Source organism: Ammospiza caudacuta, chromosome 32, assembly GCF_027887145.1.
Source record: "Ammospiza caudacuta isolate bAmmCau1 chromosome 32, bAmmCau1.pri, whole genome shotgun sequence".
Classification (NCBI taxonomy): Eukaryota; Metazoa; Chordata; class Aves; order Passeriformes; family Passerellidae; genus Ammospiza; species Ammospiza caudacuta.
Window position 1 is genome coordinate 1,868,447 of NC_080624.1, and position 70,443 is coordinate 1,938,889.

General features: G+C 50.5%; 2 protein-coding genes and 1 pseudogene across 3 annotated transcripts; all 3 read right to left on the reverse strand.

Annotated features, from left to right (window-relative positions):
- Positions 1–2,636: 2,636 nt before the first annotated feature.
- On the reverse strand, positions 2,637–4,684 carry LOC131570082 (uncharacterized). Of its 2 annotated transcripts, XM_058822423.1 has the most exons (3): positions 4,604–4,684; positions 3,527–3,688; positions 2,637–2,887 (listed from the first exon to the last, which is right to left on the reverse strand). In XM_058822423.1, the coding sequence occupies exons 1-3, from the start codon at positions 4,625–4,627 to the stop codon at positions 2,846–2,848; spliced, it is 228 nt and encodes a 75-aa protein (XP_058678406.1). In that variant the 5' UTR covers positions 4,628–4,684; the 3' UTR covers positions 2,637–2,845. The 2 variants fall into 2 exon arrangements, with proteins under 2 accessions (XP_058678406.1, XP_058678405.1); XM_058822422.1 differs by lacking the exon at positions 4,604–4,684 and having other exon boundaries at positions 3,527–4,343.
- Positions 4,685–37,934: 33,250 nt separating this feature from the next.
- On the reverse strand, positions 37,935–51,644 carry LOC131569957 (zinc finger protein 271-like; annotated as a pseudogene).
- A 13,141-nt stretch (positions 51,645–64,785) lies between these two features.
- LOC131570085 (histone H3-like centromeric protein A) lies at positions 64,786–67,642 on the reverse strand. Its single transcript, XM_058822426.1, has 4 exons — positions 67,441–67,642; positions 66,871–66,962; positions 65,617–65,694; positions 64,786–65,002 (listed from the first exon to the last, which is right to left on the reverse strand). The coding sequence occupies exons 1-4, from the start codon at positions 67,514–67,516 to the stop codon at positions 64,868–64,870; spliced, it is 381 nt and encodes a 126-aa protein (XP_058678409.1). The 5' UTR covers positions 67,517–67,642; the 3' UTR covers positions 64,786–64,867.
- Between the last annotated feature and the right edge of the window lie 2,801 nt (positions 67,643–70,443).

Below are 70,443 nucleotides of genomic sequence, written 5' to 3' on the forward strand. Positions count from 1 at the left end.
GCTCTTTTAAAAGCATCAGCCTGGAGCAACCCAAATATAAACATAGCATAGGACTTGGTGTTAATACAGACAAGAAAGTAATTCTGTCCCTCACTTTGGAAAATACTCCAAACAGTTAACAGTTCCCCAACCTGGGCATTGTCCTGTTCCTCTCTGTTAGCAGAAGTGGGGGAGAGAGGAGGGGTTGCTCTAGTCACAGAGGCAGGTTTATTTTGGCTGCTGCCCAAGCTCCCAGTTTCTTGGATTGCCCAGTTCTCCTCCACCTCTCTGGGAGCCAAGCCAACCACAAACACCCCTTCCCAGGTAGTGTACCTTTTCTTTTCATGAATCAATTGCAGGCAGCCAGCTTTGTGAATGTTTTCCAGGAGTTGGTCGGGGGTACGGACCAAAGGGTCTCTCCTTTCCAAGGGGTTGAGCCCCTCTGCCCAATGATCTTTGTGCTGAGTTAGGGACCATGGGATGCGTCTGTCTGCTGTTGTTAGGAACACCCCATGTCCCCAGCACCCACCGGCTTCTTGTTCTGACAAAAGAATCTGATCTCCCCCAGTGAGAGACACTTGACAAATGTGTTCTGTTTCAGATTTTTGGGGGAGAAGCCCGTACTGCTTTGCAAGTTTTGTTAATTCAGTAGCAGTGTACGGGATTTCTTTAGTGGTTTTGTGCGGGCTAAAATCTTCATTATTGATATAGTTGCATTCTGTTTTAATTAGAGGTTTTATGTTGTTACAGCAGTGTTTCCCACAATTTTTCATCAGGGTTAATTCTGTTTGAGAACAATTTTGACTACTGTGAGGAGTTTTTTTCTCCTCTGTTTCTTTTGAGGAATCAGAGTTCTATGAATTTTTAACATGTTCCTCTCTCAGGGCAGTCCGTAACAAGTTATTTACATTTCTTTCTTCATCCAATTGTTTTTGCAAAACTTCAACTAGGTTTTGGAGGGAGTCTATGATAGCATTTTCCCCACTTTTTCACTTAAAGCGAGTTTCTATGGCTGCTGTGAGACAGGCACCCAAGACTGAGCAGAGGATGGTTTTATTTTTGCCCAGTTTAAATTTTGTTTCATGTTGCAAAGAAGATATTCTATCAATAATATTTTCTAAGTTAAACCAATTGCAGTTTGCCCATTCTTCTCCCCCCGGAGAAGGTGTGGCATTGTATTTAGCAAGCAGAGCATAAAATTCAGCTTTACCTTTTGCACTGAAGTTTTTAGCCATTTTGTGAGGGGACCAAAGCTACACCAGGGAGTTAACTTAAGTTACACAAATCACACAGCCTTTCCACTGTCCCCTTGCTTCCCTGGGTAGTTGAAGAGGCAGAATCAGTCTGGGAGGCCCTGTGAGGTTGCTTCAAATTTGTCTCTTCCTTCCCAGACAGTACAGATACACACTCACATGAACACATACACACAGAAATGTTTTCTTTGTGAGGGGACCAGAACCTAGAACAGGGAAAAAGCCACTCAGCCTTCGCTGGGCCACCCCTCGCTCCCTGTGTAGGTGAAGGGACAATATCTGTCTAAAAGGCACTGCTTAATTACTTCAAGTCTGCCCCTTCCCTTTTAGACAGTCCAGGTACACAAAATACAGCAGTAAAAAAACAGTAACAGGTTCAAATTCACCTCAAAAACAACAGTGACAGGTTCAGATTCAATTCAAATACAACAACAACAACAACAGTATCAATATCAGTAACAGCATCAATATCAGGATCAGGAGAAGTATCAGTGTCAGTGTCCCTGCCAGTAAAATCAGTAACAGAAGTGACAGTAACAATTTCCCCTGCTTTTGCACCAAAAAAATCTTTTGTGTCAATTCCGGGGCCTGTGTGCTCAATCGAGCATGAGGTTTGGCTTTGGCATGTGTAGTCTGCGAGAGGTTACAAACTACACAAAACCTGCAAAATCTCACTGGCTGCTGGAATCCTTGTCCGTGACGCCAATTATGTGAAGGTCCGCCAGAAATAAACGGGTGACGAATGATTTTTGGGTGCAAAAATAACCAACACAAGGCACAGGGGTTTTGCAGTAACAAATCAACAAGGTGCAATTTATTGATTATAACCACAGCTAAATATGCGTTGGTTAAGGGATCCGGGGAAGAGAAGGGTAAGACAAGGAAAAAGGGAGGAAAGAGGTCAGGGAATGGGGTATAGCTACCAAAACGTGATGTCTTCGGGGTCCCGCCGCCGAAACTCGCTGGTACACGTCTTGGGGAGATCTCAAAGGACAGTCGGGCCAAACCCCAATATATATACTGTTCTTGGTTGGGGGAAGGTAACTGAAATTAGGTTTCCATGGAGGGGAGAAGTCCATTGTTTTCATGGCCGAATGCTCACATGTACGTTAAGTTTTCCCCCTCCCTGAGTTGGGAGGGAGTGCAGTCCCAGTCTCTGGAAGGAGGTTGCCAGGGGGGTGCCATGGGGGTGCCATGGGGGTGACAATAGGGTGCCAGAGGGGTTCTTGGTTCCTTGATGAGGGGATTCTCATCTCTGTTGGTCTGTCACGGTGGTTGAAGACAGGCAAGAGGGGTTTTCCCATGGAGCGGGGGGGGGGAGCCACCCCAGAGCTCAGTCCAGCCAGCTCAGGAGTTTGGAAGAAAGTCCAGTTCAATTGTCCAGAAAAGGGCAGCATGCCCCCTTCGAGTACAGCATGGCGTGTTCTGCAAACATCACTTGTGAACACACTAGATAAGCAGGAGACTTTCTTTCTCAACCAGCTCAGCAGCTTTAACCCTTCGGTAGTCTTTTCTCATGACAATTGTGAGGCAAAAAATGAAGGATTTTCGGATGGACTTCTACACGACCCCGTGACTCACGATTGTCTTGAGGAATCTTCATCAGCAGAGCTCTAGAGTGTCTTCGATACTCGTTGCACGTCGGTAGCATAACCCTGGAAAAGTAGGGATGACAGGGGAGAGGGGATAAAAGGGGAAGAGAAGGAAAAGAAAGAGGGGAAAAAGGGAATCAACAAACATAAACATAAACATAATTAATATTGATCATCATAACAACTTCACACGTGGTTATTTGTTATTACAATTTCAAAAATTATTATTAATTTTAACAATTTCACAAAATATTAATCAGTTAAAGCAATATCATTTGTTTAACAATTTCAAAATGATTAAAACAAATCACAAACAACAAACAAATCATAATATAACCATCGTCTTTTAAAATTATTTTCTAAAAATTAAAGTAACTTTCTGTGAATCATACTTGATATTTAAGAAGTTGTTCTAAGGCACATATGCCTGATTCATAACTGTTTTGTATCAAGTGTTTTGGGGACATCTATTGTATCGAGTACATCAGCTAAGCGGTGTGCATTGACTACAGTTGACAGTTTCTTAAGCTTTTTAATCGTTCTCCAATTCAAAATGAATAGGGCTGCTGACAAGATAAAGCCAAGCGTAACTAGGATCAAAAGAACAACAATTGGATGGCACACACTGTTCAGAACACCTGTGGCAGTAGGTGACCACCCAAAAAGAGTATCCCACCACCTATGCTCAGCATCCTGCTTTACCCTCTCCATAACTCGGTGTATTTGTCTCACGTTGTGATGAACAGTCACCAGGGTCTTCTGTCCACTCTCCTTGATTTTCTTGAGGATGTCAATCAGGTCTTGATGGAGCAATAGTTGTCTCACGAGGGTGAGGTTCATTCCGATAGGAGTGGGCATCAGCTTCTGGATCAGTGTGTAGTTGGATTGCAGTAAGTGGTGAGAAGTAACTGGAACTTCATAAGAGAAATCGCATCCTACTATCTTAGTAAAGTTACAAGCACAAAAGTTTGAATGATTCTTTGTATCTACCACAACATCTCCTACAAAGACAGAATCACATGTCGTTCTAAAGCATGCACAGCCATTGCCTATGTATATAAGAACTGTCTGGGTATCCTCATGTGGACAAATCTTGAAATGACAGTTGTTCTGCTCTGTGTCCAAACACATATCCTGAGCTACAATTGCATTGCTTTCACAGATAAACCCTTGCTGTTCTCGGACAATACAAGTTTCCAGGTTAACAGTTTGCCATTTGTCATCAACCTGACGAGCCCATCCCCTACGTTCAGTAGGATAGAGAACAGCTCCGTCATGGTTTAATCCTAATGCAATAACAGGGAAGACCAAATGTACAGAGGCATTGCGTATGGTTAGGACAAAAGCAGTGGCTGTGTTTGAGATGGGATCATAGGTAAAGTTCACCAGGTTCCACCAGGATTGGAATTCTCTTTCAAATTCAGTGGCACTGTCCCAGATTATTTTCCAAATTTCTGTGGGGAAGGTGCCTTCCTCGCCCTCTCTTATGATTGCAGCAGAGAGAGATTGCATCCACAATTGTGCCTGGATACAGCTGAAGGCTAAGGAAACATTGTTCTGTGTAGCACTAAGTGCATCAATTACCAATTTGTGATTATCCACATTCACTCTTTCCCAATTTGGTAATATGCTTGATAGCAGCCACTGGTGTGTTCGCAAAAGCCAATAAGAATGACTGCAGTAGTTGCTGTAATTTGGTCAAATCTCTAGTTGTGACAGCCAATTTATTCAAGTTCAATTAATTTACATGTTATGTATAATATCATCACTTGGTGTTACCATAAGGGGAAGGGAAAACATCATTTCTGTTGTCCATCACTAGTGTTATCATGGTTTATCAGGTCTTCATGTCCCTCGGAGTTCTTCTGAAAAAGTAAACACAACAGACTCTGCCACGAAGAGACAGAAAAGGTTAGAAGAATGGAATTGTCAGAGAGGTTTTGAACAGCAGTGGTACTTCCCCTACAGCAGCGGGGGGTCCACCAAAAACAGGTTGTCCAGGGTAATGCCCTGGGTTCTTGAAATCATCTGCTCCCTGTAGTGAAGGAATTGTGCTTGGAGCTGTCTGGCAAAAAGCAGTGATTTTGGAACACTCATTTACCCCCCATCTATAGTAAGAGGTGTGAGAAGTCCATTTAATCTTTTTACCTTCTGCCCTATCCTGCACACTTTTGACAGTAAAGTGAGAAACATTACCAGATTGAATTTCCTGTGGGTTTAGGAAAATCCCAAACCATCCCTGCATTGCTTTAACAGTATTATCTCCTGTAGCTCTTTTAAAAGCATCAGCCTGGAGCAACCCAAATATAAACATAGCATAGGACTTGGTGTTAATACAGACAAGAAAGTAATTCTGTCCCTCACTTTGGAAAATACTCCAAACAGTTAACAGTTCCCCAACCTGGGCATTGTCCTGTTCCTCTCTGTTAGCAGAAGTGGGGGAGAGAGGAGGGGTTGCTCTAGTCACAGAGGCAGGTTTATTTTGGCTGCTGCCCAAGCTCCCAGTTTCTTGGATTGCCCAGTTCTCCTCCACCTCTCTGGGAGCCAAGCCAACCACAAACACCCCTTCCCAGGTAGTGTACCTTTTCTTTTCATGAATCAATTGCAGGCAGCCAGCTTTGTGAATGTTTTCCAGGAGTTGGTCGGGGGTACGGACCAAAGGGTCTCTCCTTTCCAAGGGGTTGAGCCCCTCTGCCCAATGATCTTTGTGCTGAGTTAGGGACCATGGGATGCGTCTGTCTGCTGTTGTTAGGAACACCCCATGTCCCCAGCACCCACCGGCTTCTTGTTCTGACAAAAGAATCTGATCTCCCCCAGTGAGAGACACTTGACAAATGTGTTCTGTTTCAGATTTTTGGGGGAGAAGCCCGTACTGCTTTGCAAGTTTTGTTAATTCAGTAGCAGTGTACGGGATTTCTTTAGTGGTTTTGTGCGGGCTAAAATCTTCATTATTGATATAGTTGCATTCTGTTTTAATTAGAGGTTTTATGTTGTTACAGCAGTGTTTCCCACAATTTTTCATCAGGGTTAATTCTGTTTGAGAACAATTTTGACTACTGTGAGGAGTTTTTTTCTCCTCTGTTTCTTTTGAGGAATCAGAGTTCTATGAATTTTTAACATGTTCCTCTCTCAGGGCAGTCCGTAACAAGTTATTTACATTTCTTTCTTCATCCAATTGTTTTTGCAAAACTTCAACTAGGTTTTGGAGGGAGTCTATGATAGCATTTTCCCCACTTTTTCACTTAAAGCGAGTTTCTATGGCTGCTGTGAGACAGGCACCCAAGACTGAGCAGAGGATGGTTTTATTTTTGCCCAGTTTAAATTTTGTTTCATGTTGCAAAGAAGATATTCTATCAATAATATTTTCTAAGTTAAACCAATTGCAGTTTGCCCATTCTTCTCCCCCCGGAGAAGGTGTGGCATTGTATTTAGCAAGCAGAGCATAAAATTCAGCTTTACCTTTTGCACTGAAGTTTTTAGTCATTTTGTGAGGGGACCAAAGCTACACCAGGGAGTTAACTTAAGTTACACAAATCACACAGCCTTTCCACTGTCCCCTTGCTTCCCTGGGTAGTTGAAGAGGCAGAATCAGTCTGGGAGGCCCTGTGAGGTTGCTTCAAATTTGTCTCTTCCTTCCCAGACAGTACAGATACACACTCACATGAACACATACACACAGAAATGTTTTCTTTGTGAGGGGACCAGAACCTAGAACAGGGAAAAAGCCACTCAGCCTTCGCTGGGCCACCCCTCGCTCCCTGTGTAGGTGAAGGGACAATATCTGTCTAAAAGGCACTGCTTAATTACTTCAAGTCTGCCCCTTCCCTTTTAGACAGTCCAGGTACACAAAATACAGCAGTAAAAAAACAGTAACAGGTTCAAATTCACCTCAAAAACAACAGTGACAGGTTCAGATTCAATTCAAATACAACAACAACAACAACAGTATCAATATCAGTAACAGCATCAATATCAGGATCAGGAGAAGTATCAGTGTCAGTGTCCCTGCCAGTAAAATCAGTAACAGAAGTGACAGTAACAATTTCCCCTGCTTTTGCACCAAAAAAATCTTTTGTGTCAATTCCGGGGCCTGTGTGCTCAATCGAGCATGAGGTTTGGCTTTGGCATGTGTAGTCTGCGAGAGGTTACAAACTACACAAAACCTGCAAAATCTCACTGGCTGCTGGAATCCTTGTCCGTGACGCCAATTATGTGAAGGTCCGCCAGAAATAAACGGGTGACGAATGATTTTTGGGTGCAAAAATAACCAACACAAGGCACAGGGGTTTTGCAGTAACAAATCAACAAGGTGCAATTTATTGATTATAACCACAGCTAAATATGCGTTGGTTAAGGGATCCGGGGAAGAGAAGGGTAAGACAAGGAAAAAGGGAGGAAAGAGGTCAGGGAATGGGGTATAGCTACCAAAACGTGATGTCTTCGGGGTCCCGCCGCCGAAACTCGCTGGTACACGTCTTGGGGAGATCTCAAAGGACAGTCGGGCCAAACCCCAATATATATACTGTTCTTGGTTGGGGGAAGGTAACTGAAATTAGGTTTCCATGGAGGGGAGAAGTCCATTGTTTTCATGGCCGAATGCTCACATGTACGTTAAGTTTTCCCCCTCCCTGAGTTGGGAGGGAGTGCAGTCCCAGTCTCTGGAAGGAGGTTGCCAGGGGGGTGCCATGGGGGTGCCATGGGGGTGACAATAGGGTGCCAGAGGGGTTCTTGGTTCCTTGATGAGGGGATTCTCATCTCTGTTGGTCTGTCACGGTGGTTGAAGACAGGCAAGAGGGGTTTTCCCATGGAGCGGGGGGGGGGAGCCACCCCAGAGCTCAGTCCAGCCAGCTCAGGAGTTTGGAAGAAAGTCCAGTTCAATTGTCCAGAAAAGGGCAGCATGCCCCCTTCGAGTACAGCATGGCGTGTTCTGCAAACATCACTTGTGAACACACTAGATAAGCAGGAGACTTTCTTTCTCAACCAGCTCAGCAGCTTTAACCCTTCGGTAGTCTTTTCTCATGACAATTGTGAGGCAAAAAATGAAGGATTTTCGGATGGACTTCTACAGTGATGCAGAAGGAACTGGAGGAGCTGAAGGTGGTGAGGGAGTGGTTACTGGAGGAGATACTGGGTTTATCATAGGGGAAGCTGAAGAGATAGAAGGAGGAATTTGAGCAGGTGGTAATGAGATGGCAGCCAGGGGAAGAACTGGACCTGCCGTTTGAAGTGCTCGAAGAAGAGGATTATAAGATGGAGGGGCAGAAGGAGGCAAATAATCCAGGGGGTCCCATCTTTTACTAATTCCATCATCCCCTCCTTCATTCTCCTCCTTCTTCTTCTGTACCTTACAAATTCGCACCCCTTCATCCCCAATAGTGTTCTTTAACCAGCAAGATACATACAGTAATTGCTCAGGATCAGTATCTCCTCAAGCTGTCAGATAATGATTTAGTTGTTGGCACATCCACTTATCCTTTGTCCCACACCAAGGCCATCCTCCTTGCACCTCTAATTCCGGCCAGACTTCTACACAATAGTGGATCATTTTCACTTTATCTAATCCCTCTGTGGCCTCTAGAGAATCTCATTTCTCTAACAGTTCTCCTAAGGGACTATTGGGAAGTATATTCCTCAGTCTCTTGCCGGTCTTTTTATTATTACACCCTCCCATTTTTCAGGTCTCAACAGTAAAAAATCCCAAAGGTGCCTCTACTGACAGATAATTTCAAGAAAAATCTTGTTTGAGGAGCTTCAACCTCCTCCACCGAACTTCAAATTTTTGCCTGATGCTCAGGACTTTATACTGAAACAACTGCCTGAACTCTTGATTGCCTGACTTCCTAACGTCAGATCTTACATCTATCAGGACTTGAACACACGAAACCTCGGCCTAAGAATCCGGGTTGTGCCTGACACCCTCTGTCAGGAAAAACAACTGCCTGATTTTTAGTTTGCCTAACCTGCCAATTTTGAGGCTTCACCGTATCAGGACTTAAAAACAAACCGCAGCCTCCTTTGCTGGGATTTGTGCCTGACTCCTTTGTCAGGACTTACTTTGCCTGCAGGGCTTGTGAGCTTACCCGAATCCTTCTCAGGACTTACAATCTGCCTGACTTCCCTCTGTCAGGACTTACTTTGGGTGCGTGCCACTCATACAACTATTCCCTTTGCACACCCGGCAGGGGGGGCCTCCTATCCCCCTTAGGAGACGACCCACTCACACTAGTTCGACGCACTTCCCACTGTTCCCAGCCGGCCCCTTCGCCGGAGTCCGGAAAGGCGGTACTAAAGGGGTCCACTCTCACTCCGAAGGTGCAGCTGCCGGCCCTCGTCTTACACACACACTCGCCTGTCTACCTCTCCCGCCACCGGATTTCTCACCAGCCGGGTGCTCCAGTGTTCCTCTGCCTCACTGGTCCTGAGACGATCTCTCTGGTCCTGGTAGTCAGCTGTCCTGGAGGTCCAAGATGGCCAGTCCTGGTGATCTCTTTCGGCATGGCTATCCCAGACGAGCAGCCCTGCTGAAATAAACAGGGCAGAAAACTTTTTTTCCTTTTAATGCCTTTATTAAAAGTGATCAGCTCAGGATTGGGCAGCTCCGACAGGGCTCCAGCTTCCCATCGTCTCTCCCAGGGCAACGAGGAGGAGGAGGGTATGCGCAGCTTTATCCACTAGGGGCAGAGCTGGGGGGTCTGGTCCTCGTGGGAGCCTTTAGGGCGTGGTGACCCCTTCGGATGTTGTTGCTCACAGCTTCGCCCTGTTTGCTCCTGGTGTTGGGACGACTCCCGTGCTCAGGGTGAGAGGGACTACGAAGGTGTTCAGCATCTCTGCAGGCTCCAGCACTCTGTTCCAGATGTCCAGACATCACTCCAATCTCGCAACTCTGTGTTGGCTTGTTGTTTTGGGGGTCTTGTTTAACAAGCTAAAAGCAGTAGCTTCTCATGGCATGCTGGTCCTGGAGTTATTTTGCATATCTCCCCCCCCAATTCTCTTCTCGTCACTGTTTGGGGAGGTCCCCACCCTTCACTGTCCCAGAGAAGAGCCATTAACTCGGCCCCAGCTAGGATTCTACGGATACAAAAACAACTGTTAACGACAACAACCCGTAATTACCATAACACACAAGCAGCACCACAGCAGAAACAGTGGCAACTTTTCTAACAAAACAAAATTGGCAGAATTTTTGTTCATAACAGGAGGGATCTCAGAAAGCTGCGAATGGAGCAGAAACTGCAGAAGTTAAGCAAGTGCCTGGTAAGGACGGCCTGGAATCCCCAACTCAGCCAGGAGAAGGCCGCTGGGGCCAGCGCTCAGTGTGCGGGTGGGGCACTCGTGCCCCTGCGTGCTGCTGCAGCCAGAGGCCGCGCGGGCTCTTCTCAGGCTCCCGTGGGCCCAAGCCGGGTGCCCATGGAGCACGGGCCCGGTGGGGCTGCAAGGCAGGGGTGCCACCGCGGCTCCCCAGGCAGCACCTGGCCCTCTCTCCCTCCCCTCGGGAGCCCGGTGCCAGCGGCTGCTGGCCGCGCCTCAGGGCTGTGCGGGCAGGGGAGGCCGATGCTTGGCGCAGGCAGCGCCCAGCACAAGGGCTGAGCCCGCGCCAACCCTTCCCTCCTGCCGCTCTCTCCAGCTGGCAGATGACAGGAGAAGAGCGGCCGAGCACCTGCGCCGGGCCCTGAGCTACCTGGAGAGCCCACAGGCGCCCCTGCGAGAGGCAGCCATCAGGTTCATGGGTGAGTTACGAGCCCGGGCTCCCTCCCCAGCCTGCCGCAGCTCAGCCCCAGCTCCGCCTGCTGCCCCGGCAGCGGCAGCCGGGCCCGGCGCCGTGGAGCCCCGCCCGGCCTGGACATTGCTGCTGCCGCCCTCTGACAGGCGTGCCCTGGGGCGACAGCGTGCTGCATAGGCTGAGCTGAGCCCTGCCGGGCCAGCAGCCCGTGTGGCCACAGCGCCGGCAGCGGCGCTGGCAGGGAGCTATGCGGCTGGGACCGTGACAGGCTCTGTGTTCACAGGCATAGCGGGGCGGCACCTGAGGGGGCAGCAGCAAGAGCTGCAGCTGATCTGCACTGGTGAGTGATGGCAGCGGGCTGACAGCGGGGGCTGCCGGGGGGAGCTGCAAGCCCTGCCCCGGCTGCGGAGGGCTCTGCTCCTGTGGGCAGAGCACACTGAGATTTCAGGGCCACGCGGGCCATTCGTGGCCAGCAGCTTCGGGCTGATCCCCTTGCTCCCTTCTCCCTCCTGGCCATGGCAAGAGCCGGCTGGGATGGCCCTTGCAGGGGGCTCTTCCTCGGCTCCCTGCAGCTCCAGCTTCTGACCGTGCCTCTGTTCCTCTCTCTCGCAGCCCTGGAAGACAAAACGAATGACGTCAGCCTCGCCGTCGGAAGCCTGGCAATTCAAACAATGTGCATCCTCAGGTCAGGAGAGTGGGTTCCCATCTCCAGGTTCCAGTGGCTCCAAAACCACCTGCGCACGGCGTGGAAGACACAGCCTCGTCTGCCACGGCTCAGCTGCCTGCCCTGCCAGAGCTCTGTGGAGAGCTGATCGCAGAAGCTCTTTTTGCTGGGGCCACCTGAGTCAGGTGGAATTTTCTTTTTCTTCAAGAATTTTCTTTTCTTTTTTTTTTTTTTTTTTTTTCTTTTACCATGTAAATATAGACTATGTTAAAATACACAGACTCCCAGGATCTTTCTTTTGCTGCCCAGGGTCCATAAGGCATAGTGGAGGAGAGGGAAATGGGTGCTTGCGCTCAGCCAGCTGCCCAGGTGTGCAGTGGGCCAGGGGAAATGGCCAAAAGCCCCTTGGCCTGTGGTGGTTCTGCTGAAGCCTTTGTGCTGCCCACAGAGCGGCTGGGCAGGGGCCGGGGCTGCGGGGATCCCTGCCAGAGCGGTGCCTGGAGATGGCCACAAGCCCTGTGCCAGGCAGGAAGCGCCATGTGTGTCCTCCAGCCCGTTTGCTGCTGGCTGCCTTGCTGAGGGCTCCCAGGTGCCTCTGGATGGGGCTGCTCTGGAGCTGCTGTGGGGCTGTGGCACTCCTGCCGGGCAGCTTGGCCTGGCTGGGGCAGCCTCTGAGGGGCTGGGGCGCTGGCAAGCCCTGGGCAATGGGCTGTCAGAGGCCACAAGCAGCCCCCCAGCAGCCGCCTTGTTCCTGCCAGAGTTGACTTGCAAGACGCATCCTGGGCACTCTGGAATTAACAGCATCAGTGTTGTTGGAAATCCAAATGCAGAGAAATCTCAGACCTTTGGTCTTGTCAGCAAAGCTTAGAATTAAACACAGGATTTGATCTGAGACTTTGGAAAGGACTTCTAAACTAAGGTGCTAGAAGCTAGAATGCGGATTTCTAGTCTATAGCAGCGACACGGGGAGGAAAGTTGAAGTGGAGGAAAGTTTAGAGTTCTAGAGTTCAAGATCTAGGAAGAAATCAAAGTAGTTACAATGGTAAACAAGAAGTTTAGGATGCAGTGCTGTAGGTTTGTGTGTCATAGCATGATTGGCTAAGGAAGCTTACACTGTTAGCTTGATGGGGGAACCCAGGAAATTACTCTGGCTGCCCTGCAGGACTCCAGACCCTGTCAGAGGGCTCAGAGACCTTGGCACAGAGCCCAAGACCCCTGTGCCTTTGATTTAGCCCTTGGAAGAAACAATCACCAACCTTGTATGAAGAATGACCAGCCACAAAAATTTGAAGTAGAAAGGTAGTGAATTTATCCCAGAGTGGAAAACTAGATTTTGAGGGTTTTTAGAATGGGGCTTCAGGGGGCAAGATGGAGGAATCTGGGCATGTCCAGCCTTTCTCCTTCTTCTTCTTGGCCTCCCTCTTCTGCTGTGATGTTGGCACTTCCAGATTGGTCTAGAGCAGAAGCTCACTGTCTAACATAGATGATAGGGATTGGAAAGTAATTGTAAATATTGTACAGGTAGTTTTTAGTATATAAAGATAACACCACCCCAGGGGAGGCAGAATGCCTTAGACTGTCTTGCTGAGCGGACCTTGGCGGGACAGGAGAAAGAATTTTACAGATAAGATACAATAAACAACCTTGAGACCGAGAAATGAAGAGCTCTGACTCCTCCTTCGACCACCGGGCTGGGAAAAGAGACTTTCTAACTTATCTCAGGGTCACTCTGACCAGCTAGAGACCCCAAGAGCATGAGTCCGTAAGATGAAATCTTGAAGATTGGATGCAAAACATAAAGATCCTTGTTGGCCGTGTCTTCTTGGCCAAGAAATCCTTCAAAGCTCTTGTAACTACAAGTCTTGCAGCCCTGTGAGCCATGCGATGGAGATGTGAGCCAAACTGAACCCTTCCTGCCTATGTAGAAGAGAAGAAAAAGCAATGGCATCATCTAAAAATCTCAGAGGTCCGCTCTCTAGCTCGTTCCAAACTCCTTCAACTCCCCCAAAGTGGGATTTAGCTACAAATAGATGACAAGGACTCTTAGGGCTGGCTCTTTGACTCCAGAGCGGCTGCTTTAGAATCTTTCACATAACCCTGTGTAATTAGGTGCCAGAAATGTATAATTTGAAGAAACTTTCCCAACTGACTTGCATGGAGGCTTGTTTGAAGGGTGTTTGAAGGCAAAGCCTCCCAGCAGAGGTGTGGGCTTTGGCCTAGCTGTGTCCCCTGCTGATTGTGAAGTGTGCCATCAGCTGAAGGGCTATCTGGGCTAAAAATATCCTCCAGTCACTTGGACCTGCTCTTTTTGGCCTATAAAAGCTGGACCCACTTTCGGGGCAAATTTGGAGACCTCATCTATGGGTGGATGGACCACCTAGGATTTTCCCAGTTGCTGGGAATTGTTCTCCATGTCCCTGGATTAAAAGTGGGTTGCCCAGCAACTGCGCATCTGCAAGATGTCAATTGTCTTGGTTTGAAGAGAGAGGTGTCTGCTAAGGAAGGCAGAAGTCTTCTCTGATATGGAAAATGTAAATCCCCTCCCTTCAAACGATTTTCATTTAGAAATTCAAATGCTCTCAGGGAAAGATATGGGGATAGGCCTGAGCCCGCAGAGCACGGCAGCCTTTTCTTATGGTCTGAGCCCTTCCTAAAGATCCTGTCAGGCTGTCTTAGACACCTGGGACCAGGGATTCCTTCCAAGCTGGGCCACTTTGGCTGGGCTGGGGCCAGCCCCAGGGCAGGAGGCAGTGTGTGCAAGGGCCCTGGGTGGCACGCTGCAGCACGGTCACCATGCCATGGAACGGAACCCGGTCTCCAAGGTCCCTTTGTGACACATGGGAAATAGAAGCTTGCCCGGTGCTGGGAACAAGCAACGGGGCACGACGGGACAGAGCGGTGCTGTGAGGAGCCCCCACACAGCGCACTCATTCCAGTCTGACCAGGAGCTTTTCTGCAGCGTTGGTCCTGCAGCTGAGCTCGAGGCCAGAGTACAGGACTCGGTGACCCGTGGCCTTCCGAGGCTTCTATTCTGCAGCTGCCCTCAAGGCCAGAGTGTGGGACTTGGTGCCCCGGAGCTTTCCCAAGGCATCTCTCCTGCAAGTAGCTCCAGTCACAGACATGGAGCAGAGACCCCCGAGAGTGCCCAAGATGGCCTGGGTGGAGGAGGAGGAGGAGGAGGAAGAAGGACCTGGAGCAGCCCCAGCACAGCAGACTGAAGAGGTGGTGCCCTTCCATCCACTGCAGGAGGGTTAGTGGCAGAACTGGGCTGCAGGGCTGGAGCCTGCAGCCAACTTGGCCCCATGCCATGCCATGCCATGCCATGCCATGCCATGCCATGCCATGCCATGCCATGCCATGCCATGCCATCCCCTGGGGAAATGCCCATGGACAGGCGGGAAGAGGGGCCGGGCAGACACCCCACAGCAGCCTCGCTCCATCCCCCTGGGGCATCCCGCGGATCTCCCTGCCTGGGGACCGCAGGCCTGGGCTGTGTTCTCCGGCCTCTCCCGCAGCCCCTCAGCTCTGGCTGCGCTCCCTCTTTGCCAGATGAAGCTGTGGAGCACACACAAGAGCAGGAATCTAGCCGTGGCCGCTTCCACAGAACAGCGCAGGTACCTGCAGCCACCCCCACCTGGGCTGGGCCTGCTCTCCCTGCTCAGCCCAGCACCATGTGTGCAGCACTCCATGCAACATCCCCGGCATCTTGCCCTTCTCCTACACCTCGTTTGCGACTTCATCTGGAGCATTCGGCCAGAAGAGACCCACACCATGGGCACTGGGCTCAGAGCTCACTCTGAGCTCCTCAAGCATGAGACCAGTGCCACCCTGCTGGATTTGCTCCTGGAGAAGGGTGTTGCCAGGCCAGAACAAGTAAGCAGCCTGGGACCAGGCTTCAATTCCCCCATGAGTCACATGGCTTCCCCAACCACGCCAGCTGGTCCCTCAGAGCCTTTGAGGCCATGGCAGTGCACTGGCAAGGGAAGCACTTCTCTGGGGAGCCTGGAGACATTGCTCTCTCTGGCAGCTTTCCAAGTCTCTCCGTGCCTCCTGCAGGTGCCTGCCATGGTGAGGTACATTCACCGATAGCTCCTGGCCAACGATTCTGCTGAGCACAGGCTGGACAAGGCCGGATGAAACTCACCAAAGCACACCCGGCTGATGCAGTCAAGAGGCTCCTGCGTGTGGCCCCATCCTGTGACAGGTATGGGGCCCACCTGCCCAGAGGGCTCAGGCCTCCCCAGCCCATCACCCTGTACCGCCTGGCTCAGGTGTCTGAGCAACAGAGAGTTCCAGAACCCTCTGGCTGCTGCCTTTCCCAGCCCTGGCATGTCAGCCCCTGAGCCTGCTGCCATGCTGCCTTGCTGCCCCTCAGGGCCTGTCCTCACAGGGCTGGGCTGCCTGGCTGCTGCCAGCAAGGGCCAGAGGGCAGAGGAAGAGCCGGCGGTCAGCCTGGGCCCCTAAGGATGCCCAGGCCATGATGCTGTGTCTGAGACCCCACCATGAGACAGAGCTCTAACCCCACAGAGCTGCCATCTCCATGTGGAAGACCATCATGTGCTCGTCCAGGATTGCGGAGCCAGTGCAGCTGATCCTCCTGGATGTGCTGGGGAGCTGGCCAGAGTACAGCACATGCACCTCGGATGGGGACAAAACGGCTGTCTTTGCCCTGACTGTGAGTTTCCGCAACTGGCCTTTGCTGGCCCCAAGGCCGCCTCTCCAGCAGCTCTCCATCCTCCTTCCCCCACTGCATCTGCCTGCCTCAGGTGCTGGCCAGAAACTTGGCCCAGGGGCAGCATCAGGCCCACCAGGCCCTGTGCTCCCCCTGCCTCTCTCCGAGCCTCTCCCTGCCACGCTCGGGCCCTGCCACACGGACACCTCGGCACTGAGCACTGTCTTGGGGGGCTTTGTCCTTTGCAGGCAACCGTGGTGATGTGGAAGATCCTCCAGGAGTCCTCTGTCCCACGTGTAGTGAGGCCATATTTCCCCCGCCTTTTTGTTCATCTGCTCTTCCAAGTGTTCTCCAGCACAGAAGAGATGCCAGAGGAGGTCCAAACCTTCTGGAAGGATTATCTGGAAGAGCACGGTCTTGCCACCAGCCCCAACAGGTGCTCCATCCCACTCCTCCGGTCCTTGACACGTGGCCTGCAAAGGAGCCAGTGCTGCCAGTGTGACCTGGGGTTTGCTGTGCACACAGGTTTGCAGTGCAGACCCTGAAGTCCCTGCTCTGCCAAAAGCAGTACAAGGATGTGGTGTTGTCAGTGGAAGGCAAGTGTGGCTGGGACACGCTGCTCTGTGCTGACACCCGCCACTATGCCATGGGTCTGCTGGCCAGGTGAGACTCTCTTTCTCCCCATTGATCCTGGCATTTGTGCTCTGTGCCCGAGCTGTCCCACACATTCCCCGAGGACCTGGGACACACTGAGGGACAGCTAAGGAAACACTGAGGGACGGCCAAGCAGACTGGAAAAGGCTGGGAGGGGAGACAGCACAGGAGGAGACACCTCCTAAAGGGCCCAGATCCCCTTGCAGAGTGGTGGTAAAAGACCAGCAGGCTCTGTAAGCCTGTCCTTGGAGAGATTTGCTTAGGTTCCTGCTCCCTTTTTTGCCCTCCTAGGGAGATGCGCCATGCTTGTCATCGGTTGTGTTCCAGTATTGCACTCCACCTCCTCTGGCTGCTCAGCACACAGGAGCCACACTGGGATCTGCCCGCCCTGGCATTCCTTGTGGAGGTCAGCCGGGTGTCCAGCGCTGCCTGGCTGAGCTGCCTCCCAGCTCTCTGCCCTCTCGTGGCAGCAGCCGCCTGGGACGGTGCCCGTACCCTGTGCTGCTGCTGCTGCTGCATCCTGGGCCCAGCACTGTGCGGCTGCGGGCTCCTGCCGGCCGGCTCCCCCGTCACTGGCCTGTGCCTTTCAGGTCCTCATGTGCCTGGATTCTAGTGAATGTGGTGACAGTGTTGTGAAGGTCTCTTCACGGTACCTGCAGAGCGAGTGCAGGGAGAGGCGTCGCCTGGCGCTCAGGGCCCTCCTCGAGCTCATTGATGATGCCTCAATGGTGAGAAGGGGGCAGTGGCTGAAGCTGCGCTGGGAACGCAGTCACTTGGCCTGGCCTGGCCTTTGGGCTCTGGGGCAGCTGCTCCTATCTCCTGCTTCAGCTGCCCCAGTGCTTCAGGACAGTCCTTTGGCCTCTGGGCCCTGTGGCAGTAGGGTGGGACTTCACAGACTTGTGTTCCGCACAGGCCAAAAGAATGTGGAGCTTGACCAAAAGCCTCATGCACCTACTGGGGGACAATGATGCACAGATAGCTGGGATGGCACTCATCACACTCAGCTTTATACTCCTGCACAAACACATTCTGATGTCAACCCCCATTGCCATGCAGCTGGCTGAGGCAGTCCTGCCACTCTTTGACCACGTAAGGCTCCGTGCCCCCAGCTACAGCCACTGGCTGCTGCCTGGAAACTGTGTGCCCTGTGCATTTCCAGCCCTGTGCCCAGGGTGCCCTGGAGGAGCCAATGCTGAGGTGTTTTTTCTTTTTTTTTTCATCTAGGATAATAGCCAAGTACAGCTGCTCTCCATAAAACTCTTCCGAGACATGATGGAGTATTTGGAAGAGAGAGAAAAACCTTTGGAAAGCCCTGTGCAACAGAGCCTGCTTCCACTCTTCTTCCACTGCAATGATGAGAATCAGCATGTGGCAGAGGTGAGGACTCCTGGGCTGCTGCTGTCCGCCTGGCAGGGGGCTCAGCTGCCTCCTGCCCTGTGCCTTGTCGACGGAAGGAGACCCAGACATCAATTAGATCATCGCAGGTCCAATTTTATTGATCGATACAGTGGGTTAAATACAGTTCATAATAAGCCTCATACATATTGCAAGGCTGAGCTCAGGATTGGTTAGTTACATATCAGCAACTACGCCTACTTCTGCATTCTTGTGGTTATACTTTTGATACTTTTTGCATATTTCCAGCAAGAATCTCTCTTCCCTATCCTCATGTTGCGGCAAGGGCATCCTGTCCTTGCCTGTCATTGGTCACTGACTGCTGACTTCTCTTTTCAGATTAACCAGCAGCAGTATGGTAGTATGGCCTTTCTCAGCTAACCAACTGTTAACAAAACTCTCCAGATTTCCCCCATTTTCTTCTTGAGCAAGAAGATTAGTCTGCCAGGTTTTTGCTATCGTACGGCTGACCATATTTTGGATACAATTAAAGACACAAGGCAAAATAAGCAAAAACAATAAAATTACACTCAGTAGTCCTATAGCATAGATCACAAGGTTCCTCAGCCATGGTCCAAGTCCTAAGCTTTTAAGCCATTCGTCAATTCCTAAACCCTCTTCTTCCTTGAGATTGTGAAGTCCCTGTTGCAATTCTTTTATCTTAGTGTGAATGGACACCGAATGATCAGACAAATTCATGCAACACATTCCCTCAAACTCTTCACATCCATGCCCTTGTGCTAAGAGTAAAAAATCTACAGCAGCTCTATTTTGCAAAACAGCATGATTAACACTCTGCACATCTGCGGTTAGCATGTCTAAAATTTGCGATGTCTTGTTTAGCTCATCCTTTGCCCAGCACCCTAATTGTTTTGCTAAATTCGTAGCTTTATTGGCAGATCCTCCTGGCAAGATTGTTCAAACTACCACTTGTTTGAATGTACCCCAAAACTGTGGATCTCCTATCTGGATGCAGTCTAAGTCATGTATACTATGTCTCCTCCTGTTTGACTTTTGACTCAGCTGCATTAACAAGAACACATTAGGGTGAAACAATGACAATTTTCCCAAAAAACAGGGTCCACCCTGTGGTTTAGCTGGTATACCATTCCACGCCCTGTCTCCAAAAATTAGATATATTCCTGTGGGTAATTTCATTGGTGTCGTGATATTTGTGCCGTTACATTGACTGTAATGCTGCAGAGAGAATTTACTCAAATTCAGGGATGAATCTAAGGTGGCCCATGTTTCTTTAGGTTGATTTAAATTCTGAGCATCCAAAGGTTCAAAACTAAACCATCCACCAGCTGTAGTGTTGGACATACTGGCGTTTGTACTTCCAAAAAGATCCAATTCCTCAGGAGGAGAATGCAAAGAAGTGTTAAGTGATTGGATTAGTAAGCTTTGGCGATAGCCATCACTCTGACTTGCAGTATACCCTTGTTGAGCTGGCAGTTTGATGTTTGCCATGTTATGCATGCATAAGGTTTGATTATCTATTAAACTGCAAAATTCTCCAGGAGACCACACCGGAAGTCCTACCAGGCATGTTCGAAATGGGTTAGTGACCCCTCCAAGACTAAGACAAAGCGATGATTGATTAATTTGATTGGCAAATGTTACCCATAGATTTTCTCTTGGCTGACTAAAATGTGTTATCCCTACTGCTTCACTCGCTACAGCATTGAGCAGTATAATAAAAACAAACCTCATTTTTCTCTCTTCTTTCCCTGTTTTTCCTTTCTTTGTTGTCTTTTCCCTGGTTTGTTAGAGTGACTAATGTGGACCTGAGTTAGTCTTTGAATACACTGATCTAATTCCAAATCAGAATCCTTGCTTACAGGTATAGCGCCAGGTAGGTTTAAAGGCAAATTAGCTTTACGGCGGGCTGCTATGATGCGTGAAGATGTAGTAATTTCAAGCTCTCTAAGTATTTGCTGCAACTTTCACCTCATATAGGCTATGGCTACTTGTTCTGCAGTTTCATAAAGTTGTAATCCCGACCTTCCTGGTAGACCAGTACTTTGCTCAAGAGCGTTATACCAGGAAGAATCTCGAATCCACTTCCCAAAACAAGGTCTACACCATAAATATCCTATTGTCCTTTGCAAGTACCAATAAACCTTATTACAATATGCACAATGCAAAGCTATCCATGCATAGCACTTATCATTATCCTTTTTACAAACATAGCAAGGAAGTGTATATAAGAAAGGATCAGTATTAAAGTCCGTTTCTATAACCCAATCCAACCAGTTCAATGGTGGTGATTGCAAAGCCTCTTCACCTTTCTTACTATATGAGGCTAACAGTTCAAGCTCTTTCTTTAGTGTAAGGCGTATCTTTTTTTGTAATCGCTGTTCTTGTTCTTCAACAACTACAGCATCCCACCAGGCAGGGTCCCGTAGACGTGAAATTGCCCTAATCATAGAAAACTAATTAGCAATCACTAATAGCTTTACTTAGATGAAGTTGTTCCCTTTCTTGCCTTCTTTTTCTTATCTGTCTTCAGTTTTGCTGCTCCTAATTTTACTGGTCCTGTCACATGCAAACTCAATTTTTGCAACTTTTCAAAGCAGCAGTCTAATGCTCTTTCGGGATTCCCTCTGAAGGGCCCTACAATTGAACGCTGCATTAAAGGTACTAATTTTCTACACCTAACAGAGACTATGCGTGATTTACTTGGAACCTTAATTCTGTTCACAATACATTGTACTTCCCATCAATAATAAGCAAGAATTTTCTGTTCAAGAGACAAGATAAAGATTTAAAGCTGCATATGCATTTTGCCCCGTTTGTCTCCTTAATTCATCCTGCCAGCTTTTACCCCACGTGTACTCGTGCTCAAAAGTGTTACACCAAAAATCCCATAATAATGATTGTTCTATCCAAAAAGTTCTATCACAACCCCCACAATGTAGGGCTCTCCAAGCAGCACAGTGTGAATTGTGACAGTCAAGGCAATTTTCTTTTGCTGGACTTATTAAGCGAAAGGTTGATAAAGAGTCAATAAAACCAATCAGCTCCTGGGCCATCCAGTAGTGATGCGTCAGTGCTCTGTCCACCATTTTCGAGTGTCCCTTCAGCTGTAGCAGTAGCGGTCGTAGGACTAGAAGCAGTTTCTTCCCCAGTCGCTCCTTGTCCTCCTCCGTGAGGAGGTCCACCAGATGCTGCATCAAAAACAGGTTTAGTCCACTTAGCAGGCACCCACAAAGGCCCTGTAGGTGAGGAAACACAAAGATACCCTCGACCCCAGTATAACACTTTTGCAGGTTTTTCCCATAATCCTGTACTCGGGTTCTTATACTTAACCCAGACCTCCCTTTCCTTAGTAGTTTCCTGACCTGACCTCGGGTGATGTTTAATTGCAGGAGGGGTATCGTCTTCCCCAAAATACATAAATGGTTGATCACATACAGAACCTTAGCCAAACATGCTTGTGGGTCTCTTAAATCTTGATGCTTTTCAATATACTGCTTAAGGGTGCTGTTTGCTCTTTCCACTATTGCCTGTCCAGTAGGGGAGTGTGGAATACCTGTCACATGCTTAACGGACCATTGATTCAAAAACCTCTGGACCCTAGCACTTACATAAGCTGGACCATTATCCATTTTGATACTCTTTGGGACTCCCATGACAGCAAAGCAACTTAACAGGTGCCTGATAACATGTATAGCTTTCACTCCTGCTTGAGCCGTAGCCCATATGTAATGACTATATGTATCTATAGTGACATGCACTTACTTGACTCTACCAAATCTAGCTACATGCGTAACATCCATTTGCCATTTCTCATTTATTTCTAAACCTCGAGGATTAACTCCGACGCCTAAACCTATTCCCCCATTATGATAACTACATGTTGGACATGCTCTAAAATTGGCCTTAGCTTCTGACAGACTCAGCTCAAAGTGCCTTTCTAATCCTTTTGCATTTTGATGATATCTACTATGTGCTTCTCTGGCCAATGTATGCTTATCAACAGGACAAGAGTTATCAATGGGTAAGGTAACCAATTTGTCTGCTCGTTCATTCCCTTCTCCTAAACCTTCAGACCATTTATGGCTCCTAATATGAATCACAGAATACACTGCATTTCTCTCCCGTAAAGCTTTCCTTAATTGTACCAGTAACTCATACAATTGTTTATTATTCACTTCCTTAATTGCTGCTTCCTCTATTCGTCTGACTACTCCTGCGACATACATAGAGTCTGTGACCACATTTAAAGGCTCCTGTAAATTGGACACTGCCCATACTACTGCTAACAATTCCAAGGTTTGTAAGCTATCTGCAGGGTCTGCTGTGAGGAGTTGATGCTTCCATTGTCCTTTTTCTTGCCAGGTGACAGCAGCACGCCTTGATTTCTTTCCTGCATCTGTAAAAGCTGTAATAGCTCCTTCTATGGGGTGTTCTTCTCTCAACGGTCGGGTGATCCAGTTCCATTCTGTCATCCTTTGCAAAACTCTAGGCACTAATTTGCTAGTCTCTACTTTAGCAGACGATGTCAATAATGCTTCCTGTAAATCCTTTGAATTAATCAAGTACCAGTCCAGGGTTTCTTTTTCCATAGGCAATCTAATAGTAGCGGGTTCTCTACCATCCACTTCAATAATTCTGAGACGCCCCTTTTTGATTAATGCAGCCAATTGTTCGATTTTTGAAAATATTGTTTTCTTATGTTGTAGTGGTGGTGACAACCATTCCAAAACCCGTATCTCCCCCGTTTTCTTTAGCTGTTGAGAGAGAGCACCAAGCAAGTGGCAAGGGCTATTCCAGATGGTAAGGTCAATGGGGTAGTCGAGTTGTCGATGAGACACGTACCCTTGTTGTACACAGTTACTAATTTGCTGCAAAGCAAGATGGTGCTCCTTTGTGAGGTGTACAGGTGTAGTGGGGTCAAGGCCCTTTAACAAAGGCCATAGGGTTTCTAACAAATGATTTGGTATTCCCACAATGGGCTTTAACCATTGTAAGTCTCCCAGCAACTTCTGTGCATCATGCAGAGTCTTAATGTCTAATTGTAATTCTAATTTTTGAGGTATTACTATTTGATCCATCAAAGTCCATCCCAAATATTTCCAGGGGTTTGTGATCTGAATTTTCTCTGAAGCAATAACAAGTGAATATGCTGAAAGAGTATCTCTAATGTTGTCAATCTGTAAAGAGGAAAATGGTTGTTGCTGTGAAAACAAAATATCATCCATGTAATGATATATTATAGTTGCTGGCCATTTGCGACGTAGTGGCTGTAATGCAGCATCAACATAAAGCTGACACAACGTCGGAGAATTGCGCATGCCCTGCGGAAGAGTCGTCCATTCAAATCTTTTGTCTGGTTCTCCACGATTTATTGCCGGTAAAGTAAAAGCAAATCTCTTCATGTCATCAGGATGCAGCCCAATAGTGAAAAAACAATCCTTTAGATCAATAATTAAAAGTGGCCAGTGTTCTGGAATCATAGCTGGATTTGGAAGAACAGGCTGTAAGGCCCCCATTGGTTCCATCTGGTCATTTACAGCCCGTAAATCATGTATCAAACGGTATTTCCCTGATTTCTTCTTGATTACAAAAATAGGTGTATTCCAAGGGCTCGTGGAAAGTTGTAGATGTCCCTTTGTATATTGTTCCTTTACCAATTCATGGGCATGCATAAGACTCTCCCCTTTTAATGGCCATTGCTTAACCATCACCGGTGTATCCGTTTCCCAGGTGAGTGGAATGGGGAAAGTCCAAGCAATGGCAATTACCCCAAAGGGTGATGGTTAGTTAACACCACTCCTAATTGTGTTAAAATGTCCCTTCCAATTAAGCAAGAAACTGTAGGAGGCAATTGAACAATTGAAAACACAGCAGATACTTGTTGATTATCAATGCACACAGACAAAGGCGGCGATCTGCTTGCTAACGAAAATCGTCCTATTCCTGTGAGCATGTTTGATGATGGGAATAGGGGCCAATGTTGTGGCCATGCTTCTGGAGAAATGATGCTGGTATCTGCTCCTGTATCCAATAATCCATAAAGGGTTATGCTTTGATGTCCATGGGTAATTTCAACTTTTTGTTTTGGTCTATTTTGTAAATCCACAGTCAAAAGTGTAACACCAGTAGAGCCAAAACCCTTTTCATTCCGTTTGCCCAGTAAATGATTGTATTCCCGATGTCATTTGTGATAGTGGTACCAATTGTGCGATGCGTTGTCCTTTTGTTATTTTAATCGGAGGATAAAGGGTGTAAACCATGATTTGTATTTCCCCTGTAAAGTCCGCATCAATAACACCAGTCAAAACAAATAATCCCAGCATGGTTGTTGAGGAGCGTCCTAATAACAATGCTCCACATCTTTGTCCATTTAATATAAGAGGACCTTTTACTCCAATTGGTATTCTCTCGGGCCGATTTGTCATTAATGTAACGTCTACTGCTGCTGCTAAGTCCAAACCGAGGCTCCCTGCTGTTGCTGGTTGCAGACAGGAGGTGGCAGTGATGTTACGGCAGCAGCTGGTGTCTCCGATGTTACGGCGGCAACTTGTGTCTGGGCGCGGCCCCCCAGCACGCTCATCCGATGGTTTCCCGGCCGGCGCCTACAAGCTGTAGAATTGTGGGAACTGGATCGGCAGCTTTGACACCATATACCAGTTGCTCGACACGTTCGGCGCGTATGTCCCTCATTGCCGCATCGGTAACACTTGATGAATGGTCTCGAGCCTCCTTGCGTGACTGCCAGTGAGCTGCTTCGGAGAGGAGCAAGAGCAGCTAACACTTGGTTCTGAGTAGACTCTGCTTGCTTTTGCAACCCTAATCCTAATTCCTTTAAAGCTTCTGCTATAAATGCCTGTGAAGCTGTTGGCATTAATGCCATTCGCTCTAATGCCTCCTCAATAGTCCAATTTGCTCCTAAAGTAGCTAACACTCTTTGTGTTGCTGGATTGCTATTTTGTAAATCACACTGTTTCAATAGCACCCCCTTCATATATTCTGCAACACCAGCCCGATCTATGGCAGCAGCTGCCCTATCAATAAAACTTCCAAATGACTCTTCTTCTACCTTGTTTAATACCCATATAAGCCGGTAACCCTCCTGGCTCCTTAACCATGTCTACTGCAGAACACACTAATCGCATAGCCTCTCTAAGCTTATCTGCTCCCGATATCATCTGTGCCTATGTACGCAAATATGCTCCTAAGCCCATCAGCTCCTCTACTGTTACTCCATGTAATGGATCTCCCTGAGCTCGTTGTACAGGAACCGACTCATTAACCAGAGCTTGCCAATGTGCATTAAACAATAACTGCTGATGCTGAGTGAATATCAAACGCACTATTCCTCTTAAATCATTTGGGCATAAAACCTGAGTATTAAAAAGATAGTCTAGCATTTGCCTAACAGGTTCACTTTTTACTCCAAACTGACTAACCGTAGAACGTAACTGAGCTAACAACTTCCAATCTAAGGGGGTATACTCCGCTATATTATGCGTAAGGTTCCCCTGTGCATCATACTGTGGTGTGTATGTAACCGGACATGCAAGACTAGAAGCTACTTCCACCGCCTCGCCATCCCCCATTTGCATTACTTCTTTTGCCAAAGCAGCCCAAGCGTCCCTCCTCTGTCTAGCCATTTCCCCCCATAGGTCACTGTGTGCCCCTGGGATGGGATCTGACTCCTTGAGGGTGCTATGCTGCTGGCACTTCGGTACAGGCACCGAGATTTCGCGCAGGGGAGGCGGTGGAACCAGAGCTTACTCGCGTGGGGGAAGCGGTCCCCCCAGCCGGAGCTGGAACGGGAGCCGGCTCGCTCGGGGGAAGTGGCGGAGGCAAAGCTGGCAGCGGAGGCGAAGCTGGCTTGCTCCCACCCCCACCATCCAACTCGCCTTAAGCTGGTGGCGGAGGCAAAGCTGGCTTGCTCTTACCTCCACCATCCAACTCGCCCTCCCCCTCTGACAAGAAGGGTGCAGACAGTTCCACTGTGTCTATAGGAAAATCCTCCACACCACTTTGCTGGGGACTCTTAGGCATAAGAATCTTAGTTACAGAAGGTGCTAAGGGATCATCCTAATGACCATACCGTTTATTCCTCTTATGAGCTTCTGTCGCCCTTTCTGCTGCCTTTCTCTCAGAAACATGCTGAAGCAACGTGTTATACACCACCCGCCATAACTTCCCTAATTTCTTTGCTGACTTATCATCGTCTAACACTGTATCCCACAGGATATCCCCAAACTTCTTCCACTCTGTTAGCTCATGAACTGTATGTGGGTTAGCAAAAATACCTTTAGCATGGCCGTAAGTTAATAACCCTGGTAACTCCTTTTTTATATCTATCCCCTTTATTCCTCGTCATTCTAAATACGCGGCAAATATATCGTATGCCGCTTGACTATCCATACCTATTTGTCAGCACGCGCTGTTGCAGCTCTCCAGGCTCCTGCAGCACGTATTGGCTTGAGTCACCGTTGTGAACCTCAAGGGTGCTTCAAATTCCGGCACCGTCCCGGTTGCAAGGACCCAAACCCAACTTTCTCGACCGTGGTGCGTTTTCCCTTTTTCTTTTAATCCGAGAAAAAAGGGCAGAGGTTCGGCGTTGCCCGCATTCTCCACCATTTGTCGACGGAAGGAGACCCAGACACCAGTTGGTTCATCACAGGTGCGATTTATTGATCAGTACGGCGGGTTAAATACAGTTCATAATAAGCTTCATACATATTGCAAAAGCTGAGCTCAGGATTGGTTAGTTACATATCAGCAACTACGCCTACTTCTGCATTGCTATGGTTCTACTTTTGATACTTTCTACATCTTCTCAGGATATATTCAGGAATAATCTCTACTTCCTATCCTCATGTTGCAGCAAGGTCACTGACTACTGACCTCTCCTTTCAGCTTGCTGACTGCTGACTTTCCTCCTTCAGCTCAACCAGCGGCATTATGTCAGTATGGCCTTTCTCAGCTAACCAATTATTAATAAATCTCTCCAAAGGCTAACCAATTATTAATAAATCTCTCCACAGTCAACAAGGATATTTATGTTTTGGACCCAATCTTCAAGATTTCATCTTACGGACTCATGCTCTTGGGGTCTCTAGCTGGTCAGAGTGACCCTGAGATAAGTTAGAAAATCTCTTTTCCCAGCCCGGTGGTCGAAGGAGGAGTCAGAGCTCTTCATTTCTCAGTCTCAAGGTTGTTTATTGTATCTTATCTGTAAAATTCTTTCTCCTGTCCCGCCAAGGTTCGCTCAGCAAGACAGTCTAAGGCACTCTGCCTCCCCTGGGGTGGTGTTACCTTTTTATACTAAAAACTACCTGTACAATATTTACAATTACTTTCCAATCCCTATCATCTATGTTAGACAGTGAGCTTCTGCTCTAGACCAATCTGGAAGTGCCAACATCACAGCAGAAGAGGGAGGCCAAGAAGAAGAAGGAGAAAGGCTGGACATGCCCAGAGTCCTCCATCTTGCCCCCTGAAGCCCCATTCTATAAACCCTCAAAATCTAGTTTTCCACTCTGGGATAAATTCACTATCATTCTACTTAAACTTTTTGTGGCTGGTCATTCTTCATACAAGGTTGGTGATTGTTTTTTCCAAGGGCTAAATCAAAGGCACAGGGGTCTTGGGCTCTGTACCAAGGTCTCTGAGCCCTCTGACAGGGTCTGGAGTCCTGCAGGGCAGCCAGAGTAATTTCCTGGGTTCCCACATCCTACTGGAGTGTAAGCTTCCTTAGCCAATCATGCTATGACACACAAACCTACAGCACTGCATCCTAAACTTCTTGTTTACCATTGTAACTACTTTGATTTCTTCCTAGATCTTGAACTCTAAAACTCTAAACTTTCCTCCACTTCAACTTTTCTCCCCGTGTCGCTGCTATAAACTAGAAATCTGCATTCTTGCTTCTAGCAAGAATGCAGATTTCTAGTTTGGGAGCCCTTTCCAAAGTCTCAGATCAAATCCTGTGTTTAATTCTAAGCTTTGCTGACAAGATCAAAGGTCTGAGATTTCTCTGCATTTGGGTTTCCAACAACACTGATGCTGTTAGTTGCAGAGTGCCCAGTATGCGTCTTGCAAGTCAACTCTGGCAGGAACAAGGCGGCTGCTGGGGGGCTGCTTGTGGCCTCTGACAGCCCATTGCCCAGGGCTTGCCAGCGCCCCAGCCCCTCAGGGGCTGCCCCAGCCAGGCCAAGCTGCCCGGCAGGAGTGCCGCAGCCCCACAGCAGCTCCAGAGCAGCCCCATCCAGAGGCACCTGGGAGCCCTCAGCAAGGCAGCCAGCAGCACACAGGCAGGAGGACACGGCTGGCGCTTCCTGCCTGGCACAGGGCTTGTGGCCATCTCCAGGCACCGCTCTGGCAGGGATCCCCGCAGCTCCGGCCCCTGCCCAGCCGCTCTGTGGGCAGCACAAAGGCTTCAGCAGAACCACCAAAGGCCAAGGGGCTTTTGGCCATTTCCCCTGGCCCACTGCATGCCTGGGCAGCTGGCTGAGCGCAAGCACCCATTTCCCTCTCCTCCACTATGCCTTACGGACCCTGGGCAGCAAAAGAAAGATCCTGGGAGTCTGTGTATTTTAACATAGTCTATATTTACATGGTAAAAGAAACAAAAAAGAAACAATGAAAAGAAAATTCTTGAAGAAAAAGAAAATTCCACCTGACTCAGGTGGCCCCAGCAGAAATAACTTCTGCGATCAGCTCTCCACAGAGCTCTGGCAGGGCAGGCAGCTGAGCCGTGGTAGACGAGGCTGTGTCTTCCATGCCGTGCGCAGGTGATTTTGGAGCCACTGGAACCTGGAGATGGGAGCCCACTCTCCTGACCTGAGGATGCACATTGTTTGAATTGCCAGGCTTCTGACGGCGAGGCTGACATCATTCGTTTTGTCTTCCAGGGCTGCGAGAGAGAGGAACAGAGGCACGGTCAGAAGCTGGAGCTGCAGGGAGCCGAGGAAGAGCCCCCTGCAAGGGCCATCCCAGCCAGCTCTTGCCATGGCCAGGAGGGAGAAGGGAGCAAGGGGATCAGCCCGAAGCTGCTGGCCACGAATGGCCCGCGTGGCCCTGAAATCTCAGTGTGCTCTGCCCACAGGAGCAGAGCCCTTCGCAGGCGGGGCAGGGCTTGCAGTTCCCCCCGGCAGCCCCCGCTGTCAGCCCGCTGCCATCACTCACCAGTGCAGATCCGCTGCAGCTCTTGCTGCTGCCCCCTCAGGTGCCGCCCGGCAATGCCTGTGAACACAGAGCCTGTCACGGCCCCAGTGGCACAGCTCCCTGCCAGCGCCGCTGCCGGCACTGTGGCCACATGGGCTGCTGGCCCGGCAGGGCAGGGCTCAGCCTATGCAGCACGCTGTCGCCCCAGGGCATGGCTGTCAGAGGGCGGCAACAGCAACGCCCAGGCCGGGCGGGGCTCCACGGCGCCGGGCCCGGCTGGCACTGCCGGGGCAGCAGGCCGGGCTGGGGCCGAGCTGCGGCGGGCTGGGGAGGGAGCCCGGGCTCGTAACTCACCCATGAACCTGATGGCTGCCTCTCGCAGGGGCGCCTGTGGGCTCTCCAGGTAGCACAGGGCCCGGCGTAGGTGCTTGGCCGCTCTGCTCCTGTCCTCTGCCAGCTGGAGAGAGCGGCAGGAGGGAAGGGTTGGCGCGGGCTCAGCCCTTGTGCTGGGCGCTGCCTGCGCCAAGCATCGGCCTCCCCTGCCCGCACAGCCCTGAGGCGCGGCCAGCAGCCGCTGGCACCGGGCTCCCGAGGGGAGGGAGAGAGGGCCAGGTGCTGCCTGGGGAGCCGTAGTGCTGGCCCTGCCTTGCAGCCCCGCCAGGCTGGGGTTTCATGGGCACCCGGCTTGGGCCCACAGGAGCCTGGTGAAGAGCCCGCGCGGCCTCTGGCTGCAGCAGCGCGCAGGGGCACAGCTGCCCGGCCCGCACACTGAGCACTGCCCTCAGGGGCCTTCTCCTGGCTGAGTTGGGGATTCCAGGCCGTCCTTACCAGGCACTTTCTGAACTTCCACAGTTTCTGCTTCTTCACCAGCTTTTTGAGATCCCTCCTCTTCATGAACTTGACTGCATAAAGTAGCGTTTCCCGAGAAGCCTGGAGAGCAGCAGAGACGCGGAGATGGCCCTGCAGCCCAGGGCACGGGACGCGCCTCCCCCTGCCATGGCCTGGAGGAGGGTGCAGTCCAGCAGGCGCTGTGGAGAGTTTTGTTAACAGTTGGTTAGCTGAGAAAGGCCATACTGACATAATGCCGCTGGTTGAGCTGAAGGAGGAAAGTCAGCAGTCAGCAAGCTGAAAGGAGAGGTCAGTAGTCAGTGACCTTGCTGCAACATGAGGATAGGAAGTAGAGATTATTCCTGAATATATCCTGAGAAGATGTAGAAAGTATCAAAAGTAGAACCATAGCAATGCAGAAGTAGGCATAGTTGCTGATATGTAACTAACCAATCCTGAGCTCAGCTTTTGCAATATGTATGAAGCTTATTATGAACTGTATTTAACCCGCCGTACTGATCAATAAATCGCACCTGTGATGAACCAACTGGTGTCTGGGTCTCCTTCCGTCGACAAATGGTGGAGAATGCGGGCAACGCCGAACCTCTGCCCTTTTTTCTCGGATTAAAAGAAAAAGGGAAAACGCACCACAGTCGAGAAAGTTGGGTTTGGGTCCTTGCAACCGGGACGGTGCCGGAATTTGAAGCACCCTTGAGGTTCACAACGGTGACTCAAGCCAATACGTGCTGCAGGAGCCTGGAGAGCTGCAACAGCGCGTGCTGACAAATAGGTATGGATAGTCAAGCGGCATACGATATATTTGCCGCGTATTTAGAATGACGAGGAATAAAGGGGATAGATATAAAAAAGGAGTTACCAGGGTTATTAACTTACGGCCATGCTAAAGGTATTTTTGCTAACCCACATACAGTTCATGAGCTAACAGAGTGGAAGAAGTTTGGGGATATCCTGTGGGATACAGTGTTAGACGATGATAAGTCAGCAAAGAAATTAGGGAAGTTATGGCGGGTGGTGTATAACACGTTGCTTCAGCATGTTTCTGAGAGAAAGGCAGCAGAAAGGGCGACAGAAGCTCATAAGAGGAATAAACGGTATGGTCATTAGGATGATCCCTTAGCACCTTCTGTAACTAAGATTCTTATGCCTAAGAGTCCCCAGCAAAGTGGTGTGGAGGATTTTCCTATAGACACAGTGGAACTGTCTGCACCCTTCTTGTCAGAGGGGGAGGGCGAGTTGGATGGTGGAGGTAAGAGCAAGCCAGCTTTGCCTCCGCCACCAGCTTAAGGCGAGTTGGATGGTGGGGGTGGGAGCAAGCCAGCTTCGCCTCCGCTGCCAGCTTTGCCTCCGCCACTTCCCCCGAGCGAGCCGGCTCCCGTTCCAGCTCCGGCTGGGGGGACCGCTTCCCCCACGCGAGTAAGCTCTGGTTCCACCGCCTCCCCTGCGCGAAATCTCGGTGCCTGTACCGAAGTGCCAGCAGCATAGCACCCTCAAGGAGTCAGATCCCATCCCAGGGGCACACAGTGACCTATGGGGGGAAATGGCTAGACAGAGGAGGGACGCTTGGGCTGCTTTGGCAAAAGAAGTAATGCAAATGGGGGATGGCGAGGCGGTGGAAGTAGCTTCTAGTCTTGCATGTCCGGTTACATACACACCACAGTATGATGCACAGGGGAACCTTACGCATAATATAGCGGAGTATACCCCCTTAGATTGGAAGTTGTTAGCTCAGTTACGTTCTACGGTTAGTCAGTTTGGAGTAAAAAGTGAACCTGTTAGGCAAATGCTAGACTATCTTTTTAATACTCAGGTTTTATGCCCAAATGATTTAAGAGGAATAGTGCGTTTGATATTCACTCAGCATCAGCAGTTATTGTTTAATGCACATTGGCAAGCTCTGGTTAATGAGTCGGTTCCTGTACAACGAGCTCAGGGAGATCCATTACATGGAGTAACAGTAGAGGAGCTGATGGGCTTAGGAGCATATTTGCGTACATAGGCACAGATGATATCGGGAGCAGATAAGCTTAGAGAGGCTATGCGATTAGTGTGTTCTGCAGTAGACATGGTTAAGGAGCCAGGAGGGTTACCGGCTTATATGGGTATTAAACAAGGTAGAAGAAGAGTCATTTGGAAGTTTTATTGATAGGGCAGCTGCTGCCATAGATCGGGCTGGTGTTGCAGAATATATGAAGGGGGTGCTATTGAAACAGTGTGATTTACAAAATAGCAATCCAGCAACACAAAGAGTGTTAGCTACTTTAGGAGCAAATTGGACTATTGAGGAGGCATTAGAGCGAATGGCATTAATGCCAACAGCTTCACAGGCATTTATAGCAGAAGCTTTAAAGGAATTAGGATTAGGGTTGCAAAAGCAAGCAGAGTCTACTCAGAACCAAGTGTTAGCTGCTCTTGCTCCTCTCCGAAGCAGCTCACTGGCAGTCACGCAAGGAGGCTCGAGACCATTCATCAAGTGTTACCGATGCGGCAATGAGGGACATACGCGCCGAACGTGTCGAGCAACTGGTATATGGTGTCAAAGCTGCCGATCCAGTTCCCACAATTCTACAGCTTGTAGGCGCCGGCCGGGAAACCATCGGATGAGCGTGCTGGGGGGCCGCGCCCAGACACAAGTTGCCGCCGTAACATCGGAGACACCAGCTGCTGCCGTAACATCACTGCCACCTCCTGTCTGCAACCAGCAACAGCAGGGAGCCTCGGTTTGGACTTAGCAGCAGCAGTAGACGTTACATTAATGACAAATCGGCCCGAGAGAATACCAATTGGAGTAAAAGGTCCTCTTATATTAAATGGACAAAGATGTGGAGCATTGTTATTAGGACGCTCCTCAACAACCATGCTGGGATTATTTGTTTTGACTGGTGTTATTGATGCGGACTTTACAGGGGAAATACAAATCATGGTTTACACCCTTTATCCTCCGATTAAAATAACAAAAGGACAACGCATCGCACAATTGGTACCACTATCACAAATGACATCGGGAATACAATCATTTACTGGGCAAACGGAATGAAAAGGGTTTTGGCTCTACTGGTGTTACACTTTTGACTGTGGATTTACAAAATAGACCAAAACAAAAAGTTGAAATTACCCATGGACATCAAAGCATAACCCTTTATGGATTATTGGATACAGGAGCAGATACCAGCATCATTTCTCCAGAAGCATGGCCACAACATTGGCCCCTATTCCCATCATCAAACATGCTCACAGGAATAGGACGATTTTCGTTAGCAAGCAGATCGCCGCCTTTGTCTGTGTGCATTGATAATCAACAAGTATCTGCTGTGTTTTCAATTGTTCAATTGCCTCCTACAGTTTCTTGCTTAATTGGAAGGGACATTTTAACACAATTAGGAGTGGTGTTAACTAACCATCACCCTTTGGGGTAATTGCCATTGCTTGGACTTTCCCCATTCCACTCACCTGGGAAACGGATACACCGGTGATGGTTAAGCAATGGCCATTAAAAGGGGAGAGTCTTATGCATGCCCATGAATTGGTAAAGGAACAATATACAAAGGGACATCTACAACTTTCCACGAGCCCTTGGAATACACCTATTTTTGTAATCAAGAAGAAATCAGGGAAATACCGTTTGATACATGATTTACGGGCTGTAAATGACCAGATGGAACCAATGGGGGCCTTACAGCCTGTTCTTCCAAATCCAGCTATGATTCCAGAACACTGGCCACTTTTAATTATTGATCTAAAGGATTGTTTTTTCACTATTGGGCTGCATCCTGATGACATGAAGAGATTTGCTTTTACTTTACCGGCAATAAATCGTGGAGAACCAGACAAAAGATTTGAATGGACGACTCTTCCGCAGGGCATGCGCAATTCTCCGACGTTGTGTCAGCTTTATGTTGATGCTGCATTACAGCCACTACGTCGCAAATGGCCAGCAACTATAATATATCATTACATGGATGATATTTTGTTTTCACAGCAACAACCATTTTCCTCTTTACAGATTGACAACATTAGAGATACTCTTTCAGCATATTCACTTGTTATTGCTTCAGAGAAAATTCAGATCACAAACCCCTGGAAATATTTGGGATGGACTTTGATGGATCAAATAGTAATACCTCAAAAATTAGAATTACAATTAGACATTAAGACTCTGCATGATGCACAGAAGTTGCTGGGAGACTTACAATGGTTAAAGCCCATTGTGGGAATACCAAATCATTTGTTAGAAACCCTATGGCCTTTGTTAAAGGGCCTTGACCCCACTACACCTGTACACCTCACAAAGGAGCACCATCTTGCTTTGCAGCAAATTAGTAACTGTGTACAACAAGGGTACGTGTCTCATCAACAACTCGACTACCCCATTGACCTTACCATCTGGAATAGCCCTTGCCACTTGCTTGGTGCTCTCTCTCAACAGCTAAAGAAAACGGGGGAGATACGGGTTTTGGAATGGTTGTCACCACCACTACAACATAAGAAAACAATATTTTCAAAAATCGAACAATTGGCTGCATTAATCAAAAAGGGGCGTCTCAGAATTATTGAAGTGGATGGTAGAGAACCCGCTACTATTAGATTGCCTATGGAAAAAGAAACCCTGGACTGGTACTTGATTAATTCAAAGGATTTACAGGAAGCATTATTGACATCGTCTGCTAAAGTAGAGACTAGCAAATTAGTGCCTAGAGTTTTGCAAAGGATGACAGAATGGAACTGGATCACCCGACCGTTGAGAGAAGAACACCCCATAGAAGGAGCTATTACAGCTTTTACAGATGCAGGAAAGAAATCAAGGCGTGCTGCTGTCACCTGGCAAGAAAAAGGACAATGGAAGCATCAACTCCTCACAGCAGACCCTGCAGATAGCTTACAAACCTTGGAATTGTTAGCAGTAGTATGGGCAGTGTCCAATTTACAGGAGCCTTTAAATGTGGTCACAGACTCTATGTATGTCGCAGGAGTAGTCAGACGAATAGAGGAAGCAGCAATTAAGGAAGTGAATAATAAACAATTGTATGAGTTACTGGTACAATTAAGGAAAGCTTTACGGGAGAGAAATGCAGTGTATTCTGTGATTCATATTAGGAGCCATAAATGGTCTGAAGGTTTAGGAGAAGGGAATGAACGAGCAGACAAATTGGTTACCTTACCCATTGATAACTCTTGTCCTGTTGATAAGCATACATTGGCCAGAGAAGCACATAGTAGATATCATCAAAATGCAAAAGGATTAGAAAGGCACTTTGAGCTGAGTCTGTCAGAAGCTAAGGCCAATTTTAGAGCATGTCCAACATGTAGTTATCATAATGGGGGAATAGGTTTAGGCGTCGGAGTTAATCCTCGAGGTTTAGAAATAAATGAGAAATGGCAAATGGATGTTACGCATGTAGCTAGATTTGGTAGAGTCAAGTAAGTGCATGTCACTATAGATACATATAGTCATTACATATGGGCTACGGCTCAAGCAGGAGTGAAAGCTATACATGTTATCAGGCACCTGTTAAGTTGCTTTGCTGTCATGGGAGTCCCAAAGAGTATCAAAATGGATAATGGTCCAGCTTATGTAAGTGCTAGGGTCCAGAGGTTTTTGAATCAATGGTCCGTTAAGCATGTGACAGGTATTCCACACTCCCCTACTGGACAGGCAATAGTGGAAAGAGCAAACAGCACCCTTAAGCAGTATATTGAAAAGCATCAAGATTTAAGAGACCCACAAGCATGTTTGGCTAAGGTTCTGTATGTGATCAACCATTTATGTATTTTGGGGAAGACGATACCCCTCCTGCAATTAAACATCACCCGAGGTCAGGTCAGGAAACTACTAAGGAAACGGAGGTCTGGGTTAAGTATAAGAACCCGAGTACAGGATTATGGGAAAAACCTGCAAAAGTGTTATACTGGGGTCGAGGGTATCTTTGTGTTTCCTCACCTACAGGGCCTTTGTGGGTGCCTGCTAAGTGGACTAAACCTGTTTTTGATGCAGCATCATAGGGCTACTGGGTGTAATGTTAATGTTTTTGCCTATATTGCCTTGTGTCTTTAATTGTATTCAAAACATGGTCAGCCGTATGATAGCAAAAACGTGGCAGACTAGTCTTCTTGCTCAAGAAGAAAACGGGGGAAATGTGGAGTTTTGTTAACAGTTGGTTAGCTGAGAAAGGCCATGTTGACATAATGCCGCTGGTTAAGCTTAAAAGGGAAGTCAGCAGTCAGTGACCAATGACAGGCAAGGACATGATGCCCTTGCCGCAACATGAGGATAGGGAAGAGAGATTCTTGCTGAAAATATGCAGAGTATCAAAAGAATAACTACAAAAATGCAGAAGTAGGCATAGTTGCTGATATGTAACTAACCAATCCTGAGCTCAGCTTTTGCAATATGTATGAAGCTTATTATGAACTGTATTTAACCTGCCGTATCGATCAATAAATCGGACCTGTGATGAACCAACTGGTGTCTGGGTCTCCTTCCATCGACACCCTGCCAACCCCCCCTTTGTCACTCCCTCAGCCTGGGGGGGAGCTTGGTGGCACCGCAGGACCCCTCTCTGTGCCATCCCTGAGGTGGCACCTGTGTTTTTTGTCACCACCACCCACCAATTTGTCACCAGTGCCCCAAAACGGGGTGGCCCACATCCTACGGTGGGGTGTAAGGGACAACAACATTTTTGGTGTCTCCCTCACTACTTCCTTTCCCCCAAGGATGCTGTGCGACTCTGCACCGCCCCCTCACACCTCCTCCTCCTCCTTCACCTGTGCCCCAGGAGGTGATGCCGCTGCTCCCACTGGGGAGTGACACCAGTGACACCGAGGGGACACTGTGGGTCACCCCTCAAAGGGACTGCAGGGTCACAGTGGCTCCTGGAGTTACAGCTGGTGGCTCCTGCAGTGACAGTTGGAGGTCCCACCATGCTGTGGTGACAATTTTGGGGGTGAGTGCTCTTTTTGGGGTCTCCAGGGTGGGTCCCAAAATCCCCTACCATCACCACAAAGTCCTCCCCAGCCCTCGCCTCAGTTTCCCTCTAGCTCTGTAGGGACTATGTGGAGCTGATATTATACCATTGGGTTTATCTTGGGGGATTTTGGGTTGGGGGCTACTGGGATGGGCTGGTGGGACAGTGGGATGGGCCAGGCTGTGGCCAGGCTGGTGGTCATCTGGCCTGGGGGCAGGCCAGGCTGGAGGGCTGCAGGGTCAGGGGCTGTCCAGATCAGAATCCAGCTGGGATCCATGGCTCTGATGTCCATCTGGACCAGGGTCCATCCAGAGTGGGATCCATGGTCTGGTGTCCATCTGGACCAGTGTCCATCAAGAGTGGGATCCATGGTCTCGTGTCCATCTGGACCAGGGTCCAACCTCTCCTGCCCCCATCAATCCCATACTCTCTGGCCAGGGCCACTCCTCACTGCAGAGTGGACAAGACCCTCAGTCAGTGCCAAGATGACCCCAAACCCTGTCCCAGCAACCTCACCAGGCCACCCATCCCGAGCCCCAGTGCCACTGGTGTGCCCTGGAAGCCAGGCCAGCTCTGGAACTCCTGGAAAAGGAGATCCATAGTCCTGGGCTGGGGACTCAAGGGCATCCAGGATAGCGAGCGCTGAGTCCATGTGGCATGGGGGGACAGTTAGGAACACAGCTGGCGACATGCCTGGGTGGACCGGGGTGGGGGGTGAAGGAGGTTTAGGGATGGGGAGAGGGTTGGAGGGCGGGATGCACCCAAAACTTTACCAAGTCAAAGGGGAGGATGTTCAAAACTGGGGGGGAAAGGATGGAAGTGAGGGAAAGGAGCCAAAAAGGGGGAAAAGGACCCCAAATAGGGGAAGAGTGACCCAAAATGGGGGGAGGACCCAAATGACAGAGAAAGGATCCAAAATAGGGAGGAAAAGACGCAAAAGACCGGGAAAGGATCCAAAACAGGGGGAAACGTCCAAAGTGGGGGGAAAGGACCCAAAATCAGAGGACAAAAGGTGTCACGGGAATGAAGTTCTTCCTGCACTTGGGGTGCTCGCAGGGCTGCCCTTAGTGCAGGGTTTGTTGGTGTCTGCTCAAGATAGAGCTCTGACAGAAGCTCTTCCCACACTCAGAACACTCGTAGGGCCTCTCCCCGGTGTGGATGCACCAGTGGCTGATGAGAGCAGCGTTCTGCTTGAAGCCCTTCCTGCAGTCAGGGCAGCAGAAGGGCCTCTCATCTGTGTGAAGCTGCTGGTGCAGGAGGAAAAAGGAGCTGGTCTGAAACCTCTTCATGCATTAAACACACTCATAGGGCCTCTCCCCAGTGTGGATCGTCTGGTGGTCAATCAGGTGGGACTTTGACATGAAGCTCTTCCCACACCGCCCACATTTGTAGGGCTGTTCCAGCCCTGTGTGGACTTCCATGTGGTGGGTCAGGTGGCACCTCCTCTGGTAGCTGTTCCCACATTCCCCACACTCAAAAGGCCGTTCCCCAGGGTGGTTTCTCTGGTGGATGGTCAGTTCAGAGCTCGTCCTGAAGCTCTTCCCACACTCTGCACACTCGTAGGGCCATTCCCCCGTGTGGGTCCTCAGGTGGGCAGTCAGGGTGGAGTTCTGGGTGAAGCTCTTTCCACACTCAGGACACTCGTAGGGCCTCTCCCCGCTGTGATGCGCAGGCAGTGATGAGGCCAGAGTTGTACCTGAAGCCTTTTGCACAATGGGGGCAGCAGAACGGCCTCTCACCTTTGTGACTCTGCTGATGCCTGACAAGACAGTAACTCATATGAAACCTCTTCCTGCATTTATCACACTTGTAGGGACGTTCCTCTGTGTGGATTCTCATGTGGCGGACCAGGGAGGATCTCAGGGAGAAGCTCTTCCCACATTCTGAGCACTTGAGAGACTTCTCCCCATCCTGGAGCTGCTCATGGACCCCCAGCTCTGAGCTCCAGCTCCCTCCCGGGCCCAGGGTGGGTCTTTCCTCCGCAGATCCCCATGATCTGCGTTTGCAGACCCTCCTCGTGAGAGATCTATGGGGCTTTTCTTTCCCTTTTGATGCATGTGCTGTTGAGCTGCACAAAACAACTTCCACAACGTTCTCCTGTGGGGATTTGTCCTCCCTGGTCTCTGGCTTTAGCTCCTTCTCTGGGGAAGGAAGGACAAGGAGAGGATGGGATTTGCCTCTGTGTCACAGGGAAGGACAAGGAGATCCCCCCAGTGCATCCCCAGCAGGACAGCTTTGGCAGCAGGGTTGTCCTGCAGCCGGGGGCCGTGCTGGGCTGGAACATGGAGCAGGACAGAGGGGGAAAGGGGCACTGACTTCCTCCTCACCTGCCTGGGGCTCCGGGGACATCTTCCTCCTCACGGCCATCTTCCTTCTTCATGGGGCCAAGGTTTGTGAATGGGAAATCCTGTTTTGGGGGAAAACAAGGGCTGAACGCATTGGGTTTGATGGTCCCGCTGCCCAAGAGCAGCTGGAGAAGTCAGCGCCCCTTTCAGCCTCGGGGGGCCCGGAGCCCGCTCATCCCCAGCCTCCCGCATCCCTCCAGGCAGCCGGTTTGTCCCCCAGCTCCGGGATGGCCCCTCTGCGCTCTCCCCTCTCCGGGGCTCCCGAGCTCCCCCCGGCTCTCCCGGGCATCCCCCAGCCCGAGATCGCCCCTGTGCCCACCGGTACCGGGCGAACGTGAGACTGTTCCCTCCACGGCAAATTCACAGTTCGGGTTTGAGGTCCTGCAAGAGTCAAACATCCCCTGCCCCACGAAAAAACCCTCCCGGAGACCCCCCGATGGATCTGGTGCGAGCTCCCCCATCCCGCTCCCCTGCGGCTGCTGGAGGGGGCGATGCAGCCCGAGCTGGGGGAGCTTCGGCGTGAGCGGCGGGGGAAGGCGGCGGGGAAACCAACGTGGTTCTGCCGCTCCTCTTCCTTCCGCTCCTCCTCTTACTCCTCATCTGTTCCTCCTCTTCCTCCCGCTTTTCTTTCACTCCTAGCCCGGCCCGGGCAATGCTGACACCCAAAAGCAGCCGCGCTCTGCCCTGGGCGGGTTCCGAAACAGCAGAACAGTGAAACTGGGGAGTGAAACTGGGAGCACCGGGAAAGATCCTGAGAGCCGCGGGAAGGAATTAGGAGCACTTTCCCTGCGAGTCCCGCTCTTACTGGGAGCACTGGGAGAGAACTGGGAGGAAACAGCGCCCAGAGGCGGCTGCAGCCAGCGGAGCCACCACAGAAAGCGTGGTTATGAGGAGAGCACACTGGGATTGGTGGGTGGGAGCAGCGCGGGGTTTGCTCGGTTATGTGAGGGCCGGAGGGGCTGCAGCGATGGCAGCGGGGTCCGGTGAGAGTGGACAGGGAACGGGAATGGGGACCGGGAAGAGGAATGGGAATGGGGACATAATTGGAAATGGCATCCGGAACTGGAATGGCACAGATAATGGCGACAGGGACCAGGAATTGGAATATGGATATGGGACAGGGAATATTGAAATAGAAATATGGGAACAGGAGCGGGTCCGTGAATAAGAGAAGGGGAACAGAGACTTGGAATATGGGACAGGGAATGGGATTCAGGCTGGGATGGGAGCGGAACGGTACCAGGGTGACATGGGAATGGGTGGGTGAGACGGGAGTGACAGCAGGGAGAGGGGGATCCTGGACAGGGGACACTGGCAACCAGGACAGAGGGACATGGAGACGGGGACAGTTCCAGGGCAGGGGGTCCTGGATCAGCTGCCTCACAACTTTCGCCAGGGTCTCCCAGCACTTCTGCAGCTACTGGGCCTGTTCTGCCCAAAGCTCTGAGCAACCTTTAAATCCCTCCCAGGAACCCTCACCTCCCTCAAACCCAGCATGCCCCCCATCCCCTAGGAGATCCCCCCCATGTCCCCATCAATGGCTTATTTCAATGTCTTTATTTTTACCCCAGTTTTGGGTGTTTTGAAGGGACAAAGAGAAATGAAAGGAAAATCCAGGCCATGGGGTGCCAGGAGGATGTGAAGCCCACAGACCAGTGATTACCAAGATGGATCACTGGCACCAGGGATTGCCCGGGCTCTGCCCAGCGAGGGTCACTGGGGATCAGCCAGGGTGGATCCCTCTGTGGGGGATGGTGCTCGAGCAGTGCAGGAAGCTCTTCCTGCACTCAGGGCACTCACGGGGCTGTCCTTAGTGATGGCTCCGTTGGTGTCTGGCCAAGTTACCGCTCTGAGAGAAGCTCTTCCCACACTCAGAACACTCATAGGGCCTCTCCCCGGTGTGGATGCGCTGGTGCTTGACGAGGGTGCAGTTGTGCTGAAAGCCCTTCCCACAGTCGGGGCATCGGAAGGGCCTCTCATCTGTGTGAATGCGCTGGTGCAGCAGGAGATGGGAGCTGGTCTGAAACCTCTTCCTGCATTTATCACACTCGTAGGGCCTCTCCCCAGTGTGGCTCCTCCGGTGGATGACGAGGGTGCAGTTGTACCTGAAGCCCTTCCCGCAGTCGGGGCAGCGGAAGGGCCTCTCCTCTGTGTGAGTGCGCTGGTGCTTGATGAGATTGGACTTGGTGTAAAACATCTTCCTGCATTTATCACACTCGTAGGGACCTTCCCCCATGTGGCTCCTCTGGTGTTTGATCAGGTCAGGACGCTTGCAGAAGCTCTTCCCACACTCGGGACACTTGTAGGGCTGTTCCCCTGTGTTTCTCCTCTGGTGTCTGCTCAGTTCGTAGCTCCTTCTGAAGCTCTTCCCACACTGCCCACACTCGTAGGGCCGTTCCCCTGAGTGGATTACCATGTGGATGATCAGGCCGGAGCTATGGCTGAAGCTCTTCCCACACACCCCACACGTATAGGGCCTCTCCCCTGTGTGGCTCCTCTGGTGTTTGATCAGGTCAGGACGGTTGTAGAAGCTCTTCCCACACTGGGGACACTCATGGGGCCGTTCTCCTGTGTGGATCCTCCGGTGTCTGCTCAGTTCTGAGTTCCTCTTGAAGCTCTTCCCACACTGCCCACACTCATAGGGCCGTTCCCCAGTGTGGATTCTGCAGTGGATGATCAGGGAGGATCTCTTACTAAAGCTCTTCCCACATTCTGAGCACTTGTGGGGCTTCTCCCCATCCTGAACCTGCTCATGGACCCCCAGCTCCGAGCTCCGGTCACCTCCCAGGCCCAGGTTGGGTCTTTCCTCCTCAGATCCTCGTGATCTGCGTTTGCAGCCCCTCCTCATGCGGGATCTCTGGGGCTTTTCTTCCCCATTGGATTCCTGTGCTGTGGAGCTGCACAATATGGCCTCTTCCACGAGGTTCTGCTGTGGGGATTTGTCCTCCCTGCTCTCCATCCTCAGCTCCAGATCTGGGGGAGGAAGGACAAGGAGAGAATGGGATTTGCCTCCATGCCACAGGGAAGGACAAGGAGATCCCCCCAGTGCATCCCCAGCAGGACAGCTTTGGCAGCAGGGTTGTCCTGCAGCCGGGGGCCGTGCTGGGCTGGGACATGGAGCAGGACAGAGGGGCAAAGGGGCACTGACTTCCTCCTCACCTGCCTGGGGCTCCGGGGACATCTTCCTCACGGCCTCCTTCTTTTTCTTCCTGCCAAGGTTTGGGAATAACGAATCCTGGTCTGGGGGGAAAACAAGGCTTACTGAATTGGCTTTGATGGTGCCGCTGCCCAAGAGCAGCTGGAGAAGTCAGCGCCCCTTTCAGCCTCGGGGGGCCCGGAGCCCGCTCATCCCCAGCCTCCCGCACCCCTCCAGGCAGCCGGTTGGTCCCCCGGCTCCGGGATCGCCCCTCTGCGCTCTCCCCTCTCCGGGGCTCCCGCGTTCCCCCCGGCTCTCCCGCGTATCCCCAAAATCCGTGATTGCGGCTGTGCCCGCCGGTACCGGGCGATCGCCACGTGGGACCCCCCCCAAGATCCCTGCAGGGGCATTTCCGGCCCAGGTTTGGCGTCCCGCAAGATCCAGACATACCCTGCCTCGCAAAAAAAACATCCCGGAGACCCCTCCGATGGATTTGGGGCGAGCTCCCCCAGCCCGCTCACCTGCGGGTTCCGGCGGAGAGGGCGATGCTGGCGGATCCGGGGGAGCGGCGGGCTGAGCGGGGAAACCGCGGGCTGTTGGTGCTGCTCTTCCTCCTCCTCCTCCTCCTCCTCCTCTGTCCCTCCTCTTCCTCCTACTCCTCCTCCGCTCCCAGCCCGGCCTGGGCAATGCAGACCCCCAAAAGCAGCCGCGCTCTGCCCTGGGCGGGTTTCACAGCGGGCCCGTCCCGCGCGGCACTGGGAGCGATCCTGGGAGCACCGACAGCGATCCTGAGATCAGCGGGAAGGAACTGGGAGCGCTTTCCCTGCCGGTGCCGCTCTTACTGGGAGTACTGGGAGGGAACTGGGAGCAAACAGCGCCCGGAGGTGGCTGCAGCCGGCGGTGGGCGGGGCCAAACTGCAGGGAGTGGTTATGGAAATACGGGAGCGATCGCGCGCTGGGATTGGTGGGCGGGAGCAGCGCGCGGTTTGCTCGGTTATGTGAGGGCCGGGGGAGCCGGAGCGATGGCGGCTGCGTCCGGTGCGAGGGGACAGGGAGCGGGAATGGGGACAGGGAGCGGGAATGGGGCTGGGGAATGAGAATGAGAATGGGGACAGGGACCGCTGATGGGGACAGGGAATGGAGATAGGGACCGGGAATGGGGACAGGGACCGGAGATGGGGATGGGAATGGGGACAGGGACCGGGGATGGGGACAGGGACTGTGAATAAGACCTGGGATGGGAATATGGGAACGGGACAGGGAACATGGAAAGAGCAACCACAGAGAGAATATGGGCTGGGGATTGGTGCTCCAAAGTGTCCCAGTGAAAGCCAGCAGGGGCTGTGAGCTCTGCAGCTGGGCCTCCCCTGCGCTGCTGCGGCCCAGGGCCCAAAGGCGGGAGCTGTAGCCTCGCTCCTGTCTTAAGAACAGGAGCCTCCTCCAGGCCCATGGCCCCTGCATGGCCCCAGTGTGAGGGAGGGCTCTGAGGCACAGCGGCTGCTGGCAAGAGGGGCTGCTCCGGCCAGCTGGGGGCCTCTGAGAAATGCCCAAAGCCTTGTGCTCTCTGCAGCTGGCCAAGGACAGCAGCCGGGCTGAACGGTTCGTGTGGCACAGCCAGCCCGAGCTCTGCAGCCCTCAGGGCCCCATGGGAGAGGCGGCCCTTAGGAATGGGACCGGGAGTACGGGACTGGGACCAATACTGGGATCAGGAATGGATACAGGGACAGGAAATATGGGACTGGGGATAAGGACATGAATGAGGACAGGAACCAGGAATATGGGAGAGGGACCTGGAATGGGACCAGGAATGGGAATATGGGAACAGGACAGGGAATACGGGAATGGAAATCTCAGAGGAGCATTGGGACCAGGAATAGGAGCAGGACAGGGAATGTGGGACAGGAACAGGAATTGAGACCAGGAGTGGGATTCACGCTGGGATGGGTGCACAACGTGTCCCAGAACAGGGTGACATGGGAACGGGAGGGAGTGAGGGGGGTGAAAACAGGAATAGAGGGATCCTGCACAGGGGACACCAGGAACTGAGACAGGGGGACATGGGGACAGTCCTGGGCCAGGGGCTCCTTGATCAGCTGCCCCAGAACCTCCACGGGGGTCTCCCAGTGCAGCTGGAGCTGCTAGGCCTGGGGTGCCCAAAGGCCCGAGCAACCCCCAAGTCCCTCCCAGGAAACCTCACCTCCCTCTAATCCAGCATCCCCCACATCCCCTGCAAGATTCCCCCATGTCCCCATCCTTGCCTTAGTTCAACATCTTTATTTTTACCCAGTTTTTGGGTTTTTTGAAAGGACAAAGAGAAATTAAAAGACAATCAAGGGTACAGGGAGCCAGGATGAATTGGAGCCCCCCAGGCAGGTGTCTTCCCAAAATGGATCACCAGCACCAAGGATCACCGGGGCTCTGCCCACCTCGGGTCACTGGGGATCATCCAGTGTGGACTGTCCCATGGGGGATGGAGCTGGAGCAGTGCATGGAGCTCTTCCCGCACTCAGGGCACTCACAGGGCTGCCCTTAGTGGTGCCTCCATTGGTGTTGGGTCAAGGCTGAGCTCTGGCAGAAGCTCTTCCCACACTTGGGACACTCATGGGCCTGTGACATCACAAGGAGCGGAGATGGATGTCAGGCACCCACCAAAGCTGCTCTCTCACTCCCCTCCAGAGATGGAGAGGAGAGAGAAAATAGAATGAAGTCTTCATGGGTTGAGTTAAGGACTGGGACAGATCACTCAGCAAATGCCATCATGGGCAAAACAGTTCAAAATTAGAGACATTAATTGAATTTATTACTATCAATCAGAGCAGGATAGTGAGAAGTAAAATAAAGCTTTAAAAACACCTTCTGCCCATCCCTCCCTCCCTCCCTGCTCTGCCTCCTCCCTCAGTGGTGCAGGCAGACAGGCAATGGGGGTTCTGCTCAGTTCATTCCTGTTGTTTCTCCTGCTGCTCAAGGAGAGGAGTCGTTCCCCTGCTGCACCATGGGGTCCCTCCTGGAGACACTTCTCCATGAACTTCTCCAAGGTGAGTTCATCTCAGGGACAGCAGCTCTTCACAAACTGCTGCAGCGTGCCTCACTCTCCCATGGACTCACGTGGAAGGACCCTGCTCCTGCGTGGGCTCCTCTCTCCATGGGTTTGCAGGCCTCTGCCTGGTCCCTGCTCCAGCACAGGCTTCTCATGGGTTCACAGCCCCTGCTCAGGCACCCCCTGCTCCAGCACGGGCCCCTCCAGGTGCTGCAGGTGCATCTCTGTTCTCTGTGCCCTCCATGAGCTGCAGGGGCCCAGCTGCCTCCCCAGGGGCTGCCCCAGGGAATCTCAGGGCAATCAGCTCCAGCCCCTGGAGCAGCTCCTGCCCCTTGTCCTGCCCTGCCCTGGGGTGTGCAGAGTTGTTCCTCTCTCACATGTTCTCACCCTGGTCACAGCTACAACTACATGATAACCTATTTTCATAAATCTCTTATCCCAAAGGTGTTACCACCATTTCTAACGGGCCCAACCTTGGCCAGCGGCTGGTCTGTCCTGGAGCTGCCTGGAATTTCCTCTGTGGGACATGGAGGAGCAGCTGCTTCCATCATCCTCTCACAGAAGGTGCTCCTAGAGCCCCCTCTTACCAAAACCTGGCCATGCAATCCTAGTATAAGTATGGTCGGGTTTTATTACCATTATTCATTCTTATTATTGCTATTTTGGATACTTTTGCTCTTAATATTACAGTTACTACTTGTATTTTTTAGTCTTTCTGACTCTATATTAAGAGTGTCTTTAGTAGAACTTGAAACAAGAGTTCTTAATTGCAAGTAGAAGTTATCATTTTTTCAGCCTCTTGCCCTGCCCTGTTCTGTGTCATTGTGGTGTGTGAAGCTGCTGCTGCCAGGGCTCCCCATTTCCCTGGTTTGGGAAATTTGATGGCATTGTTCACATGTCAGAAAGAGAGGGCTTATTCCAATCAAATGCATTGCCTGAACTCTTCTAGTCCCAGCTGTTGGAACCTTGTTTTGTAATGTTGTTGACTTTCCCAGTATCTGTTAATATTTGTGATTTTATGACAAAATGTTCTTGGATGTGATTTTGCAAAATTCTGTAGTCAGCTTTCAGTTTGCTCTGGGATTTCTTAATGGTGTGTCAGAACTGAATGCAGCATTTTGGGTGGTGTGAAAAACAAGTTCACTCTCCTGTGAAAATTTAAAAAGTGTAATAAAGGACAATAGGAGACAGGGACCATAGAGCAAAGGGTATTATGGCCGGGTGCACCTTGGCACTCAGGCAAGACCACCCTGTTACCTTTGGGGATACCCCTTAAATACCTTTTCCATTATATCAGCCTGTTGCATATTCATAGATCCTTATGCATAGTAAACTTTTCCCCAAACTAGTTTACATGTTCCAAGAGTTATTTAGCATGGCTCCTCCTTGGGTTCACCTTTTTAGAGCATGCAGATTCCTTGGTTGTGGATTTAGTCCTTTTTTATCACCTCCAGTTTTTGGGTCTTGGTCCACACTGTCTTCATACGGTGAGTGCTGATATTTGACATACCTGTAGCAGGTGTCCTCATCCTATGTTCATTGGATGTTATCCCATCCAAGCAGGCATTTTAACACAAGCATGGCTATTTCACTTCTATGTCTAAGCTTAATTAACAACAGAAAGAAAAACCATATAACAAAGTTAGTTTAACATTACACATACAAAATCCGTTTTTTATTGGCAAAAGCCATTATTATAATATGCATCTCTAACAGGTGGAAAGCCTTCACTCAGAGCTAGCATTGTCTCAGCAGCAGCTGGTTTTGCACTTGCAAGCAGAGATAACAAAGATTCCATGAGATGAATGTTCCGCCTCGTTGCAGAACCTCCAGTGGTGGCTGGAGCCAGCTGCCCTGGGAGATGCAGGTGGTGCCGGGGCGGGCAGTGGCCGGAGCCCATGGCAGGGGCTGGCCATGGACACTGACCCTGGGCTGAGCTGGGGCTCGGGGCCCTGCAGCGCCGGGCGCTTGGGGCCCGCTCACACTGGGATCCTGCGGGAGCCGGGAGCAGTGAGAGAGCCCGGGCCAAACATCAGCACCCGTGAATCATGATTTAAAAAAAAATTTTTAAAAATTTAGGATTTTAGGTGAGAGTTAGAGCCAGTTCATATTGAAGTTAGATAAACCAACAATATGTTAATGATTATTAGATGCTTAAGCTAAAGCTAATTGTTATATTATGAGCTCATTTGTTGAAGGAAGTGGAGCAAGTGAACCATTATAGGAACATATTGAAACCAGTAGAACAATGCCCAGCACCTGGACTCTGTGTCAATCCATCAGGAAGCAGGGGGCCTTGGATCGTGCCAGAGGGTCACAGAGACCTGACCAAGACCTTCCTGTCTTCTTCCCTGGGACCACTGACCCAATTCAGGACCACCAACCCAATTCAAGAGAAGAAATGTGCACTCATGAAGGACTAATGACCTCATTTTAGTACAAAGTGTTATAAATGAGAAGCTTGACTAGGTCAATATTCAAGCAACAATCAATTTATTAATAATTATGGTAAAGTATGAGCAATACAGTGCTAGGTACAGTGGGGGAAGTTTTCCCTCCAACTGCACACTGATAGTTGAGGCTTACAGCTATTTATAGGGGTACTCATAAGCTTTCTCAGCAGTTTCTATTCCCAATTTTTACTCATCAGCAGTTTCTATTTCCAATTTTTACTCATCGGCAGTTTCTACTTCCAATTTTTATGTCCCAATTCTATACACTGTTGTGATTTAGTTTTTCTCAGGATGTATCCTAAAAAGGAGTATCCCCAGATAATGGTGGTCCGGCTTCTGAAAGAAGAAAAAAATATCCCAGTTGATGGGGTTCCAGTTTCCAGATGTGTGTCCACCTTTTAATTGCAAGGACTATAAATCTCATAACAGTGATGTGCAGCTTCCCTTGGTCGACACTATTAATCATTGAGTTGATGTTCATCTTCCTTTCTCAAGCTGCTTTTCACTGTTTTGTTAAGGCGTGAGATAAGCATGTTTCCTTTTTATATATTCTAAAGCTATGGTTTCAAAGATCCTTACTATAAGCAATATTCTAAAATTATATAATTTATATTTATATAAAATTTATATAAAATAATATGTCCTGGTTTAGGGCAAATTTGTTAAAGAATCTGCAAAGGAGGGCCCCTCCAGAAAGCAAACCCACACGGCCCCTCTCCCCAACTGGTTCGGGAAGAATTCCTCGGAGAGAAGTGGGAAGAACCTGTCTATTTAAGGCAGAGCACCCCCCAGCACACAAAATGAACAATACCAGATGACACCGCTCTGAGAAAGATGGCAAAATCAGAAAGTCTCTTTCGGGGGTGGTTGCTCTGTTCTCAGTTCCTCTGGCACTGGGACAGCTGCTGCAGCCAAACGGTGCAAACCCTCAGTGTTCCCAGGTCCCAGTCCGGAGCAAGTTCAAGATGGTTGAAGAAAAGGAGAGGAGAAACAGTCCAGGGAGGAATTTGGACTGTTTAGCTAGAGCTGGCTAATAAGCAGAGGCCAAAGCAGAGCAGAAGCGAGAGCAGAAAGAGAGCAAGCAAAGCAGCAAGCCGAAAGCAAGAAGCGAAAAACAGCCCTATGTACTGCCCATCTCTGTGTCCCTGATAAGAGAAACCCAAACAAAACTTTCACTCTTCAGAGCCGGTTTTAAAGGCACAGAACAGATGAATGGGGATACAAGCATCATAACGTCACCCCAGGACATTCCACCCCTTATCACCATATCATCAACATACTACAACACATCATGCATTATTCATACAAAATTTCCATCTGTTCCCCCAAAATTTACAAGCAATACCCATCATGCCTTCATCACATCCCCACACTGGACCACTGAATCCAGGCCCTATATTACAGAGCTGCAGGATTCCCCCCTTTTACTTTACTCACTTAAAGCTCCATCTATCACTTGCTCAGACCTTCGACACTTACACATTTCCTTCTATCTCATGTCTGTATGGTTTAATGTACAGACAATGGCAGTAACATCCAATAAGCAGCGATATTGCATATCATTCTTACCCCACAATCAGATCTCCCTGAGGTACACATCATGCTGTTCCATCTCTTTGCATTATCCACCATGTGCAACCTGGTCCCTGAGCAAAGACAACCCCACGAATGGGTTTGTCTGTACTCGAGGCAGAATTGATCCACACAGTCTTCCCTAACAAACCTCTGATATATACCACTGGGACTTTGTCTCCTATTACATTCAGGGACTCAGACTGGGCAGGACCTGCTCGGTTGGTGGAACCTCGGGTGTTAACTAACCAGGTGGCCTTTGCTAAATGCTGCTCCCAATTTTTGAAAGATCCCCCACCCAAAGCTTTCAACTGGGTTTTTAGTAGTCCATTGTACCTCTCCACTTTTCTTGCAGCTGGTGCATGGTAGGGGATATGGTACACCCACTCAATGCCATGTTCCCTAGCCCAGGTGTTGATAAGGCTGTTCTTGAAATGAGTCCCATTGTCTGACTCGATCCTCTCAGGGGTACCATGTCTCCACAGGACTTGCTTTCCAAGGCTCAGGATGGTGTTCTGGGCTGTAGCATGAGGCACAGGGTGGGTTTCCAACCATCCAGTGGTGGCTTCCACCATGGTCAGCACGTAGCGCTTGCCCTGGCGTGTCTGGGGCAGTGTGATAGAGTCAATCTGCCAGGCCTCCCCATACTTGTACTTGGACCACCGCCCACCGTACCAGAGGGCTTCACTCGCTTGGCCTGCTTGATGGCAGCACACATCTCACAGTCATGGATAATCTGAGAAATACTGTCCATGGTTAGATCCACCCCTCGGTCTTGTGCCCACTTAGAGGTGGCATTCCTGCCCTGATGGCCTGAGGCATCATGAGCCCATCGAGCAAGGAATAACTCTCCCTTGTATTCCCAATCTAGGTCTATCTTGGACACCCCTATCTTTGCAGCTTGGTCTACCTGCTCATTGTTTTGGTGCTCCTCATTGGCCCTACTCTTGGGTACATAGGCATCTACATGGTGGACTTTCACAAGTAGCCTCCTTACCCTGGTAGCAATGTCTTTCCACTCATCAGCAGCCCAAATTGGTTTCCCTCTACGTTGCCAGTTAGCCTTTTTCCACCTCTCCAGCCATCCCCACAGAGCATTGGCTACCATCCATGAATCAGTGTAGAGATAGAGCTTTGGCCACTTCTCTTTCTCAGCAATGTCTAGGGCCAGTTGAACAGCTTTGAGTTCAGCAAGTTGGCTTGATCCACCTTCTCCTTCGGTAGCTTGTGCAACCTGTCGTGGGGCTCCATACGGCTGCTTTCCACTTCCGGTTCATCCCTACGATGCGACAGGAACCATCAGTGAAAAGAACGTAGTGTGTTTCCTCTGGTGGCAGTTGGTTACAGGGAGGAGCCTCTTCAGCCCGTGTCACAGGTTCTTGTTCCTCTTCATTTGTGACACCAAAATTCTCACCTTTGGGCCAATTTGTAATGACCTCCAAGATTCCAGGGCGATTCAGTTTACCTATACAGGCGCACTGAGTGATGAGAGCAATCCACTTGCTCCATGTAGCACTGGTGGCATGGTGAGTGGAAGGAACCTTGCCTTTGAACATCCACCCCAGCAGTGGTAGTCGGGGTGCCAGGAGGAGTTGTGCTTCAGTGCCTATTACCTCCGAGGCAGCCTGGACTCCTTCATAGGCAGCCAAGATTTCCTTCTCTGTTGGAGTGTAGTTGGCTTCAGACCCTCTGTAGTTTCGACTCCAAAATCCCAGTGGTCGACCCCAAGTCTCCCCAGGCACCTTCTGCCAAAGGCTCCAGGACAAGCCATTGTATCCAGCTGCAGAGTAGAGCATGTTCTTTACCTCTGGTCCTGTCCTGACAGGGCCAAGGTCTACTGCATGAGCAATCTCCTGCTTGATCTGTGCAAAGGCTTGTTGCCGCTCAGGGCCCCACTGGAAATTATTCTTCTTGCGGGTGACCAGGTAAAGAGGGCTCACGATCTGACTGTACTCAGGAATATGCATCCTCCAAAAACCTATGGCACCCAAGAAAGCTTGTGTCTCTTTCTTATTGGTGGGTGGAGACATTGCTGTGATCTTGTTGATGACATCTGTAGGAATCTGACGCCGTCCATCTTGCCACTTCACTCCTAGGAATTGAATCTCATGAGCTGGTCCCTTTACTTTGCTCTTTTTAATGGCGAAACCAGCTCCCAGGAGGATCTGGATGATTTCCTTCCCTTTCTTCAAACACTTCCGCAGCTGTGTTCCCTCACACAATGATGTCATGCATGTACTGCAGATGTTCTGGAGCCTCACCCCTTTCTAGTGCAGTCTGGATCAGTCCATGGCAGATGGTGGGGCTGTGCTTCCACCCCTGGGGCAGTCGGTTCCAGGTGTACTGCACGCCCCTCCATATGAAAGCAAACTGAGGCCTGCATTCTGCTGCCAGAGGAATGGAGAAAAATGCATTGGCAATGTCTATAGTGGCAAAGCACTTCGCTGCCTTGGACCCAAGCTCATACTGGAGCTCTAATATGTCTGGCACAGCAGCACTCAGTGGTGGAGTCACTTCATTCAATGCACGGTAGTCCACAGTCAATCTCCATTCTCCTTCAGATTTTCGCAGGCCAAATGGGGCTGTTGAAGGGTGAGTGGGTCTTGCTGACCACCTCTTGGCTCTCCAGCTCTCGGATCATCTTATGGATGGGGATCACAGCATCTCCAGTGGTTCTATACTGTCGTCGATGCACTATGGAAGTGGCAATTGGCACTCGTTGCTCTTCTCCCGTCAGGCATCCTACTGCAGATGGATTCTCAGACAACCCAGGCAAGGTGTTCAATTGCTGGATGCCCTCTGTCTCTACAGCAGCTATTCCAAATGCCCATCTGAGTCCTTTTGGGGTACCCACTTCGAAGGTAGTCTATGCCCAAAATACATGGGGCCTCTGGGCCAGTCACAATAGAATGCTTCTTCCACTCATTTCCCATTAGGCTCACATCAGCTTCCACCAAAGTGAAATCCTGGGATCCCCCTGTCACACCAGCAATAGAAACAGACTCTGTCCCCACATGTCTTGATGGGATTAATGTGCATTGCGCACCAGTATCGACCAAAGCTTTGTACTCTTGTGGTTCCGATGTGCCAGGCCAACGAATCCACACAGACCAGAAAGCACGATTTTCCCTGGCCTCTACCTGTCTAGAGGCAGGGTCCCTCTAAGCCTGGTTATCCTTCTTTCCCTGGGCATATGTTTTGGATGTTCCTTCAAGGGGATTAGACATGTCATCATCATCATACCTGGCAGTTTGGCTACGGGCATCTGGAGCTGCTTTCCTCCTGGTGGCTTCCTTCAATTCACGCACCTGTCGTGCCAGAACAGCAGTAGGTTTCCTATCCCACCTTCTCATGTTCTCCCCACGATCACGCAGGTAAAACCACAGCTCAGCTCGTGGGGTGTACCTTCTCTCACCATCTGGGAAACGTCTGCCTTGGATACCAGAACCTTGGATCTGTACTGCTGAAATTTGGAGGTCTTCTTTAATCTCCTCTCTAAGCTTCTTATGGTTCTCCTCTATCTTATCCTCTAAATTCTGCAGACGTGTTCCTACCGCTGCGATTCTGGCATGTGTTGGGCCCTGCACAGCATCTGCATATGCTCGGAGCTTCCTTGCCATGTCAAGCACAGTCTCATCCCATTCTTGGATCGTCCAGTTCTCCTCCACCTCCCTAGGAGCCAAGCCAACCACAAACACCCTCCTTCCCAGGTAGCGTGCCTTTTCTCAGCATCTTTGAAACCACAGGAATAAAAACCAACAAGCTTTGTCCGACCCTCAGGACCCCACTGCCAAATGTGTACTGAAAGCTGTGAGGAGGCAAATCCCCACTCCACCTGAAAGGGATCTGTAGGATGCATAGGGTCCAGTGCTTGGTGCGCTGTCACTTCAAAAATCAGTAATTGCAATGTTTCTTCCTGAGAAGAAGTCAAATCACATTTTGTTCTTTTTCTCAGCAAGTCATAAAAGGGAACAAAAAGGTCATTCTGGTTACTAAGAAGTTTATCTGGTCTTTCTATAGGAGACAGAGCTACTATGGTTTTCTGAAGGAGAATTGCTGTAGGCTTAAGTGTTCCTGGAAGCCCTTGAGTTAAAGAGGTCATAATTTCAGGCTTTACAGGTGATTTCATTGGTGACTCAAAACCAGGAATTAATTTCTTTTCATGGATCAATTGCAGGCATTTGTGGCTTTGTGAATGTTTTCCTGGAGTTGGTCGGGGGTACCAACCAAAGGGTCTCTCCTTTCTAAGGGGTTAAGCCCCCCTGCCCAATGAGCTGTGTGCTGATTTGGGGACCATGGGATGTGTCTGTCTGCTGTTGTTAAGAACACCCCATGTCCCCAGCACCCACCGACTTCTTGTTCTGACAAAAGAATCTGATCTCCCCCAGTGAGAGACACTTGACAAATGTGTTCTGTTTCAGATTTTTGAGGGAGAAGCCCGTACTGCTTTGCAAGTTTTATTAATTCAGTAGCAGTGTACCGAAATTTCTTTAGTGGTTATGTGCGGGTCAAGATCTTCATTATAGATATGGTTGCATTCTATTTGAGAGCAATTTTGATTAATGTGAGGAGTTTCTTTCTCCTCCGTTTCCTTTGAGGAATCTCCATTATGTGAATTTTTAACATGTTCCTCTCTCAGGGCAGCCTGTAACAAGTTATTTACATTTCTTTCTTCATCTAATTGTTTTTGCAAAACTTCAACTAGGTTTTGGAGGGAGTCTATGATAGCATTTTCCTCACTTTTCTGCTTAAAGCAAGTTTCTATGGCTGCTGTGAGGCAGGCTCCCAAAACTGAGCAGAGGATTGTTTTATTATTTGTGCCCAGTTTGAATTTTGATTCGTGTTGCAGAGAACATATTCTATCAATGACATTTTCCAAATTAAACCAATTGTTCTCTGCCCAAGTTTCTCCACCAGGTGATGGTTTTGCATTGTGTTTAGCAAGCAATGAGTAAAAGTCAGCTTTTGCTTTAGCACTGAAGTTTTTAGTCATTTTGTGAGGGGACCAAAACTACACCAGGGAGTTAATTGTAAACTCAAGTTACACAAATCACACAGCCTTACTAGTGTCCGCTTGCTTCCCTGGGTAGTTGAAGAGACAGAATCTGCTGGGAGCCTCTGTGTGGTTACATCACGTTTGTCTCTTCCTTCCCAGACAGTGTATACACATGCACACACGCACACACATGATTCCTTTGTGAGGGCACCAGGACCTACATCAGGGGGAAAGTCACTCAGCCTTTGCTGCGCCGCCCCTCACTCCCCTGTGTAGGTGAAGGGACAAAATCTGTCTAGGAGGCTCTGTGTGGCTGCTTCAAGTTTGTCCCTTCCTTCCTACACAGTCCAGATACACACAAATACAAGAGTAACAGTTATCCCCGTTTTGCACCGAAAAATCTTTTGTGCCAATTCCGGAGCCTGAGCGCTCAGTTGAGCATGAGATTTGCCTTTTAGGCGTGTGCAGTTTGCGAGAGATTCGAATCACACCCTTTTGGAGTAGACTCTCTCTCCCCTGTTACAGACTACACAGAACCTGCAAATCTCTTTGGCTACCAGAATGTTGTCCATGAAGCCAATTATGTCACAATCCATTCCAGTGAACGGGTGATGCGATGATTTTAAGGTGCAAAAAGAACCAACAAAGGCACAGGGGATTTACAGTAACAGAATCAACAAATGCAGTTTTATTAAAATAACCCCAACAGAAATGCGTTGCTAAGGGGGAACTGGGGAAAAAAGGAGAAGATAAGGAAAAGGAGGAGAAGAGGGGAGATGGATATAACTACCGAAACATGATGCTGCTTTTGTCCTTCGAAGGTCCAGCCATCGAAAGCTCACCAGGCCATGTCCGGGGAGATCTCAAAATCTCTAGCTAACTCAGAGGTTTTTATTATTGAAAATTGTGAGGGGTGGGGAAACAGATACAATAGGGAATAGATGTAGCAGGTAGTCTATGTTCGCAGCAGTAAATGAGAGCCATTGTTTTCTTGGTCCAGTGGTCACAACCTGCAGGCAAACATCTCGCTTTGGTCAGCTTGCTTCCCCCACACACCTCCCCCGGGCTGGGGGTTTCAGTCCCAGTCCTTGGAAGGAGCAGAGGGGCATTTTCACATAGGAGTTTCATGTCTCAGTCCTTGATGGAGCGGCTTCTTACATCCCAGTCTGTCTGTCACGGTGGTTGTAAAACAGGTGAGGGTTTTTTGTGGGAGCCCACCTGAAACTCAGGAGAAGTCCAGCCAGGCCGAGAGGTGGGACAGCTTCCAAGGCTATTGTTGCAAACGGGGCAGGGTGCCCCCTTCTTAGAATACAGCAAACACTCCTGTGAAAACAACTAACACTGTGCTTTCAGGTCTCAGGGCCTTTGGCATGAGACTTTCTCCTTCAGAGCCAGAGATCCTAGACAGTGGGGTCTTCTCTTCAGTGGTCCCCCAATAACAATCGTGAGGCAGATGAGGGATATTTCGGACAGACTCTCACACCACCCAAGCTGATTTTTAATAAAGGCGTTAAAAAGGAGAAAGATCTCCTGCGTTATTTATTTCAGAAGGGATTTGGGGGAAATGTATGGGGAGTGCAGGAAATCGGGAGTGGTTAGGGGCACACTGGGTATCTATAGGGCATCTAGAAGAGGTCTGTGGAATTTTTGGGGGAGACTCTAGGAGTGCTGAGGAAAATCTGTGAAAGGAATTGGGGGTTCAGGTAGGGCTTTGGGAGATCTTTGACGGTCCGGGGGTCTGTGGGATGTTTTGGGGGGCCCAGGACGGCGTTGGGAGGTCTATGGGCACCAGCAAGTCTATAGGGGTGCCTGGGGCTTCGTTGGGCATTTCGGAGCAGGGAGCCCCCAAACCCATGGGAGTGGAGCTCACCTGTCTTCTTCACCTTCACACGGCTGACGTGCGCCGGGGGGTTCTGGTGGCTCTCCGCCCCTGAGGGCGCTGGGGGGGAAGGGGAGGGGTCAGAAGCTCCCCCTGAGCCCTCAAAAATCCCTCGTGCCCCCCCTCGCCTCCCACTTGCCTCTGGTTCCGCGCCAGTTTACTCACTTCCTGGACTACAACTCCCAAAAGACCGCGGGGCCCCGTAGGACGCCGATAGAGCCGGGACTGCGGTTCCCGTCATGCCCCGCAGCCCGCGAGAGGCCAGTCAGGGCCGGGACTGTCCCCTAAGCACCGTCCCAGCTGCTCCCCGAGTGCTCCCCTGAACTGTGAGTGCGCCCCGGGGCCCCGTAAGTACCCCCAGTTTCCCTCTCCTGACCCCCAAGTGCCCCTCAGGGTCCCGAAGTTCCACCGACCCCCACTTGCTCCCAAATGCTGCCTGTGTGTCCCCTCGGACCCCCAAGTGCTCTGCACCTGCCTCCCCGCCCCCTAAGCGCCCCTCCAGACCCTTTAATGATCCCCCAGCTGGCCTCCAAGCGCCCCTCGAGTGTCTCCTGGGAATTGGCTTGATGACAACAATGTAGAGAAAGACCCTGACTCTATCGCAGTATCAGCAACACTTCAGCCTTTAATTAAAATTTGAATCAAAACTGCAATTGCCGATGTTTAGGATGAAAAGGCCTCCGCACTTTTTCGTGCCACTCCCGTGGTCCCTCTTGGAGCCAGGGAAATTGCAGGAAAAGCATTCTTGCATGTTGCATGCATCAAAATTTCATGGGAATCAGGAACAGAGTCTGTGTAGTGAACTTCCCTGACAGGTGGAGAAAATCCTGTCAGATGAAGAGCAGGTTGAGAGGGCTTTGGGGACGTGGAGTATACAAAATCCCAGAGACCCCCCTCCATCCCCTACAGACTCCCCAGTAGATCCCAAACATGCTCAGAATCCCCTCAAAATGCTCCATAGCTCCCCCTCCCCCCCGAACACCCTATAAACCCTCAGGACCCTGCCTCTAAAACCTCCTGAGGCTCTCTAAAATAATCCATAGATGTGCCCAAACCCTTGGCACTCCCCCACACCCCCAAAAGGGGCTACCCCAGGTGGACTGCCTGAGCTACTTTTTGGGCTGATATGTATGTAGGTATAAATCTAATAGAGAGATAAAATATAATACAGAAAGGGGCCTCCAGGAGAGCTGGGGAGGGGCTTTGTCAGGGGACAGGATGGAGGGTGAGGGTTTTCACCTGCCAGAGGGCAGGGTTAGATGGGATATTGGGATGAAATTCCTCCCTGTGAGGGTGGTGAGACCCTGGCACTGGTCCAGAGAAGCTGCAGCTGCCCCATCCCTGGAAGTGTCCAAGGCCAGGTTGGACAGGGCTTGGAGCAACCTGGGATAGTGGAAGATCTCCCTGCCCATGGCAGGGGGTGGATGGAGATGACCTTTGAAGTCCCTTCCAACCCAAACCAGCCTGGGTATCTAAAAGTGGGGGAGGTTTGGGGTAGGAAGCCTTGGCTGACCCCAGGTGCCCTCCCAGGCTGCTCCATCACTCACACTTCAGGAAGAAACAGCAAGAGAAAACCTGATGAAAAAGCTCCTGAGAGAGATGGGTTGGGGGGGTGTGAGTCTCTCAGGAACTGCTCCAGCCCTTTCCAGTCCCTCAGGTGGAGGCACTTAGGGCATGATTCCTACCCAATAGGCATCCCAATGGGGGAGAAGACAGGTTCAACCTCTTGATCTAGCCTGTCCCGATCCCTCTGCAGAGCCTTGCTGCCCTCCAGCAGGTCCGCAGTCCCACACAAACTGGTGTTATTTGTGAAATTAGTTTGACTTCCACTTGATCCCCTCATCCAGATCATCAATAAAGATGTTGAACAGGACTGGACCCAGCACTGACTCCTGGGGTCACCCACAAGGAATTGGGTGTTATGGATAGAGTGGGAGCTTCAGACAAGCCCTGTCTTAGGCTAATATTTTTGGATACAGCTTGAATTAGGTGGCCAGCACCTAAACCACTCTGGCTTACAAGTTCTAAGAGTGGCAGATCAGGTCTATTATGAAATTAGTTATTTCTTGAATAGACTGGAGATAATAGACAAAAGGTCTTGAACAGAGTTACTTACTACACGGTATAAAACAGAAGAACTACTAGTAGATTACATAAAACCGTGCACAACATTAAGGTTCCTATATCAAAGCTAGGAAAGAAATAACATAGATTAGGAGTCAATGTAACTTACCAACAAACTGGCAAGAGTGTGCACAGAGACTCTTCACTCAACCCTCAAGAGAGGAACCACAAAACCAGCATCCCAACTTTGAGGGAAAAGTCCCACTCATTTCCAGGGAATGTGCAGGAACTTCTACTTTGTGAAAGTTTAGTGTAGCTTTAATAGATTGTGAAGTAAAATGTCTGTCAGAAATTCCAGCTTATCTTTCCACAATCTTGCTTCCACAGCAAGATGTTTATTGTCAGCCAGAAGTACTGCTTCCATGGCACCCAAATAACCACGAGACAAGCGGTCTTTAGTGATTTATTTCACCAATCAGCAAGCTCTTGTGGCAGGGAACACGTCCTGCTACACTAACCCCAGCTGGATTTAGTTCCATTCCCCACCACTCTCTGGGCTTGGGCATCAGCCAGTTTCTCATGCAGCAAACAGTTGCCCTGTCCAATCCATGAGCAGCCAGCTCCTCCAGTGCCAAAGGCTTTACTGCTGTCTATAAATATCCATCCATGGCCCTTCCCTCATCTCCTGAGTGGGTCATTCTGTCACTGCCTGCAGCCCCTTGGCCTGGGCGGGAACAGCCTGTGGCACTGGGCAGCTGTGGCATTCCAGGGACTTCCACGGCTTTGCTGGCTTTCCCTGGCCCGCAGCCGCTGCTGGAGGTGAGCGTGGCCGCACTGCAGGCGGTGCAGGTGACTCTGGGCGTGCTGGAGCTGCTGCCAATGTGCTGCGCTGCCTGAGCCCACACCCGCGTCAGCTGCCGCCTTTCCGCTCCCTGCATGGCCTCTGAGAGCTGAAGCTGCAGGCGCAGCAGCCACAGGGGATGCGCGTGGTTCCACAACGCTTCTTCCAGGGCCTCAGTGCCTTGCGCTCGCTCTGCCTGTCTCAGAACTCGCTCTCGGCCATCCCTGCCGATGCCTTCGATGACCTGGCACCTGTGGCAGTGTTGTTGGCTGTGACTGACTCTGTGCGAGGTAGTGTGCATGGTGGTGTGCCTGCTGGTAACTCCAAAACAGAAATTTTTAACTTTTAAGAAAAAGATGGTTACTTTAGGGAAACATTCTTTTCTTTCCCTCCCAATCTCGCTCCCTCTGGTTTTACAAAGGAACTCTGGGGAAAGGGATTAGTGGGATTAATGGAGGGAGGCCGTGGAAGGGGGGAAAAGGAGGTAGGAATTTGTGGGAACATAAAAAAGGGGTAGTAGGACAATGGAAAGGAAAAGTGGAAAGTGGGAGAGGGGCAGGGAGGCCACAGGAATTGGGGAAGGGTATTAGAAGCGAGACTTATCTGATTGGAAGGTTCAGTCATTATGCTTTACCATGGGAAGGAAAGGATATAGCCCCAGTGGTTTAGGTGGAAGTTACAGGCTGCCCTAGGGAGGTAAAGATCAGCAAAAGCTTTCTGATCTGGCTGCTTTTGTATGAGAGTCATCTTTGAGCATATATAATATCAGAGGTGGTATCCACATTTGAATGATGGGCTTCTGGATGAGAATGAGAGTTCTCTTCTGTAGGAAGGAAAGCATGTAGCCCCAGTGTTTGCGGTGCTGATGAGAGGCTGCACAGAGGAGGTAAAGGCCAGCCAAGACCTCTCTACCTCTCTATCATGGCACCTTTTTGGAGGGAGCAATCCTTGGACATAATATTGGAAGTGTTATCTAATTTGGGTAATGGGTAAAATCCCTGGTCATATTCAATTAAGTGCACTTACAACTGAAAAGCATATGTGATGTAGAATGCATGTACTAAGTTACCATACTTACTAGCTTAAATAAAATAAGTGACTCTACCCTGTGGGTTGAACTTGTTAATATGTGAACCAAATTTGCTTCCTGTTGGCAGTGATTGCTCCTGCAATAAGGATAAGCTGCCCTTTGATGGTTAACTTGATCCTTAGTGGGGGTGTGCTGGCATCATTACTGATATCATTCCTGGATAGAAAAAACAGTATTAGTCTCAGCAGCATTAGCCTGAACAGGTTACCCCTTTATTACTGCGCCTGAATGGGTCGCAGCTGGTGAGAGAGAGACGGTGAATCTTGTTTCTTGAATCAGAAGGCTTGATTTATTTATATATTATATATAATACATTATTACTATGCTAATAGAATATAGAGAGAGGTTTGCAGAGCAGCTAGGCTAGGCTAGGAATCGATAGAAAGAAGAATCCACAACAAAGTTGTGTCCAAGGACTGAGTCCCTGGCTTACACTTTGTGATTGGCCCTTAATTATAAACAAAGAAAATGAGCCAATCAAGGTGCGTCCCATTACATTCCACAGCAGCTGATAATAATTGTTTACCTTGTCTTCCGAGGCCTCTGGCCTCCAGAAGACACAGAAATCCGAAAGAAAGGATTTCTGTGAAGAAATGTCTGCGACACCCCTTAGTGGCTCAAGTTGTTTAATCACTTGGACTAATGACAAAATTCCTTTTTCCCACTCAAAATCTCTCTGTTCCATCTCTTTAAATGGGGTTGAGTTGAATAGTAAATATTTCTTTGGTCTTTTGTGGTGTTAGGCCTTGACATTCTTCAGGAGGAATCTCAACTTCTACTTTATGAAGTGCTTGTCCACTGCTGTTGCTGCTTCCCGTGTTTTCAGGGGGGTCTCCTGCAATTTGAGTTGTCCTCCATGGGTAGTGTGCTCTCCTAATTTCAGCTATCAGTTCTGCAAAGTTTAGTACAGCAGTGATTGTAGGTGTGTTCAACTGCCTGTAATAAATCATAAGCCAAAACTGTCTGTTCAGCTCTTCCATGAGCCAGACCCTAAGACTGGCTCAGTTGGTCTGAGCATGGTGCTGAACCACAGTTGTTGGTTCAATCTGTGTATGGCCCATTCACTTAACAGCTGGACTTGATAATCTTTGTGGGTCCCTTTCAACTCAGAATATTCTGTGATCTGTGACATAATGGCAATGCCAACAGCAAACGTTGGCTAAACACTGGCATGTTCTATGTGGCTGGAGTGTTAAAATGATCACTGGCCACTGTCTCTGACAGGAGAGATAGGAATGTGATTGAGTGATAGTACCTTTTTTCTTTTAATCTGTCACCACCCCATCAATGCCCAAGCACACGGGTGCTTATATGTGGCCGTTAGGTTTGCAGTAATTGGATATTTCAACTCCTAGTTGGGCCACATTGGCCAGAACTTCAGAAATTCCACTTCTCCCTGCAGCAAAAATCCAGCATGGGGACACACTAGCAGTCTTTGGATCAGGGAGTGCAGGTGCCATGTGGAGTCAGCACAGTCTCTGGATTCCTTTTAGGGTTTGGGCTAATGTTCAAACATTAACATTGACTCACTGCCATCAGGCAGACAACAGATTTAAATGCTCAGAACATCAAAACCCTAAATATTGTCATTGTGATCTTTGATTGCAAAGCAAGTAGCCAATATCCACTTCTCATCCAGAACCCATAAATTAACCATAAGCAGCTTGACAGATAACATTTTCTCCATTTACTAAAGTGATTTTAACTCTTAGCGTCTGGGTCATACACCCAGCGTCTTGGCATCCTGCTTCATTAGTACTGAATGCTGTGCTCCTGTATCTACTAGAAATGTAATTGATCATTGACAATAACCAACTGGAATCTAGATGTGTGGGTCATTAGTATGTATTGATAGGGCTCCACTTGTTGCATTTCAGTCTCACTTGGCTTGTGCCTGGAATGCTTTTGCAAATCAGCCACCTGAATGGACTCTTGCACAATACAGGGTGAATTGGTAGCTTGCTTAAGCATCACCTTTGCTGTTTCTTTCAGTTTTCATCTTTTCTCCTTTTCTTCCTGGAACTGTTCCTGCAACTGTTCATTTCTCAGTAACAGGGATAAATAAGGTTTCCTCTCTCAGTTCTTGTTTCTTTCTTCTATAATTTTCCCTATTCAAATTCTAAAATAATTGTCTTTCCTTACACTCTGCTGAAGCAAGTAGGGTCCTAAGATGGTCTTTCTCAGTCATAAGTTGATCCACTTGGATTCTCAGCTTTTCTCCTGTCTCCATCTCAGAGGCCAGTGGTGACTTTGATACCTCATTTTCTGTGTAAGTCTTACTTTTGGGGAGCTTCCTTAAGTGTTTGCAGCTGCCAGCCCCCCGCTCACTGAGGATGCCAAAAGTTGTTTCTAAGACTCCAATTAACAACATTAGCCTGTGAGGCCATAGTAATGGTAGGTCTCCCAGGAGTTCCAACTCCCACATCAACATTTTTATGCTGCTTGTGGCAAAAGAGTGCAACTTTCCTTTTCCCCAGGTACTAAATTCTCCAGAACAGCAGTGGATAATTTATCACTTCCCAAGAAATTCCTTTCTGCAAGCCTTTCACTCAAACTGCATTCCATTATGCACTGGCACCCTCCTGCTCCCTTTTGGGCAGTCTGCTTCCTTGGTGCAAGTCCAATCTCCTGATTTGGATGTTCTGTTTACTAATTGTTAAGTGACACCCATCCTTCTGCCATAGCTAATTAGCCCTGAAGATCTCTTTCACCACAAGGTCTTTTCCCTAGTTTTCCTCTCTGTGGGGTTAACACTTGCTTCAAGTGATCCTGAAATTCTGCCACAGTGTTTTATCATGTCCAGCAAAACTCTAACCATGGCAGCCACATACTTGGTTAATCAGTGATGTAGGTGAGGGCTGTCCTGGAACATCTGTCATTCATCAGTTGCAAAAACACTGCCTTCTGTACACCCTCTGTCCCATGATCAATGGTTGGGGTCTCAATCCTAAGCAAATCACTCCTCTCTAATGGATGCAACCTCCTGCTCAATAGGCGGCACTCTGAGTTAAAGACCACAGTTTTCACTCACCATTGAAAATACTTCTGGCCTCCAGAAGCCTTGGGCCTCCACCTCAGACAAATGATTTAATCACCCTCTGCCAGAGGCACTCTCCAAACATATCCAGTTTCTGATTACTATGTAAGTCTGCTGTACTTTTCCTGGAACTTTGCTATCTTGGCTGCTGTGTACCACACTGTTTTAGTAACAGTGTGCAGACCCTGACTATCATAGAAGGTTTCATCTTTAATTTGGGGTTGTAATGTGATTTCCTCATTATCAAATGTACTGCTGCTTATAGGGACATTAGAGAGGTCAAAGCAATTTTCTGTCCTGCCCACAATTTGCACTATGAACTTTCTTTGAAAGTTCAGTAACAAAAATATTCCCCACCAGACTGGGGAAAAAAGAGGGTTGAGGAGACCCCAAAACTGGAGGTATTTCAAACCAGGTGGGTTGGGGCTGGGCTGGGATTTTAGGGGAGATATTTGGGGTCCCTGAGGTTTGGGGGGCTCAGAGGGTACCCCAAGGATTGCAGGGATGGGCAGTTTTAAGGGGATTTGGGTAGGTTTTGGGTTCTGAGGCTCGGGGGGAGTCTCCAAGGCATGAGGAAGGGGGGGTTGGAGTCCCAGGGCAGGGTTGGGGTTGGGCGGGTCCGTTCTGGGGTCCCTCCCGTGCCCTCAGGCGCGGGCACAGGCGCTGCCGGTGCAGCGCCCCCGCAGGTCCCGCCCCTCCCCGCTCAGCAGCGCCCCGAGCGGCACCAGCGGGAACAGCAGCCGGGGACGGCCCAGAACCCCATGGCCCCGCCCCCCAAGTGTGGCCTTCCCCAAGCCCCGCCCCATAGCGGGGACCCCGTTGAAGCCCCACCCCCAGAGCTCCGCCCATGGACGGGAGACCTCCAGAGCCCCCCCCGCGGGGGTACTAAGCCCCGCCCCCCAGAGGCAACCCTACCACGTTCAAGCCACCTCTAAGCACCGCCCCCAAAGCCCTGACCTCCGCTCAAAAAGCGAATCCCTTAAGCGCCACCCCCTAGCCGACCCCCCCCCCCCCACCTCTATACGTGGAAACCCTTAGGCCCCAAGATCATCCTGGCCCCCATCCCAAGTGCCCTTACCTAGAATACTCAGAGCCCCTCTCCCTGTGGCTTCTCCTCCCCTCCCGAGTTCCCCCCTGCGGTGCCTCAACTCCAAATCCCCTCCAAGCTCCCCAGCATCAGCACCTAGGGGTCACAAACATTTATTGGGGTACAGCAGAACTGGGAGGGTCTCCACTAGGGTGGAGGTCCTGGGTAGGTTTCCCTGGGACTGGCATGCTGGTGATGGGGGTTCCAGGGGGATCGTGGGTAGGGGTCCTCAATAATCTGAGAGGTGCTGGACTAAGGAAGGGGACCTTCACCCAGGATGGGTCCCTGAAGGGGTTGTTGGGGATCCTGAGGTGGGGGAGTCTATGGGGTGGGTCCACGTGGGGGGCCTTGGGGGACCCCATGGTGGGGGGGGAGGGTCTCAGCATGATGGTCCCATAGGAGGTCCCAGTAAGATTATGGGTGTGAGATTATCAGGAGAGACCCCTCAGAGGGTCCTCATTCAGATGCCCCCCAGCTCGGGTCCCCGCAGGCGCCGGGCCAGCTGCAGATCCTTGAGGAACAGGGTGACTTGGCGGGTGTGCAGCAAGCACAGGTATGCTTCTTCCAACAGCCTCGCCATGAAGGCCTCTGCTGCCTGTGAACCAAAACCTGAGGGAGGGTCCCCAAAGCTCCCCAGCATGCTCCAACCCCCACACCTTCCTCCAGAGTCACCCCCCCCCAAACACACACCCGAGGGGGCAGGGTCCCTCCAAACCCACCCATGGGTGACCAAAGCACCTTGTGCCTGTAAATGTCTTAGGGGGGGGATCAATACCCAGTGACCCATCCTCAATCCCTGACAGACCCTGGGAGTAAGGGACCCCCCCCCACCCAGCACCCAGAGACCCTCTCAACATCCATGGAACCCTGTCCCAGAACCCATAGACCCTCCCCCCAGCCAATGGAGACCCTCCTAGACTCCTCCTCAGCTCCCATCACATTCACCCAGCAAACCTCTCAGCCTTATCCAAGCATCCAAAGAGACCTTCCTGGACCTCCTCAGCTCCCAGAGACACCCCCAGCACCCACAGGACCCCCTGCAGCACCCACAGACCCCCAACCCCCATGGAAACCTTCTCAGTACCCATGAGATCCCCCTCAGCCCCTTCCCCACGCCCCTAAGTCCCTGGATACCCCTGCAGGACCCATAGGACCCCTCCAGCCCCTCTGTGACCTCCCTCCACCATGCCTGAGCCCCGCGAGCTGCACCTCCTGCAGCGCCAGCAGGGCCATGCTCTGCCAGTGGTAATCGATCCCGCGGGTGAAGAGCAGGCAGAGCTCCCGCACCTGCGGCAGAGAGGGCACAGCAAGGGGGGCACATGGGGGCAGCAGGGTCACAGGGAGTGTGGGGACATCGGGACAACATGGAGGGGATATGGGGGCATTGGGGACATCCTGGGCTGGGGACACCACCATGGCGATACCCTGGAGACATGGAGACACTGCCCTGGGGACATCCCAGGGACCTGGGGACACCCTTTTGTCACCCTAGAGACACTTTGGGGACACCCCAGGGAGAGGAACACTGGGGACAGGAACACCTGGGAATACACTGGGGAGTGAGGACATGGGAACACCATTATGGGGACACCCTGGGATCTCCCAGGTGGGAGGAAGGGGCGAAGCACCACTCTGGGAACATCTTGGGAACACCCTCTGCCATGGGAACATGGGGACACCCCAATGGGACAGGGGTACAGTGCCAGCACAGCAGGAGGGGCACAGGGAACTCTCAATGCATGCAGCCTCTGAAGGTGGCAGGACACAAGGATGTCTGGAACCACAGAATGACATTGGAGGATATGCAAGGATGTTGGGGGAGGACAGGCCCACTATGTCACGAGGATGGAGAGGACAAGGACATGGGGAGGGCTGGAACAGGGTTGAGGGGGAGGCCTGGGGAAAAGGGATGGTCTTGAAGAGTCCCAGGGGGTGATCTGGGGTTCTGAGGGGTAACTTGGTGGGTCTGTAGGGGGTTGGAAAATTGCAGTGGGTTTTTGGGGTGGGGTCCACAGGGAAGTTGGAGGGTTCCAGGTTGGATTTCAGGCGTCCCAGGGTGGATTTGGGGTTGGATTTTAAGGGGCCCTAGGGATTGCTTGAAGGGTTGCAGTGGGTATTTGGGAGAGCCCAATGGGGAGCTGAAGGGTCCCAGGGTGGATTTGAAGGCTCTGGGGGAAGTTGCAGGGTCAAGAGGGTTGATCTGGGGTATCCTGGGACAGATTTGGGGATCCCAGGAGAGGGGATCCAGAGTGGTTTGGAAGATCCCAGACAATGCTGGAGGTTCTGGGGTGAAAATGGGGGGGGGGTCCTGGAGGGGTTTGGGGGTCCCACAGTAGATTTTGTGCGTATCTGAGATGATCTGTGTGGTCCCAGGGGAGTTTGGGAGTCCTTGGGGGTGCTGGGGAGGTTCTAGGGGGGGAAATCAGGATGTCTGGGGATTTTAGGGATGTGGGGGGTTCTCACCAGGCGGGCAAAGGGGCCAGGGCGCAGCAGCAGGCGGGTGCTACTCTGGTACTTGCGGATCTCCTGCAATGCCCGCTGACCTGGGCGGCACCCTGTGGGGGCATCGGATAGGGGTCTGTGGGGGCTTTAGGGGATCTATTTAGCCTGGGGGACACAGATGGGGAGCTCAAAAGGAACATGGGGGTATAGATCTATAGCCTCTGTCAGAACACAGGGGGCTATAGGGGATCTGTGGGGGCTATAGGGGCCTGGGGACAGGGTGAGGCTGTGGGGGTTATAAGGGATCTGTAAGGTCTGGGGGGACATTGTGGGTATAAAGGATCTATAGAGAGCTAAAGTGATGTCTGATATAGGGGAGTTATAGGGACAGGGAGTATGGGGGTAGAGAGGCTATAGGGGAGAGGGAGTGTGGGGTGACTGTAGGTGATGGAAGCATATAGGGGTATATAGGGTGCAGACTAGGGGCGGAGGAAAACAACAGAGGGAGTCCATAGGAATGCTCTAGAGGGGGGCCTGAAAGGGGGCTCGATGTAGGAGGTCCATAAGGGGAGTCCCCCGCCCCTCACTCACTGCGTGCCAGCGGCGGGGGCGATGGGGGGGCTGGGGAACGCCCGCGCCGTCGGGGGGTGGGTTTGGGGCGGGGCATGGTGTGGCCGAGTCCACCGCAGGGTCAGGGCGAGTTCAGAAGGGGACCCAGCGGCTGGGGAAGGGAGAGTCAGGGTGAGCTCAGCTGTGCGGGGTCTCGACACGCTGCCGCCATCCGCCGCGCCGTTCAAATCTCCCGCCGCGCCGCTCGTGACGTCACTTCCCTCCGCGCGCCTATCGGGGCGCGCGACCGCCCGGTGCCGCGCCGGACTCCGCCCGCCGAGGGCTCATTAGCATAACTCTGCATGGCCCCACCCCCAGGCACCCCGCGCCTCCGTGCTGCCGGGGTAGTCTCAGTTACCGTCCCCGTGCGGTGCCAGTACGGGCTCTGTAATCGTCCTGGTGTGATCCCAGTCACTCTCATGTGGTTCCCGTTGCTCTCAGTCATCTGCATGGTTCCATTTACGCCCAGAGTGATTCCAGTATGATTCCAGTCCCCTGCAGTATGATTTTAGTGCTTTCCAGTCACTCCCAGTGTGAGTCCAGTATGATCACAACGACTGTCACTATGATCCCTGCCACATCCCCAACGGTCCCAATCAATTCCTGTCACTACTAGAATGATCCCACCATGATCCCAATCACTCCCAGTATGATACCAGTTGCCCCCAGTGTGGTTCCAGACACTCCCAGTATGAACCCAGTGTGGTTCCAGTTGTCCCCTCGTGTATGATCCTAGTTGCCCCAGTTATGGTCCCAGTACCCCAAACATGGTTCCAGCATCTTCCCTTTGCTCCCAGTGTTTCTTCAGTTGTCTCCCAACATGGTCCCAGTAGCTCCCTGTGATTCCCAGTACCCAGTAGGGGTCAGTCAAGGATTACAACTGTCCATGAAATCCATTGGGAGAAGTAGATTGGGGCGTTAGTGAACCCATGGTGGCCCAGGTGGACTTTGGGGTCTCTTGAGGGCATTGCCTCGCAGACCTCCCAGCTAACCCCCAGTTTTCCCAGCGGGCAGACACACTCCTTATTTGACCCCATCAAGCCTCCCAGTTGCCCCTAGTTGTCCACCCAGGCCAGATGTTGAATAGGACCGGCCCCAACACTGAGCCCTGGGGAACCCAGCAGTGCCCAGCCCCAGCTGGCTGTGGCCCCATTCCCACTCCTCCTTGGCTTGGCCACCAGCCAGGCGTTCCCAGCGAGAGGCACCTGTCCCAGCTGCGAGCTGCAGGTGCTCCAGGAGAGGCAGGGAGATGGAGGCAGTGCCAAAGGCTTTGCTGAGCTGCAGGCAGACACACCCACACATGTCCAACACCCACTGGGGTCACCTGGGCGCAGCAGGAGATCAGATGAGTCAGGCAGTACCTGCTTTTCCCAAGCCCTGGCTGTTCCCAATGCCCTGGTTTTCCTGTCCGTGCCATGGGTGCTGAAGTCCCAGTTGGTGCCATGTTGCCAATGGGACACCGTTGTGCTGGCCATCAGTACCTGCTGTTCTTCAGCTACCTCAGCAGTCCCACAGCAGAAGGGTCCTCTGAAAGACCAAGCAAGGGATTCAGCTGTCTTAATTTCTTCTGTTTCCACAGCAGCTTTCCCAAAGCTCAGTGGTGTCCTTTTAGATCCTTGAAATACCTCTCCTGAGGTAATTTGTGCCAAGGGTACATGCAGCCTCTAGGCCAGCAACAATGGCGTTTTTCTGCCACTCATGCTCAGTCAGGAGCTCTTCAGCTTCCAATATAGTCCCTGTTGGGATCCCCCTGTCATCCCAGAAACAGAGGTGGATTCTGCCCCTGCATGATGGCATCAGGGTGCATTGTGCACCCATGTCAGCTAAAGCCTTGTGCTCCTGTGGCTCTGCTGTGCCAGGCCATGGATCCACACAGTCCAACTGACTCCACTGTCCTTTTTCCACACCTGGCTGGAGCCAGGGCCCCTCTAGCTCTGATCATGGTACTTGTTGCTTGCTCCTTGTAAATATGACCTGGAGGTCCCTTCCAGAGGGTCAGAAGTAACATCAGCCCTTCAATTCCACCTGAAGACTTGCCCAGTGGAAACTGAGTGACATTTTTCCTTGAAGAGTTTTCTGTGGTGGTTAATTTTTCTTCTCAACTCACATACCTGTGCTGCCAAGGCAGAGGTGGGTTTTCCCTCCAACTTCCATATGTCTTCACCATGGCCAGGCAAGTAAAACCACAGGTTACCTTGTGGTGTGCCCCTCTCTCTTGAGCAGGGGGCACCTGCCCCCTATAGAGTCCAGTCTGTGCTAGTGGAGCATAGGGCACTTTTTTCAGTTGCTGGAGGTCTTTACCACAGACAAGATGCAAGCCCATAGGGTGAAAAAGATACTTTCTTCATATTGTGAGAGTTTAGTAACCAAATTATCGACTCTTTGTTCTCCTTTCCATGACATCACTGCCAATGAGTTGGTATATGGTGATGGCACCTCAGTAGGAACTTCCATCACGTGGTTTGTGTACACTGAACCTCATGTGGATCTACAGGGAACTGTAGGTCTGGACACAATCCTGTGCCATGTGCCCCCGATGATCCTGCCTGAGCAGGAAGGTTGAACCAGATGATCCGCTGGCCCCTTCCAACCAAACTGATTTTGTGATTCTGTGAAAGCAGGAGCAACTCGCAAGTGATGATGGCATACAGACAATTGGGGGAAAGAAAGTTCTAGTTACAGGGAGGAATTATGGTACAGGGAGCAGGACAAAGGGATACAGAAAGGAGATATGGCACAGGGATGGATGATGGCACAGTGTTACCGTATTTTAGCTGGTTTGTGATAGACAAACCAACTGTCCCCTGGTTTGACTGACAGGGGCCTTGCCCAGTCACATCTCTCCCAAGGCTGCAGGCATTTCCTTGGCCAGGACCTGAAAGGGAGTAGAGTTCTGAACTATGGAAGCATCCAGATGGGATTTTTCAAATGCCCTATATAAGCAAGGGCTTGGGAAATAAAAGCTCACTGTTGCCACATGAACAT

Excerpts from the sequence above, each read along its gene's own strand:
- LOC131570082 (XM_058822422.1), bottom strand. The coding sequence starts at position 4,336 with ATGCAATCTCTCTCTGCTGCAATCATAAGAGAGGGCGAGGAAGGCACC. Across the intron at positions 2,888-3,526 it reads TACACCGAGTTATGGAGAGG|GGTTATGCTACCGACGTGCA; the intron begins GTAAAGCAGGAT and ends CTACTTTTCCAG.
- LOC131570085 (XM_058822426.1), bottom strand. The coding sequence starts at position 67,516 with ATGCCCCGCCCCAAACCCACCCCCCGACGGCGCGGGCGTTCCCCAGCC. Across the intron at positions 66,963-67,440 it reads GCCCCCGCCGCTGGCACGCA|GGTGCCGCCCAGGTCAGCGG; the intron begins GTGAGTGAGGGG and ends ATGCCCCCACAG. Across the intron at positions 65,003-65,616 it reads CCCTGCTGGCGCTGCAGGAG|GCAGCAGAGGCCTTCATGGC; the intron begins GTGCAGCTCGCG and ends TTTGGTTCACAG.